The 70,440-nt window shown below is 38.4% G+C and overlaps 6 protein-coding genes and 1 long non-coding RNA gene across 8 annotated transcripts in view; 4 read left to right on the forward strand and 3 right to left on the reverse strand.

Moving 5' to 3' along the window:
* Positions 1 to 2,065: 2,065 nt before the first annotated feature.
* On the reverse strand, positions 2,066 to 10,384 carry dnttip2 (deoxynucleotidyltransferase, terminal, interacting protein 2). Its single transcript, XM_042484062.1, has 7 exons — positions 10,275 to 10,384; positions 6,367 to 8,483; positions 4,540 to 4,678; positions 4,217 to 4,312; positions 3,778 to 3,942; positions 2,730 to 2,839; positions 2,066 to 2,471 (listed from the first exon to the last, which is right to left on the reverse strand). The coding sequence occupies exons 1-7, from the start codon at positions 10,347 to 10,349 to the stop codon at positions 2,378 to 2,380; spliced, it is 2,796 nt and encodes a 931-aa protein (XP_042339996.1). The 5' UTR covers positions 10,350 to 10,384; the 3' UTR covers positions 2,066 to 2,377.
* Positions 10,385 to 10,888: 504 nt separating this feature from the next.
* gclm (glutamate-cysteine ligase, modifier subunit) lies at positions 10,889 to 19,952 on the reverse strand. The gene is made up of 7 exons (XM_042514263.1): positions 19,600 to 19,952; positions 17,931 to 17,993; positions 16,023 to 16,107; positions 15,089 to 15,145; positions 14,783 to 14,985; positions 13,183 to 13,297; positions 10,889 to 12,141 (listed from the first exon to the last, which is right to left on the reverse strand). The coding sequence occupies exons 1-7, from the start codon at positions 19,735 to 19,737 to the stop codon at positions 11,972 to 11,974; spliced, it is 831 nt and encodes a 276-aa protein (XP_042370197.1). The 5' UTR covers positions 19,738 to 19,952; the 3' UTR covers positions 10,889 to 11,971.
* A 4,178-nt stretch (positions 19,953 to 24,130) lies between these two features.
* On the forward strand, positions 24,131 to 26,474 carry LOC121941425. The gene is made up of 5 exons (XR_006105743.1): positions 24,131 to 24,229; positions 24,613 to 24,689; positions 25,316 to 25,421; positions 25,631 to 25,727; positions 25,821 to 26,474. It is a non-coding gene; the product is annotated as an uncharacterized LOC121941425 (long non-coding RNA).
* Positions 26,475 to 29,184: 2,710 nt separating this feature from the next.
* ccl25b (chemokine (C-C motif) ligand 25b) lies at positions 29,185 to 31,463 on the forward strand. The gene is made up of 4 exons (XM_042484230.1): positions 29,185 to 29,262; positions 29,695 to 29,789; positions 31,007 to 31,124; positions 31,352 to 31,463. The coding sequence occupies exons 2-4, from the start codon at positions 29,726 to 29,728 to the stop codon at positions 31,461 to 31,463; spliced, it is 294 nt and encodes a 97-aa protein (XP_042340164.1). The 5' UTR covers positions 29,185 to 29,262; positions 29,695 to 29,725.
* An 8,159-nt stretch (positions 31,464 to 39,622) lies between these two features.
* On the reverse strand, positions 39,623 to 50,181 carry LOC121941382 (serine/threonine-protein kinase NIM1). 2 transcript variants are annotated; one of them, XM_042484170.1, is made up of 5 exons: positions 50,162 to 50,181; positions 48,031 to 48,129; positions 44,759 to 45,064; positions 43,384 to 43,652; positions 39,623 to 40,375 (listed from the first exon to the last, which is right to left on the reverse strand). In XM_042484170.1, the coding sequence occupies exons 2-5, from the start codon at positions 48,050 to 48,052 to the stop codon at positions 39,623 to 39,625; spliced, it is 1,350 nt and encodes a 449-aa protein (XP_042340104.1). In that variant the 5' UTR covers positions 48,053 to 48,129; positions 50,162 to 50,181. The 2 variants fall into 2 exon arrangements, with proteins under 2 accessions (XP_042340104.1, XP_042340105.1); XM_042484171.1 differs by lacking the exon at positions 50,162 to 50,181 and having other exon boundaries at positions 48,031 to 48,130.
* A 239-nt stretch (positions 50,182 to 50,420) lies between these two features.
* Positions 50,421 to 53,167, forward strand: pole4 (polymerase (DNA-directed), epsilon 4, accessory subunit). The gene is made up of 4 exons (XM_042484015.1): positions 50,421 to 50,811; positions 52,224 to 52,308; positions 52,608 to 52,649; positions 52,886 to 53,167. The coding sequence occupies exons 1-4, from the start codon at positions 50,563 to 50,565 to the stop codon at positions 52,897 to 52,899; spliced, it is 390 nt and encodes a 129-aa protein (XP_042339949.1). The 5' UTR covers positions 50,421 to 50,562; the 3' UTR covers positions 52,900 to 53,167.
* A 13,752-nt stretch (positions 53,168 to 66,919) lies between these two features.
* ccl44 (chemokine (C-C motif) ligand 44) overlaps positions 66,920 to 70,440 on the forward strand; it is a 4,975-nt gene continuing 1,454 nt past the window's right edge. Inside the window, exons 1-3 of the mRNA XM_042483877.1 lie at positions 66,920 to 67,038; positions 68,751 to 68,880; positions 69,573 to 69,720. Of these exons, the coding sequence (XP_042339811.1) occupies positions 66,975 to 67,038; positions 68,751 to 68,880; positions 69,573 to 69,720 (342 nt within the window). The 5' untranslated portion in view covers positions 66,920 to 66,974. The remainder of the gene's footprint in view (positions 67,039 to 68,750; positions 68,881 to 69,572; positions 69,721 to 70,440) is intronic.

Raw genomic sequence — 70,440 nt, forward strand, 5'->3', positions numbered from 1 at the left:
AAGGCAAAAATGTCAAAATTTGACACGTCCCAAAAACAGCTAAAAACACTTGAAAAACCACTTAAATAGCGTGCCGAAACACGCCATAGCATAAAAAGTTGCAAAAAACGGCCAAAAAACACCATAAAATCGCATGTCGAAAAATTGACCCAAAAAGCAAGGCTATAGTAAGGCAAAAATGTGTCAAATTTGACCCGTCCCAAAAACAGCTAAAAACACTGAAAACCACTTAAAATAGCGTGCCGAAACACGCCATAGCATTAAAAAGTTGCACAAACGGCCAAAAACACCATAAAATCGCATGTCGAAAAATTGACCCAAAAAGCAAGGCTATAGTAAGGCAAAAATGTCAAAATTTGACACGTCCCAAAAACAGCTAAAAACACTTGAAAACCACTTAAAATAGCGTGCCGAAACACGCCATAGCATAAAAAGTTGCAAAAACGGCCAAAAACACCATAAATCGCATGTCGAAAAATTGACCCAAAAGCAAGGCTATAGTAAGGCAAAAATGTCAAAATTTGACCCGTCCCAAAAACAGCTAAAAACACTTGAAAACCACTTAAAATAGCGTGCCGAAACACGCCATAGCATTAAAAAGTTGCACAAACGGCCAAAAACACATAAAATCGCATGTCGAAAAAATGACCCAAAAAGCAAGGCTATAGTAAGGCAAAAATGTCAAAAAATGACACGTCCCAAAAACAGCTAAAAACACTTGAAAACCACTTAAAATAGCGTGCCGAAAACACGCCATAGCATAAAAATGTTGCAAAAACGGCCAAAAAAACCATAAAATCGCATGTCGAAAAAATTGACCCAAAAAAAGCAAGGCTATAGTAAGGCAAAAATGTCAAAATTTGACACGTCCCAAAAACAGCTGAAAACACTTGAAAACCACTTAAAATAGCGTGCCGAAAACACGCCATAGCATTAAAAGTTGCAAAAACGGCCAAAAAACCATAAAATCGCATGTCGAAAAATTGACCCAAAAAGCAAGGCTATAGTAAGGCAAAAATGTCAAAATTTGACCCGTCCCAAAAACAGCTAAAAAACACTTGAAAACCACTTAAAATAGCGTGCCGAACACGCCATAGCATTAAAAGTTGCACAAACGGCCAAAAACACCATAAAATCGCATGTCGAAAAATTGACCCAAAAAGCAAGGCTATAGTAAGGCAAAAATGTCAAAATTTGACACGTCCCAAAAACAGCTAAAAACACTTGAAAACCACCTAAAATAGCGTGCCGAAACAAGCCATAGCATTAAAAGTTGCACAAACGGCCAAAAACACCATAAAATCGCATGTCGAAAAATTGACCCAAAAAGCAAGGCAAAAATTTCAAAATTTGACACGTCCCAAAAACAGCTAAAAACACTTGAAAACCACTTAAAATAGCGTGCCGTAACACGCCATAGCATTAAAAGTTGCAAACACGGCCAAAAACACCATAAAATCGCATGTCGAAAAATTGACCCAAAAAGCAAGGCTATAGTAAGGCAAAAATGTCAAAATTTGACCCGTCCCAAAAACAGCTAAAAACACTTGAAAACCACCTAAAATAGCGTGCCGAAACACGCCATAATATAGAAAGTTGCATGAACGGGCTGATGTCTGTTCCAATTGTTTGTGTGAAAACCACATAAAATAGTGTGCCAAAACACACAAAATAAACAGCCAAAAACACCATAATATAGTATGTCGAAAAAACACGAAAATGCAACAGTATAGTATGCTGAAAAATGTCAAAATGTGACGTCCAAAAAACAGCTGCTGGACACGCAAGTGGGGGGGATTGTAACATGTCACTTCCTGTGTTTCAATCACTATTGTGACTCTAATGTTGCTTGTAAAAAAAGTGATGGCTGTCAAGACGTAGAGCACAGATACAAGTTACCTACATAAAAATTGTATCCAAATAGCTCAAGCGGTTTTTGAGTAATGACATCAACACCAAAAAATTAACTACAACTGCACCTATTCTTCTTAGAAGAAGTTCTGAGTTCAATAGAATTTCAAAATAAAAGTCCAAAAAGTCAATAAATGACAGGGTGATGGTGGTATTTCATCACACAATATATTTTATGAGCCATTTTCAGGATGTTACAAGTTAAATTAAGGAGAAGTTTTCCAAACATTGGTGCCAGTCAAAAGAAATTAATGTAATGTTCATTTTATGAATGTATATTTCAAAAGACAATGATTAGTTACAGGAAGTTTTTTCTATTTGGTTTAAGTGTTACTTTCAATATAAGCATGTAGACAATTTCTCTGGTAACTGTACAAGCAGATAATTTTTGATGATTCAACAGCAACCCACCCCTGGAAAATCATGATGTCAGCATCTATGAAAAGTCACTCAGAGTCCTTCAGAGTTACTTTTTACAGAATTTATTCTTCTTGTTCCTTTTGCCAGCTCCTTGTGATGCTTTCTCCATGACAATGTGCTGGTACCTTTTTTTGTTGTTCCTGGTAAGACAAGGAAATTACATATGCATCTTGTACTGGATGATAAATTTCAAGTTCATCATGGTTACATACGGTATTTTGATAATCATATATAAATACTGTGAGGCTATGGTTTTGAAATATGCTGTTGTTTATATGTTGGCTATATATGACTAAGAAATCACCTGTCAGAACTTGGTCAAACCATTAGTCTTTGCATAATTCAATCACTGTGACGTAATAAAGCCACATCCAATCAAACGTTTGAGTTTAACTTACTGTCTGAATTCAGCATCTGCTAACAGCTCCTCCACCATGGTTCGCTTCCTCTCCTTCTTAGGGATGCGGGAATGATAGAAGTCGACTGCACTATCAACCACTGTACCAACCTGTATCACATACAAACACAAGGTACACAGTTACATGATACAACATTTAACTGAAATGACATACGATGACATTTTATTATTTTTTTCAACATTGCAGGACTATTTTTCATGATTTTGAACACACTATACCATGACTTTTTTCCCCAACATTTGGCTAAAACATACCGATTTTTTTCAGCATTTTGGGCGACATATTACACTTTGCTTGAAAACATCAGAAATGACAGCAAAAAACTCAATCTTTCCAATCTGAAGGACATTTGTATGCATTAACATAGTGTGAGCGACAATATGTTATAAAAAGATCGAGAGACATGTCTTCTCACCATGCTTGCCTCGGTTATTTTATACCCCGGGTTACACTTTAGGCTATGCCAGACTATACCTTGGTATAGTTTGGCAGTCGGGGTTAATCTGGCCATCTACACCAGTACCGCTCACACCATGCGTCTGAAGCATGTCTGACCCAGAAAGTACTTTAAAAATGAAGCTGAGAAGTCATACATACCGGTGTGCTACTCCTTTAAAAGCAACAGATGACAATGATATTGTACAAGAAAATGAATGTGGTTCATCTTTTCAGTCGGTAAAGATTCAATCTGGGATCCAAAAGTACGAAAGCGCACGGAAAAATTGGAACATGCAGTGGCGTGTGATACGGGTTGTGACTGACAGTGCCAGCAACATGATAAAAGCATTTAACGGCCTCCCTGGCACTGAGGAAGAGGATAGCGAGGTCACGAGCAGCAGCAGTGCTGAACATGAGGAAGAGGAGGATGAGGGACCACCTGCGCTCTCACAAGTCAAACAAGCTAAAATCCAAAGTATTGTGTTAACTTCACCCTCGAGAAACATGGCTGTGTTTCTTTAAAAAAAAAAAAAAAAAAAGCATGAACATGACTTGCTTGAGGAGCAGGTGACGTGTGGTTTTCACTGACCTGGAAATATTTGGGAAAGCCATCTCTGTCATTCTTCTTGTAGAACCTCTTGGGATCCATGGAGCCTCTCATTTTCAGGACTTTGAGGTCTCCTTTTAGCTCCTGAGTGAGCTCGGGGGCTTTCATATTAAACCAACCATCTCCTGTTGATTTCTCCCTCTCCATCTGGGAAAAACCCAGGAAAATTTATCAGCAATGTAATATAAGCAATATAATATAATATAATATAATGTAACATAAGCAATGCCTTTGAAGCACAGATTAGAAATAAAAACTGCAGCTGCACTGTATTAATGACTACATGTTAATGAGTTTGTATTTTGGGCATCATGTGTCATCATAACTAACTCTACAACTGACACATGATCCAAGTAATAAAACAGGAGCAGACAGTAACTCTGAGAATCTATAAACCAAAGCATAACTTTGTAAAACTTACTCTGTGCTTCAGCTTTAAGGCTTGTTTGGATTCACTGTACGGCGGCACTGCATCCTTTTTTTCAAAGTCTGGTCCCATCACACTCTTCTTCATCAACTGTGGAAAACAACAAAAACTGAAACACTGCAAGACACCAAACTTTATCAACGCCCCACTTCTCCAAGATAAAAGGCCAAAGTCACTAAGAACTAAAGGGAGACCATGAATAACACCATCTCAGGTGTTATTGGATTTACTCGTCCTTGCATAACTATAAAGTTCATTATTCATTCAGCATCACAGATCACCTTCAAAAGGGAAAAAAAAATCAATCACTTATTTACCTCATCTTGGATCTTCTTTTCCTTTAGTTTTTGCAGCGAACTGGAGACGGGTTTTGATTTGCTGCCATCAAAATTGATGTATAAACCCCCGAGCTCCTTCACTCTGATGCCAGGGTCAATACGGCTGGACAACTCTTTCCTGAAACAAATTGGCACAGAGGAAAGTGTTCAGGAAGAGCAGTCGTGTCTCATTTCTCACCTCTGCACACAGTTATAATGATAATATATAATAATAATGAGTGTGTCTGCACTGTCTGTATGTGCTCTGTTCTTCAAGTCTGGTCATATTATATATATATATTTTCTATTGTAAACAAATCTCAAGGAAATATTTTTTAAAAAGTAGAGTATTAAGAGATGATTTTGGTCTTTTTGTGGGATTTGTTATAAAAAGATACATACAACAGCCTCTTCCTTGGGTATCAACCTTGTTATAGTAGAACCAGCTTTTTTATAAACTTATTTTTGTGACACAGGCCACTTCCTTCCATCTACTAGTGGACAAGTCCACTCTAATAAAGCTACATATTTGTAATTTGTTCATCAAGATTTCTTTCATCAGTAGGAATATATGAGCTAAGTGCCACAGACAGGAACATAAAGTGTTGTGACAGACAATGGGTTTGATCTTTTAAAGGAATAGTTCAACATTTTGGAAAATAGGCTTATTGCTTTTCCTACAAAGAGTTAGAGGAGAAGTCCAATACCAGTCCTCTCTCTATCTGTCCTTAAATAAAGCTGGAGCAAGAAGACTGTTCGCTTAGCGTATGTTATTTTAAAGTAAATACTTGGCTTTTAGAGTTCCTAATGAGGGATTCTCAGATGGTTCTATGTAAGATACCATCTAACGGACTTGGTAAAGCAACCAGTGGACATCCCGGGGGCCACTGTAGAGGTGCTAGTAGGTGATCATTTGGACTAAGCCAGTTTATCTGTTTCCACTTGTCTCCAGCCTTTAAGGTTGTGGCACACCAAGCCAACGGTTGGGTGTCAACCCACGTTGGGCTGACGCTGAGCATCCGCAACTCTCGTCGCCACAGAATGTCCTCACCACTGGCCCTCGTCGGGTGTTTTTTGTCGATTCAGCATGTTAAATCAGCAGCAGTGGCTGTAGAGTCCCGTCAGAGAAATAACTCTGTATGTCTTCTCGCGCGCTGAGCTGGACAGCCAAACAAGGGTGAAATAATGTAAACAAAGGCCTAAAGTCCAGAGATAGTGAGACCAAAACACGTGTTATAAAAGGTAAGCTTGTGTTTTTTTTTCTGCCATTGAGCTCTTTAGCAGAAATGTTTCCTGATGGTTTGTGTTGTTGTTCACTGCCGCGCAGTAAATATGCTTTGTTCTTTCAAAATTAGATTGTATTGTTAATGTTTTAAATGGCTAATTAACATCTTCTGGTTTCCAGTTTTGAATGATGAGTACAGATGAGCAGCATCTGCTGCTGTGGAGGCTTGTTTCCTCTTACACAGGTGCACATCACGGTTGCCCATCGGTGTGGTGTGTTTACGTGCAGCTTTTTGGCCGAGAGCAGCGACATGAGGCGACACAGCAGGGGGGCTTTTGTCCCTGTTAGTTCTCAGATGTCAGTTTGGTGTGTCTTGGCATTTATACTGATCCACTCCTGCCTGTGGCTTCAAATTTAGCATGCAAACACAAAATTAGTATAAATTTTCTCATCTAACTCTCAGCAAGAAAGCCAGTAAGTGTACTTCCCAAAATGTGCAACTATTCTTTTAATTTGCTTTGTTTAAAACAGAGTGTGTACATGTGTGTATTCTACAGTAAGTGAATGAGCCCATCTGAGGGTGGCACCCGTCATATACTTACGACTTAGGATCTCTGCTCAGGAAGAGGATTTCTGCATCTTCATCCTCATCATCATCCCCCTCCTCATCTACAAACTCCTCATCTTGCTCCTCCTGCTCAACTCCTTGCTCTTTTGAGGCGTCTTCCTCCTCTGTTGGCCTTTCCTTGTAGTACTGTTCATCGGCCTCCTGTCCGGGACGTGTGTCAATCATAAACAGTCCGTCAACTGATGCAGCCGCTGCTTCACACTTCTGGGAGGGTCCTGGTCTGTCGTCCGCATGGTACTCCAAATCCTCCTCTTCATCCTCTTCAGAAACTTCCCTCTCCTCCTCTTCAAGATCTTCATCCTCATCCTCGCTGCTCTCCAGCAGACTGATAATCTTTTTACTGTGGACAACGATGTCATTAGGTTCCTGTTCAGGAGCAGAATCAACCGTGATGTTCTGCTGCTGACTGGACATCACCTGAATGGACTCAACTTGGACCTCGCTGGACTCAACCACCTGCTGAGCGTCTCCATCCAATGTGCTGACTTCCATTTTCTCCTCCTCACTGGGGCCTGTTTCCACAGCAGCAGCCTCATCTCCCTGCGATGAGTGGGTGTTTGAAGCAGCTACTTCCGTAACTTCAACCTTCTCTTCAGTCTCCTCTGTGATTTCAGCAGCACTGTCACATTCTGTTACTATAACTGATTGGCACGGCTTTGAAGGCTCTGATGGTGGGGCCGTTTCCTGCATCATCTCCATCTCTGAGGTGGACCCGACCTTATTTTCAGCACACGGCTCCTCCTGCTGGTGTGAGACAGTCACTGCAGGTGTAACAACAGCTTCACCTGCACTAACAAGACCGCCTGATACCAGGGAAGAGTCCTCCTCTGAAATTACATTTACTCCTTTTGACACACTCATTGTATCTGCCTCATCTGGTGTTTCATCAATACTATTCACACCTTCTTTATCTTCGGATGTTTTGTTCTCATCTTCCTCCAACAGTGTGCACTCTGCGTCCTCAGCTATCACTGTATTTTCTAACCTGGACTCATTTAAAGACGTGTCCTCCTCAGTTTGCTCGCTGGGTTTTTCAAGAATAATACTACAATCCTTGACTGACTGCCTGGTGGCGCGAGTGCCTCGACTGCTGTTCCCCGAGCCGGTGCGGCTGCTGCAGGGTGTTCCTCTACTTCGTGTGGAGCAGGGGCTGCCCATTGGGGAATGCACGTCAGTCAAGTCAGAGTCCGAGTCCGCACCTTTGGGAGCTGCCAATTGGTTCTTTCCACGCCAACGACTTATCTTACTGTACGTGGGTCCCGACTCAAACCCTTCAGAGTCACAAGACGGGGGCTCACTCACATCTACAGTATCTCCGTCTTTCCCTCTAGCTGCCCGGCCCCTGCGAGCTCTAGGGGCAGGAGACTGAGAGCTTTCTGAGGCTTCGTCTAGGTGGATGGGGATGGGACCTCTTTGTCTTCTGGATCTCGTAGCTCTGCGGGAGGTGGACTTTGCAAGCTCAGCTCCTGAGACACTGGATACACAGCTGCCGGCGTCTGAGAGCTCTGAGTCCTCAGTTTGCTGTCTGGCTGATGATCTGCTGAGAGCAGTTTTTCTCTGACTTCTGGTGACCCTCTGGGATTCAGACACCACAGAGCCGCAGGACTCGCTCTCCAGCGCCAACTCGACTTTGACATCCCCCGTCTCAACCTGAGTCGGTTTAGGGCTTTTAGGAATCGTCTTTCTCCTTGTGCTCCGACGGCTACTTTGACTAACTTTCGATGCAGATACCGCAGAGGAGCATGATTCCACCTCAGATACCTCCTCATCTTCCTGACTCACTGTGCGGGGCTGTCTCCTCTTTCCCCTGGTGCGTGTCTTCAGTGGTTCGATGCCGGACACCGCGGAGCAGCAGGACTCCACATCAGACAAGTCCCCCTCATGAGTGGAGCCCACAGGTGTGCATGGATGCTCTGGACTGTGGAGTCTGGAGGCTCTGGTGCATCTTTTCAGCTGGGAGGAAGGTGGAGATGCCGGAGCTCCTCCTTTGCTTTTTTCAAGATGCCTGCTGGCCTCCACCAAGGCATGCTGGGAAGGGGTCTCCGCTTGTTTAGCTGTGCTCCTGGTTCTTCGACCAGTGGAGGGAGTGGCCTGTGAGGCAGAGATAAGACAGTTATCAGTACACTTGGTTTTACAGAGAGCTTGACACCAAATAATAAAGGTAATGACATTTTACACTGGTTTTAAATACACCTTTCATCACACAGCTGAGAGCTAGTATTCTTCCTCTTGCCATCACCAAACTATTATGACTAAAGAGAGTTGTTAAAGGTGTTAAATTTTGATGTGTTTAAGTGTGCCAATTTTGTCAAGACTGCAAAAGGAGGGCAACATGGACTGTATAATTAGTTCCTATTTTCATTTTTATAGTGCTACACAGTAAATGTCTCTGCGAGTGATCCATCAACTTTGTCTTCCACAATGATGATTTTATTATGCAAGATACTATTGCTGCTTTTCTCCATTTACCATTTTCTTTTTTCTGCATATTGTGTGATGACATGTACGTTGGACTCTGTCCAACAACATCAGGGCATTGATATGTATTCTTAAAATGAAAAAAATAAATAGCTTCTTTTTTAAGAGGCAAAATCAATCACTAAAAAGCAGGGCATAATATTTATGTAATCAGATGCTACTCAAACACACTAAAGTATTAAAGTATTTACTGGGGTCTTCATTGGGGATTATTGGAGGTTACTGGTAGGGGTCAATAGATTATTGGGCAGGTCGATTACTGGGGCCGATATTTGGCAAGTTGCATTTTTTATTTGAGTCAGCCTTTCATTTTAATTATTGTTGATAAAATCTATTAATTAAAAGGTGCAAATAAAGTTTCAGCATTGAGGAAACTTTGTAAAACCTCAGGTAGCTATTTTTATTTATTTATTTTTTTTATTTAAGTTTTATCTTGTCTTCATGAAAAAGTTGCTGGATACTTGCTGTATTTGATGTTGAAGTTTTCTGTTTTGTTTTAATATTTGCCAAAAGCATTTTAACAAAGTTTTGTGTTGGAGTGTTATATTCCAAATTATAAATACTGACATAAAGGCTTTCTTTTTTATCATAAATGCATATTGGTTCATAACATCTGTCATCTATCACATTGTCTAAAATAATCGGTATCGGCCCTGAACAAACCGTATTGGTCCAAAGTTATTGGGTCTTTCACCAGCGGATTGATACACATTTGATGCTCTGATATGTATTAACTCAAAATAAAATACGGTCACTATTCATATTAATGAAAGAAAATGTCTCCTACTGCAAAAGTGTTACTCACTGATATTTTGTTTTTTACTTAATGCACTTACATGGAGCTCTATGGCAAAGAGAAATAAACTGTATTGGCTCAACTTTCACAAATATTTCTTGTTAATAACCGATTGTTGGGTCTGATTTCCACAGCATATGTTGTCAATAAAGCAACTGTATATCACACCCTAAATCCTGATCTGAGTCACGGTCATAAAGCGCCTTTACAGAAAAGAGTAAGATCTCCAAATCCGTTTTTAAAACACTCTGTCGGCCGAAGTGAGACAAAAACAAACGAATAATAAGCTCAGGCTCTCTTCCTGTTAATAATTTGTCTGTTGCATCCTGGAGAATCTGCAGTGATACTGAACAGGGGTCCGGGGCGGGGGACTGAAAGCCCGTGTGGTGTATTCAGTATCCTCTACTTGGTTTGTTATTAAATATCGTATCACAAGTTTTCAAAACGTTTACAAACTCTGAGAGGAAAGATGGTGTCCACGTGGAGCAACTCAACACCGACACACATCAGCTCGCCGGCACGCGACGGGTTTCATTCACCTCGTGCTAAATATTTATATGATCTCTGAACTTTTACAGGTTTAAATAACATAAATGTTTCATGCAAACCTGGACATCAGAGGACTGCTCCGGGGTTGTTTTAGTTGGGGAGTACACGCGCACTCCTCTCCTAGTAGCCACCATCTCGGATGCTAGCTGCTTCACTTCCGGTGTGAAGGCTAGACTCGATTAATCGATGAGCGGGGATATCCTACAGGCCGAGCAGTCGAGCGGACGATCATGTGCGCCATGATGGTGAAATAAATGTGAGTAAAATGTAAAAGGACATTGTAGTGGACTTCTGATTTTGTCAGGAGACAAATTCAGATTTTTCAGAATTAGCCATGGTCTTGCTACTTATTATTATTATTATTATTATTATTATTATTAATTATTATCATGTACTTTTGAGCACAGTTGTTGTCATTAAGTATCACTTCATCCTTTTTTCTCACCAAATGTGTGATTTTAGTAGTAAAGTAAAACAGCAGAACATGTCTAACTTCAGTTATATCCAAAGTGCCCTTTTGTGTTCTGTTTAAGTGTCTTTTTGTGTGTACCTTTTATGTCCATGTGAATTGCCTGTTTTTTTTATGTTAGGTGAAAATCAAATAAACATATGTGTGTAAAAACAGCAACATTAGCCTAATTCATCCCATCTCGTAAATACTATCACACCAATGTTGATGGTACAAACATCTGTTTCATAATTTTAATAAAGCCAATTCATGATATACAGATATATGACAACATTAAATATGTTAACAGCACAACAGATAATTTGTCTTCGTGAGATGGATCCTGTCTGAGAAAACAACCATGATTCTTAAATAAAAACGTCTTCCACAGAGTCAACACATTTTAACATCTCCTCGGCATGGAGTTTCCAGTGCTGTAACAACGATGCATATAGAGCACATGAGCCGGCTATGCACGTCAATCTCAAAATATTGCTGTACTCTCAATCTCACGGGCAGAGTGGGTGAGAATTTCAACGCATCGTCAAAAACAGCGCACGGTTAGAAAAAAAAATGCAAAATAGAATAAAGTTTTACAGCATATATTCACACGGTTGTCTGCTTTACCATATAGAGTCAATCAGCATCATAAAACCATCTCATATGTTGTTTGATTTGAATTATTGTTCTCAGCTGAGGAATGCAAATGGTGTATTTTTTCCCCACTTACCCTGTCAAAATGTTTGGAATCATTCTGTAATAAAAAAAAAAACAATAAATCTCTACCTTTTTCCTTTTTTCCTTCCCTACTCTTAATCTTTTAATTCACACTGATATATTTAAAGCTTGATTCACACCAACACAGTGGAGACAAAGCAGGTATGGGGACAGGAGGAGAAAAAGATGAGAGGCACTTCAAGTCAGAACAAGGTTAAGGAAGCTTCACCTTGGATCAAAGTTTAGCAACCGACAGTTTCCATCATTAGAGCAGCCTCGACTGTGTTGATAACTGGCTGTTGTGTCAAGGTGATGGTCATCTGCGAAACGTTCTCTTTCACAGTCTTTTCTTTCAAAACTGACACTTTTAGATCTCACTGAGACGAGGGTCATGAATACCTGCAGAAGTTTAACTGAAGAAATCATACATGATCAAGAATTTTATCTGTAAGATAAAACAATGATGTCAAGACTCATGGTGACTGGCAGCATCCGTTATCCGGAGCTGTTTCTTTGCATGTTTTGTGTGTGTGAGAATGAAAAAGGAGGAAAATGGCTTCATCCATGTGTCTTCATCACTAGTGGGGGCTGCTAGGGGGTCACCTTCCTCGCGTTGACGAGGTAGCCCTTGGCCTTGATAATGCCCCTGCTCTTGACGATTATGGAGTAGCGCAGGACCCACTCCAGCCTCCAGTCAGCGATGTTCAGGTCCTGCGTTCCCTCCTGCACCGCTTCCTGGAATGTGGCTGCTGACATCAGCTCTGTGGATGGAAATACGAGGACAAGGCAGCAGCTTTTTAAAACTTTTGCAAAAAATTCACAGCACAAGTGAACTGTGTGGCTCACACTGTGCAAAGAACTGTAACATTTAGTGATACTGCAGTTGAAACTAGCATAAATAACATTAAGTGTGTTAATTGATTATAAAGAAAAAGCTTGAAGAGCAAGGCTGGCATTTTCTTAAATTTTTTTTAGTATCCATAAATCTCAAGAAAGACCAAAATCCACATTGTATTAGTCTGTCTTCATACTTTTTTCCTTTATGTGGATCTGAGGCCCAAGTTCAGTTGGTTCTATTTAAGACATCTTTGAAAACATCACATAGATGTAGTTTTATATTTTTTTTAAAAAGCCAAGTAATTTTCCATAACGTGTAGTTTTAACAAACAGTAGTAAATAGTGTATTTGTTGGGGGCTTTGCTCCGGTGTGCATTAATTCACATTTGGTGTTGTAAGTGAGTGTTTCTGACAGCAGAAAAGTGTGTGTAAAACATAAAAATAATCTACAGTGCCCAGTTTAATGATAGTGATGAAACATGGCCCCAGTGCAATAAAACCACTCATCAATGTGTTTTTTAATTATTTGTGGGGCATCAATGGATGATACAGAGGAATAACATTTTTCTACACAGAGGATCAAATCATTGTTAGTTTTAGTCTTTTCATTGCATTTGTTGACAATTCAAAAATATAAGATAAGATTTTTTTTTACGATAATTTATTTTGCTTTTTGCCCTTATCATTTGATAGGACCGTGTAAGTGTGAAAGGGGGAGAGAGAGGGGTCAGCATGCAGCAAAGAGCCAAAGCTGGAATCAAACCAGCGGCTGCTGCGGCGAGGATGCAGCGTCTGGACATGGGGCGCCCACTCCACCAGCCAAGCCACTTGGCGTCCCAAGGCTTTATCTTCACTGTCAAATCACTGAGAACACTTGATTCTGGCTGCAACTGTGTTGCATTTACAAACTTCACTATAAACACATCTGACGACAGACAAAAATTAAATAAACATATTAAATTCACCTTTGGGATCGTTGTGTGTGAGCAGCTGGATGTCAAACTCCTTAGCGAAGGCTGTGAGGTCAGGAGGCATCACACAGCAGGAGGCCAGGTTGACCTGGTTACTGCTGGGCTTCACCTGGTACGAGAGAGCACTACGTGGTCAGTGACCGGCTTTATTTGGTCAAACAGCTCATGATAGAAGAGCACTTTCCCGCTTGCAGGTTCAGAATCTGCAAATTGGCCCTCCAATAATTCCAGAATTGGGCTGAATGTCTACCAGATGGGTTGTTGTTTGACGTTCAGTTTAATGGGGTCACAGCTCTTGACTCATTACCTTAACAATCAATGAACGGGCTCTAGGACAACCTTCTTGATTTCTGGCTTGGCAGAAAGTCAGTTAAAAACCGCAGTGACCTTGTCTGAATATCACTCGAGATCACCTGACTCCTGTAAAGAGCACCGTTTCATTACATTGTGTCGGAGCTTGTGTCAAATGACACAGTAACAGATGTCTGATTGTGTCTGAAGCTTCATCTGTCACTGTGCTTTGGAAAGTGCTTCATTCTCTTTGTCGGCAGTTTTTGCAGTACTGCAGCTAAACTTTGTAACCGACACCTTAGTGGGATAAAATGACAGTGATGAGAAATAAAGTGATGTGCACATGAGACACAAATATTGGCACCTTTCCACTTCATACCAAGTAGTAACATAATAAAAGTAATAAGCTAATGTAATCAATATCAGTCTGCAATCACGCCACATTGCAACTCATATTGAATGTTTATTATTGTATTTGTATTTATTTTAACCATTAAGTAAGTGAGAGCCTAAATAAACCAGTAAGTAACATTTATATTTCCTGTCAGCAAAAAATAATTTACATCTAGACTTTTGGAACAATGAATTCATTATTTTACTGTTGAATAAAACCCTGTCCATGTTAAGCAACACGATCTACATTTACATGCAGCACTTCTGAGCAAAAGTATCACAGATTTAATAATTAGATGCAGATTTGTTGAGCTTACTGCACTTGTGAGACTAAAACTATTTCAGTCACTGAGGTGTGGTGTTTCAGCTCCTGTCTTAAATGGCTGTTATGAGTCTTACGAGCCACCAGATGTTGCTGTGTTTGCAGCCCTCAAGCTTCAAATCGAATTTTCAGCAAAAAAAAAAGCCCAAAAGCTTCAGAAGACTTCATGAGTCCATCACAATATATTCCTGGAAAGGCATTATTCATGTTGTAGCTAAAACAGTGTTATGCCTGACACAGCTGTGATATAAAGATGAACTTTACAGTAGAACAGACAGATCAGATTGTCTCCATCCTCCCCATGGGGCATTCATAGTTATATTGCACAAAATAATGCTGCAATTCTCTGGTTTGGTCAACATCCTGGTGGGTGGAGTTGTCTTGTTTAAATAGACTGTTTTTGTGTTTAGCACAAGCAATAGGTCATGGGTGGTCAAATGAACCCTACAGAGGGAATATATAAGTCTCAGGTTCTGGCCATGCAGAAGGGTTGCATAAAATATGTAGTATGACTTAACACAATGTCCACAATTAAACACATAATGTCTGACCGGCATAAACATGACACGAATTAAGATTCCCACTCACCTGAGCCCAGTTGTAGAGCTGTTCGAGCAGATCTTTGTCCAGGTCGGAGGTGCCAATGGCGGCAATCCGCTGGCTTCTGACCAGAGCCTCCAGCTCCTCCCAGGCGGGCTGAAGGTGAGCCAAACTTTGGCTTTCACCCTCCAGAGGCCAGGGTGGTGCTATGATGACAGAGTCAAGCTGGGACACTGCCAGCGTCTGGCACACTAGTGATGACAGACAAGGTAGTATCACGAGGAGAGATCAGTTTCATATCACTTATCACTTTAAAAGCACATGAAAATTTAGCTGAAGAGATTTAAAGCTCACCCATCTCCACTGCGTCTCTGATGGAGGACTGAGACGACTCACACAGGAACAGCTTGACTGTGAAAACAAGGCAACAATAAACACGCTGTCCCACACACACTGCAGCTGTATGTAGCGTTTGGTAAATCAGTGGTACTACTTATTAGTAATTAACAACTTCTTATTACTTGTGTAGAGAATGATTAGGACATCTCTTGACAAGAAGATATTCAAATGTCTTCCCAAAACTACAACTTCCTTTGGAGATTCCTTAGATGACCCTCGGGGTCAGCTAATGGACCTAATTGTCCAGTTAAACTTATGACTCTGGGCTGCAGAACTAAATTACGACAGATTTTATTGCCAGACCAACAGTTTGAGTTAACTTACGACTCATTTAGGGCAAGGAGCTGTCGAATGAGTCCCTGCAAAGACTCAAGGAGACATTAGGAAATCCCTACAACTTAGAAACTGACACTATGCTTTTGTTGCACAGGCAAACATGTGACACACCCGCACCCGCACCCACACTGGGAGGGAGGACCACATGAACTGATTTTCTTATTCAAAGTAAAATGTACTTTGAAATGTTGTGTGGTGATCTCATACCTACAGAACTGGAACTTTGCTTAAATGCAAATTTTAAGGCAAAACTGGAAAACTAACAAGACAGTACAGGCAGAGGACAGCGTCTCTGCAGAAAATACACTGCCGCAAAGTTCCAGTGGGTCATACGTGATAAATAAAGGGATTACTTCTGTATGAATCAGTACACTGTTTTTGGGAGAAATCCTGCATAGTATACCTTTAAGAGCAGAAATGTTATCTAGGAGAAACCAGGTGGAACTGGAATATAAGTTTTACAATTGTTGCATAACCTAGAAACTCCTGTGCTGACATGAATCTGGTCACCAGACACATTCCTCTGAGACGCTGACGTTTTATCAGTACTGACCTGAAACTCTGAGTTCCTCCCTCTCCTCAGGTGTAATTGCGTCTGTTGCCTGAGGAATGGAGCAGTCCAGTGTGTCCGGGAGGTCCTACATGACAAGAAAACCACTTTATTTAGAGAATTTATAACATGTTGTGACAAAAGTCCCTTTTTAGACATGAAATGGAGAACAATGAAATGCTTGAAAGAAATTTAGCATCTGACTTGCAAGGCAAGTTTATTCATAGAACATATTTCAGACACAGGCAATTCAGAGTGGTTCACATAAGCACAAATAACTAGTAAAATAAAGTATGTGCCTAATGTGTTACTAGCATGTTACTTGATCCAACCATGTAAGATTGCAGTCAAGAATTTTATGTAAAAGTGATTCTGCACTTCTGAGATCTATGTGGAAAATTTCATTTACTTTCATTGTTGAAAGTGGAGTAGCTTAATGGGGCATAAACTTTGGAAAATGTCCAAGTTTACAACATGGACACAGCATTACAAAACTGGTTTTTCTGCCAGAACGCACCAGACAGCGTAAAGAGAACGACTCCACGATTAAAACATGCCATTCTGTTAAATCTGACAAGTTGTGACATCTGACAACATGTGACACACCCGCACCATTCAAGACCGGGAGGCAGGACCACATGAACAGATTTTCTTATTCAAAGTAAAATGTACTTTGTACTTTGACAAGTTGATCTTACTTTAAAAAAATCTTGAAAACTGATTGCCTTGAAAAAGAAAAGTAAATATAACTACAAATTACTTTACTTTATATTCAGTTGTTCAGTCTACTTAAAATTTATCCTTATTTCCTTAATTTTGTTAAGTTGTTGCAACTTAAAAATGGCAAGTGGAATTACCTTGTTCTTTTTAAGTTTTAGCAACTTAAGTAAATCCAGTGAGTCTGGCTTTAAACTAGATCATCTAGAAGAGGATTTTGCCAGTAACAAAGTTATGAGATCTTCGAGTTCTGGTTTCTCAACATTTAGGAAAATACAAATATGACTAACTAGTTTGCAACTGACAGAATGCAGATATAAAGCACAGCAAACTTGGTTTACTGAAGTTGCTAAAACTTAGAAAGACTGATTTAATTAAACCTGCCATATTTAAACATGCAACAACTCTAGAAAATTAAGAAAATACAACTAAATTGCAAATAAACTTAACACTTAGATATAAAGTAAACATCAGTTAGAATTAACGGTTATATTTATGGGTTACAATGGGTTTCCTTGATTTTTTTTCTAAAATAAAGTCAACCTGCCAATTTTTTCCATTGTATTAAGCTTTGTAATTGCAACTATTGGAGTGTCCCAAGTTCAGCTCTCAAACCTCCCCCATCCCCATTTGAGTCCAGTGGGCGTGGTAACAAGATGAAGCAGATTAGCTGAGCCCAGCAAAACAGCCAGAGCAGGGGTGTGTTCAGCAGGAATGGTGCTTCACTACATCTGATCCTGCAGCCTTTTTAAACTACAGTCCTTTCTTTCAGAACATATTAGTTTGATGAAAACAGCTCATCCAATGTACACTTTTTTCTAGAAATCCTACCACAGTTAGTGAACAAAACCTCCCAGAGCAAAGTGTTTGTGCCTCCACCCATTCCTGACAGACAGACGCACAATTGGAATGGCGCCTTTGGCAGCCACCACTGCATGAAGATCCATCATGACAGCTTCTTTTCAGTATGCCTACAGCCATCCTTTGATGTCCATCACTATAGTTATTTTATTTTCCCAAGCACTGGAATGGTTGACAGTGTAAGTTTTAGTACAACTCATTCACATACTGCTGGTCTGACCATAAATGACCAACAATACTGTGGTTCATGTCTTTGTGTCAATAAAAACATGCAAAACTGGTAGAGAAGAGCCCTATATTAAAACATTATGAAAACTGTAAATGTCTCCCTACCTTGGATGGCGGTTTTGTTGCTGAAAACCAGTCACTGAGTGTGGCTTGAATGCAGTCTTGAAGCTGAAATATTAAACAGAAAAACAAAGTTGAATCAACATCCATGAAACATGCATATTTTCAGGAAGGATCCCTTTAACTAAGCTAAAGCTGAACAGCTTTTTATCGTCAGCACCACATCTGGACAGCTGCAAAACACTGCTCTGCCAACTCATGGGCCCTAGTGTGTCATAAACAATGAAATCGGTTGGACAAATGCCATAATGTCCCACACCACTTCAAAGTTTGGGAAAAGAGAAGAAGAAAAAGTAGAGTTTAATTGCTATTTAATTGCTTTTTATTGCTGAATTTAAAATCTGGCATTTTTTGTAAAGGAAAAGCATGTGATGAGGAGGCCAGCTGCATCTGCAGTGTAAGATTTGTATTAAAGAGTAATAGATGTTCGTGTGAGTGTTGAAGGTTGAAGGGAAACAAAAACCTGGAGATGTGAGGCCAAGCAAAGACAGAGACAGACTGGGAGTAAGGCTGGCCTAAACAGACATCATAGAAACTCAACATGTGGCTAACAAACCTCATCGCTGCTGGAGTAAGACAATCTCACAACTGCAGAGTTCATTAGTGTTAAGTTTGACATATTGTTAATATTTCCTACAGTCATTCTGCTGTTCTCTGCTACTAGCCAAGAAAAGAAATGCTGTCATTGTTTTGTAATCATGCTGTATTTATTTGCCCTTCATCACAACAATAACAGAAGAAAAGATCAACAGATTAAGGTATGGCAATAAACTAGTGGTGCAGTATATATTTATATGAATATGAATGTTTGTGTGACTGTTTCTTTCTTTAAAAAAAAAAAAAAAAATTACCAAAACTGTAAAAACTAAAACAGGTAAGTGCAATAAACTTAGGTTTCAGCCTACACCTTTTCGGTCTGCAAAAGTTGCTTAAATCTATAATTAATAATTTATAATAATTAACGAATTTTTATTTATTTATTATCTGTTGTAAGCTTGAGTTGCATAAGTTGGAAAATGACCAACATAATCTGAAATTAACTATACTCGGACTGGCATTTGTTACTATCTTATCATGCAGACAAATACTATATTATACTAAAGAAAATATCGGCCTATTACTTAAGGTGAAAAGTAATATTTAGTTACAACAATACCGTTGCGACACCCCACCTGGCTGCAGGTGATGTATGTCACCGGCTTCATCTTTTCAGGCTTACTGTATGTTTTGTATGGAGTCTAAAATAATCATCCATCACCACTTAGTATCTGTGAGAAATCCACCTGGGGCTGAATAATACAGTTAATTATGTTACATACCTTCATAACGTAAACAAGACACACAAGACTCAAACTTTTAAGCTAACATTAACTCACTCAAAGTTAGCATAGTCCTGTAACCATGGACCTCGACAGGGACAATTTTGTACTCCTTCTTTTTAAAATCTTTATCTCCCTTTACGGAGTGCTCATATGACGCTACAAATGCTATATAATCAGTTAACCCACACTAGTATCGTTAGCTAGTTAAATATTTAGCCAGATGACCTGGCGTCAACTTAAAGGCTAAGCTAATAAGCTAAACTGTCACAGCGCAACACAACTAGCTAACCAACCGCCGCTGTTACACATTAGACAGGTTTATGTTATCTCACCTCCTCGCTGGGAGAGCCCGGACATTTCTTTTTCAGCCGACTTCGGTTGACTAAATTCCCGGTGTGCAGCCTGAGAGTCTTAGCGTGGTTCAACAACACCTTCGCCTCAGTGGTCATGTTGGTGTTTTGAGTATCCATGTGGTTGTCGGTGCTGAGCTAACAGGTTTCTAACCAGTGAAGTGCGCGTTCACTCAGACGCTCCGTGCCACTGTAACTGCAGGCTGGCGGAAAATAGTACAGCCCACTCTACTGTTATAAAATGATGTAGTCAGGATGACTTGCACTCGGTGGTGACTGACCTGCTGGTTTGGTGGATGCTTAGTGGCTGGTATGGTGGAAAGCCGGTCCGTTACGCCCACACGGAGGTGTTGGAGACTGACCGGTAAAACCTGGTCAGGACGTGTTAAGTAACGGGCTACATCCATAACACGGAACTGGATTATTGGAATGGATTCTTGTTTTGGTTCGGTTCCATTTCTTAGCGCCAGATGGTGGTGTAGTCTAATTATTTTTCCACAGGATCGATATGTGTCTGGTTTTCTCAAGCAGAATGAAAAAAACAACTACTTAACTACTGTGCTTTTAGGACCAGTGTGTAGGATTTAGGGGGCTAAAAAGGCAGAAGTTGAATATATTGTCTTCATGTATAATGACATAGTTGTTTTTTCATTACATTAAACAGGCATGTCCAAAGTCTGGCCAGGGAGATAGTTGTGGTCTTCACACCAACTGTAAATGGCCCTCAGCTTTTCAATTCAATTCAAACTTTATCGCCTTTAAAGGTGAAGTATTTAGGATTTCACCGTGCATTCACATGTTAATGATGGAAAGAAAAATTTAATGAAAATATTTGAAAGGTTTAGGGTGCTGTTATATCAGAGTGACTTGTTTTCATTACTTCAGTATTTCTGAAAGTTTGGCCACAGCCCTGATAGAAAATGTAGGGGCCTTGAATGTTGACAAGGGTCCAAAAATGCAGCAGCAAATGCACCATAACACCGAAAACAAAATCATTGACGGTGCTTCTACTGAGACATGCCAGACTATGCAACATGTTTAGAAAGCAGGAAGACAAGTCATCAGTCAAGTAAGCTTTTTACAATGCAGGATTTTGAGTTTATTTTAAAGAACATTTTATTAGGTGGCTTTTTTAGTATTTAATGGGGTTTCTCTACAAAGTGGTCAAAAGTATTTTTATATGAATTCCCATGTTTGGATAAAGTTGAGAAGTCCAGATGCTCCCAGAACCAGCAGCACCACCACCCACGCTGCCAGTGCCACTTTAACCACTTAAACAAAAATATACTTGTACAAACATTTGCACACAGTTACACACAATCACCCACATATGTTGTTAATTATTTTTAATGAACATGTTGCCTTATGAAGCTTGAAAACAACAGGAACATTTATCATGCATATAGAAACCCCTCTACACTCTACCTGTCTTTTCCTGTCTTTAATAATATTTATTGTACAGGAAACAGATTTAGCAGCACCACCATAAACAAATGAGCAAGTTTGACTTTGGTTACAGTGGTGCAAGAAAATGAGTGCCCTAGAATTTCCCATAGACACAGACTGTGTTGGGACAACTGTAGAGGGACAATATAAGACAGAAAATGGACCGTGAAGTACATATCATGGCTGATTAAGCATTCTTTAGAAATAAGATTTGAAGCAGGGGAGGCTTGGAAAATGGTTGCAGCTGTGGAGGGAACTGATAGGGATAACCAATAATACACTGCCCAGGTCATTAGATGTAAACTATACTTATACACACAATAAAGCAGCTTTGAGAGGGCACCATACATGTGGACAGATTTAGTGCTGACAGATTAGATCTACCTTTCTGTGAGGAAGTACTCAGTGGAAGGCACTGACATGTCTACCAAGTTCAGAGGTGCTACAGCATAACAACCCTGACCTCTGACCTTTTCATGGAGGATAACAAACAAGAATAGATTTTTAAAATGGAAATATTAAAGCAGGGGTGTCCAAATTTTTTGGAATGTGGGCCACATTAGATAATATGAAATTACCTTGGGGCCAGCTACTATTTTTATCATATGGGTTATTTAAAAATAAATCACATATCAGACAACTGCAAATGTGGCATCTCTCATTGAAAACATTCAATTTTCCAGCGCTCCTTAAGGCAGTCTACACATATTTGCTTAGGCAATGTTTTCTACCAAGTAGGAAATGCCTTAAGTTAGGTATCAGGTTATTTGCTTGTTTACCATCTGTTTATGAAAACTCATTAGTTCCTGCATAGGTCCTGCTTGGAGAATGTCAATGAACTGTGTGATTCTGTGTGTTCTGCCACAACGAGGTGAACAGAAAAAATACAAAATTCACTACTTTTTTATTTAACCAAAATTGTATGGAGGGCCACATACAGTACATTTTTAAAGACAAGCTGGAGGCCATGACTGCTCCCAACTTTTTGGGTTACAATATCCTTAGGTTGTTTTGGCATATCAGGTTTGTGCAGGGGGTGGCCTTATCAGATTCAGTGATTAAATTTTGCTTCCTCTGAGCGGTCGTTGGACAGTTGTTGACATGTCAGAGGAGATGGGGTAAAGAAGGGAAGACAGATTTCACAGATGAGCTGCAGCAAGGGACAAAAGGTTTTCACTCCAAAAATCTGATGAAATACTGAATGTAAGCAGTTGCATGTTTCGTAATCCTGATTTTTAAACGTGTTGTTATGTGCTCCAAGTATTTAATTTAAAACAGATAACTGCAGAAAGGGAATCCATAATTTATCATAAATTCACATATAAGACAGCGGATTGTCTGTGCCACTCCAAATGACAGTTGGGTCCAGAGGCTGATAGAGACTTTTGGACATGAACATAATAAAAAACACACCCTCAATGTAATAGCCAGTATAGCAAAATTCCTTTATATTAGCTACTGCTTTGATTTGATTCATTTTTTTGTGATATTAAGCGCTTGTGAGTAATGAGCCATGTGTTTTGTAGTATTGAAATGTATTAGCGGAGTTTGTTCGTTTGTGTAAATGTGTGTGATAGACATGACAGATTCCCATACCATTATAACAGCACTTAATTGTATGCTACTTTTTGTGATATAAAATAAAGAAGTAAAAAAACAGAATGTTTTGTATAATTGTTTGCAGTTATTAAGGAAACTACACCAATGTGTTTTACTTCAGTCCTGGCCTGCTTTGGGAATACCATTGTTGATTTTGCTGAGAAAATTGCACCATTCTTCCCTGATGACATTTTCACTGGATATCCATGAAAGCAGGCACAGCTTTAGTGTGATAATCTCTCTCTCTCTCGGCATCAACTTGAGCCACTAATTGACAACATGAGCCATCAACCAACTCTTGAAAGCTGGTTTTCATTGTTGTGATGATAATGTTTGTGGTAAAGGACTGACTTGAAAGTTCAAAAATGTTCAAAGTCTGTCAAGGTTCTCAGAAATCCAGTCTAAAAAGGATGGATTAAAGGATAAATTCACAATTTTGCAGGCTTATTAGGTGTCCATATTTACACTGAAACAGGTTTTGCTTTCTATTATTATTCCTCTTCTTCATACTGACTCTGCTGATGGCAGATAAAATCAGTCTTCATTGAGTGTAAAAATGTATTTAAAAGAAAGTTTATTCCACTTACAGCGCTACAACGGTTTAACTGATGGAGGAAAACAGTCACTAATGGAGAGGGTGTAAGTATCTAAAATACTTCAGTAGATTGAGTCATTTGGCCCAAAATATTAATCAAAGCTGTAATAAATATAGTGAATACAAACAGTGAAAAAGAAAAGAAAAATACCACCGTCACTCATGAGACGCGTTACAGCTGGTATTTCTCTTTTTTACAATATTTGCTTTTACCATGCACCTTTTTGATGCTGTCAAATTCTGAAGTTGTGCATACTGCCATTTTTTTCTGAATACAAACAGTAACAATGGTTACAAAACACAAAATCAAATTAACATTTGCATAACATTTACAAAAAAGCTGTACAATCTAGATCCTTTAGGTGTTTAGTAGTCTGTAATTTGTTAATCCCAAAGGCTTCCTGTCTGTGAAGTTTCATTTGTCACCTTTTACATGGAAGATGGGATGTGGTCCATTCCAAAGGGTGGAAGGGGTCACTGTTAGGGTAGTCCAGATATTGAGTAGTCTACATTCCCTGTGTGAATGGCATATTTATGTCTTGCCATCCTCTCCTGCAAAAGTCTTTTTGTTCTACCAGTGGAAGAGATTTGGGGATTGGGACATTCTAGGCTCTAAAACCAACTCCAAAATCATATTCCCAACATGTGAGCAGCAAAAACAAGCACTTAAGTGGATGTAAATTTAGTGGCTACACTGTAGCGTGTTTTGTTGCTGCTTGTTGCAGCGATCTCAGTACTGGACAAATATTAAAAACTGTGGAAAAACATTGTAAAAAAGATCCAGATTGAAGGAGTTGGCCTTGTGTGATTTAATGATCAAATTGCACTGTTAAATTTTGAGTGCTGTTGACATGTCAGAGGAGGTGGGGTAAAGGAGGGAAGGCAGATTTTATAAGAAAACACAGTCACTAGGAGCTACTGCACAAAAGATTTACCTCCCAGGACATCTTGTGAAAATCTGAAAGTGAGCAGGTACGTTTCTCTGCATGCTTATGAATCAATTCCACTTGCGGGATTTGTTCTTGATGATTTTGTAAGCATGTTGTTATGGGTTGCAGCTATGACTTATCACAAACTCACTTAGTTTCTGTAAAACAGCACGCGATACAAATGAGATAAAACAGCTGCACAGCTGGGAACCAGACAAGCATTTAAAAAAAATAGTTCATCAGTATTTAAAAACCTAGCCATTTTTCTTTCACAGTAGTGCAGATGAAGAGGTCTGTGATGGAAAACATGATATAAACAGCCAAATTTACATGGCAGAGGAACGTAGCTGATTTTGCGTTCAATTTTCTGTTTTTTTCTCTGGTCTGATTTAATGTTTGTGGCATTCCACTGATCCACACACCAAGAGCAACAGCAGCCATGAAGTCCCAAGCTCTTTTCTTTCTCCTGCTCCTCACGTGCATGGACCCGAGTCTTGCCCAAGGTAAATCGAACTGATCAGATTCAAATCACACCAGAACCAACATACTGTTTAAAAAAAATTGGCCAATTTGGGGGGGGGGGGGGGGGGGTGTTGAGACCATTTCAGACAGTTCTTTAACTAATTCAACACAAAGGGATAGCAGAGACAAGTAAAAAATAAGTGTTCTTTTAATAGAAAAGCTCAAAACAAGATAAAAAAAAACTGTTTTTTTAGACATACAAACAAACATATACTGTATACATATGTTTGTTTGTATGTCTATATATATAAAAAAGGTACAAAAAACAGTTACCACTTCAAAATCACGGTTGTAAATGAACATTTTTGTCCACCAGCCACTGCTTCTAGTAGATTCCAAAATCTACACACCACTCAATAGACTGCCATTATTATTTGGATGATAAGTAAAGCAAATCTAGCAGCCACTTGCATATTTTACCAGCATTTGGCTGTTGGCTGGTGCTAATTTCCAACCCTGTTCACAACGTTAAAACTGAGCTATTATTTTTTTGACTTGGCCCCTAAATAGAGTAGGCAAATTGGATGATTTCCTCATCTGCGTGACATTTTTAAGTGAGGCAGTTTTTGTCTCTCTAATCCTCAGTAACTTCTTTCCATTTCTCCAGTCTTTCTTGAATGCTGCCTCATATACTCAAGGACTGTGATTCCAATCAGAAACATTGAAAGTTACAGGATCCAGGAGATTGGGCTTTGCAACATGAGAGCCGTTATGTGAGTGAAAATGTTATGACCTTCACTGTTGGCTCCTGATGAGCCTTTTTGTTTTCCTTGTTGAAACCTTCTTTTATAATAAACTGGTAAAAACTAACGGAGATAGAAACAACCTGATTATTGGACTTTTAAATGTGCTCATTTGTTTCTTTAATTTCATATAAAACAGAAAGCTTGATATTATGAAACCATTTTACTGATATGTGCAGATTTCAGACAAAGACAAAGAAGTTGCTGTGTGCCAATCCAGACGACAGATGGGTCCAGGAACGGATTGGTACTCTGGATATGAGAAATGAGAGCTAGGTAAAACACACACACTCTTTTACAATGATGTATACTCATACCTTAGAGAAAGCTTTGTCTCTTGTGTATTTAGGAAGTCTGCCCTCTTTCCAGGTCTCCGTGGTGGAGAAGAAGTCATCTGACTCAGATCTGTTTGACGGCACCTGAACATGCTCAACGTTCTGAATCCATATTCTTCATATATGTTTACAATCTATCTATGGTTTTCTCATTCTGATTTTCCACATTTTTATTGCTGACAGAATATAACTGTACAAGGTTCACTATAGCACGAACCAAATCCTCAGTGTTTCAGTCTCCATTTGGCATCAACTTGAGCGACTAATTGACAACGTGAGCCATCCAATAACACTTTAAAGCTGATTTTCATTGTCTCAATGATAACATTGGTCGTAGAGGGTTGACTTGAAAGTCAAAAATGTTGAAAATGTCTGTTAAAATTCAGAGTCATCCAGTCCAACATTTCCAGATTTAGGGAAAAATTCATTTTTGCAAGCCTATAAGGTATTTACATTAAAAAAGGTTTTGCATTTAAACTTTCCTCTTGCTCATATTAGCTGTGAGGTGAGCCCCTGAAATGTGCTTCCACTGTTAACTATGGCATCAGTCTTTTTAAAATCAGTCTTTATTAATTGTTAAAATGCATTTAAAAGTTTATTCTAGTCAGTGGGAAGTTCTAGTCTATATATCACATATGAGGTTTGATGGTTAATGAAATAATAAATGAGCTCCTTTTAGCATGTAAAATCTGTAAATGTCTTGGTCTGTATTTCATTTGTGCAGGGTTTACAATGGTTACACTTGTTGGAATCTATCTTTTGTTTGCTTCAGAGCATGTTTTTGTAGTTAAGTCTTTCCGTCCAGATATCTGGCACTAGTGTTTGCATACAGATATATGTAGAAAACGATCAGACTGGAACACCATACATGCAAGGAGTGTCCATCTCAAGTGTGTCAGAGAAAGCGGGCCTTATGGACAGCTTTAAAAAGTGCAGAGATATATGACTAGGACAAGCAGTTTAAAGCCAAATCTCAGGAAATGTTGTCATGCTATCAGGAACAGGGGATAGAAACATCACTGTAAAGAAACACTGAAGCCAAACATCTGGACATACTTAATAAACCTTACGAAGACAATATGACACATCTTGAATTGCAGTCATGCTTATACAGGAATGTACAAAGCGTGTCATAACCGAACAATGAACCTCATAGCAAAGGACTTAAACCATTTTCCACCCGCAGTGAGAATTTAAAAAAAAAATCAGTGTCAAACCTCTCACGTTCTATCTCTGCAACATGAACTCAGGTACTCTTTCACATCAGTCTACCATTACACCAGATGTTGTAGTGGTCGGTGAAGAGTCCAAAGGGGAGCTTGTTAAAGGGGATGCTTGCATCTTTGACTCTAGCCTGGAAGAAGTCGTTATGACCAAGGTCATTGAATACCAACCACTCCTGAATACCATCTCAAATCTAAGTTATAGGTATAGACTACTTGTTTTCAGATTTGGCAGATAAAGGCACACTCACAGAAGAGGGCTTCAACAACTTGGAATGCCCAAAAAGACTTGCACAGTACTATGTGTGTCCAAGTGACAAATGGGAACAACAAATTTCGAAAATGGTCCAGTACTGAGTGAGACTGCTGCAGACGGCAGCAGCAACAGGCTACAACATCAGTTTACATCCAGTAAAAGTGCCCGTTTTTGCAGCAGACATTATTAGCAGATTATTAAGCGCCTGATGAGATTATGGAAAGAGGAGATAGACCTACAGAGATAGACCTTTGAGTTAAAGCGTAAGATTATTTTTGTTCCTACCAGAAACAGCCCCCAAAACAGTTACTTTATCATCCTAAAAACACTTTCTTCAAAGGTGACACACACGAAATTTAACTAAAAAAAGGTCTTTCCACTGTTCCAACAATCACAAACTCTGGTTTGGCTTAAATAAACCCTAAATATGTTGTGCCCTTAAACACTAGGAATATTTTTGTGAGAGAGTTTAAGGGAAACTCTGACACTGCTCTGGCCTTAGCTAGTGTGTACTGAGTTTCATTTTAAACAATGCAAACTAGATCCATACATTTTATCCATTTTGCACCAACAAACTCAATTTCAAGACCACAGTTATCATAACAAAGGCATTTTTTAAACTTTATCTAAACTATTTTAATTATCTTTTTAAACCATTTTCTGACAGTTTTAAATCCTACTACAACATGGATTCTTGCTTATGAAATGTATTTTTAACTTTTTAGCTCACTCTACAAATTAACAGACCACTAGTGATTAAATAAACACTTAAATACACACATGAATGTGCCTTGCTTAAATCCAGCAAGGTAAACAGTTGGACCAGACAGTGGGACCATGAGGTCTCTGGCAGCAAGCTTAAACAGATAGCATTATCCAGAAACTTTGAACCAACATGCACTCTCAAAATGCATTCTTTTCTCTGATAATGAACATCAATAAAGGATAACACATTATTAGAAACATATGTTCACAGAATTACAGCGCTTTACAGGCCATAATTACCTTAAACGGGGGAGTAGTCAACATGTTTTCACCTCAGCTCGTGAAAGATGTTGCTGCTTTGTCACTGGACTTTATGGTTTACGTATTTACAAGTAGGTAACCATCTGCGTCTGTTATTTACATTCCAGCATACCATGATGTCAACAAAAGCATCTTCACTAGTTTGAGGGAGAGGAGCAAGATCGCCCTACTGGAGGCCCGAGGCATCTCCAACGGATCAAAGCGCATTCAACCCACACAGACAAAGATCTGCATCCCCTATCCGTGGTCCTCCCTTTATATCTGTGGCTGCATAACCTTAACAGTTACCAGTCCTTATACACATTTCCAACCCAAAATGACATTATATGTCCTGAAAATACTGGAATGATTGAGACAAAATATGTTTTAGCTTTGTCACAAATGCACCCAGTTAGATGTGAAAATATTCCTGCTTTAAACATGTAAACACGCTAAAAATCACTTTTTATTCAAATGGGATCCAGTGGAATTAGCAATAGGAATTTCAGGGCTGTTTCTTGTTAGACAAAAAGGATTTCACTCTTTAGCATAAAAGTCTATCACCATAGGTGTCCTTTCCAATAAACTGCCAGACACTTAGAATAATAACTGAGCAAACACAAGCACTTTTAGCAGACGTACATTTATGGTGCACACGTGCCCCCATTTTCCCACTGCTGGCTGCAGTCCTCTTTCTCAATACCGGATCAGTTTCAAAATAGTTGTCAGAAAAGACAAATATATTTTTGTCCTTGTACTTGTTCAAATGTGTGTGTGTGTGTGTGTGTGTGTGTGTGTGCAGGGAGGTGGCCTTATGGGATTCAATGATCAAATTTCACTTTTACTGAGCAGTTGTAAAACGTGGAGTGTTGTTGGCATGTCAGAGGAGGTGTGGTAAAGGAGGGAGGGCAGATTTCATGTGTGCACTATAAGAGAATAGAGTCACTGCGAGCTGCTGCACTGGACAAAAGGTTTTCCATCTCAGGAGGTTTGGTGAAATACTGACTGTGAGCAGGTACGTTGCTGTGCATGCTTATGAATTAATCCCATCATATTCTTGGTGCTTTTGTAAATATGTTGTTTATTGCTTTAGGTATTTAGTTTGTTAAAAGATAACTGTAGAGAGGGAACCCAGCCATAATTTGTCACAAACTCACTTGGTTTCTGCAGTGCAGCCCCCACTACACTCAGTGCCACTGAGATGAAACAGCTGCACACAGCTGGAAACCAGACAAGGATTTAAAAAAACATTTAATCAAGGGTCAAAGATACAGCCTTTTCCATTTTCACAAAAGTTCAGATGGAGGGGGTTTGTGATAGACAACATTACATAAGCAGAGAAAATGTACAAGGTAGGGGGAGGTGGCAGACTCTGCTTCTCATTTTCTCTTTTGCTCTGCTCTGTGGTTTAATCTGTTTGTGTCTGTGCAGAAATCCAGACAACAAGCAGCAGCCATGAAGTTCCAGGCTCTTTTCTTTCTTCTGCTCCTCACCTGCATGTACCTGAGTCTTGCTCAAGGTAAGTACAACAGATGCAAACCAGAACCATCATACTGTAATAGCAATGTGTGGTTACACTGCACACAGATTTAACTGAGCATTTTTTAATAATAGTTATTAACTCTTTTAGCATTTTATGTAAGTTGCAAACTACAAAAAAGGGAACTAGTTTTAGTGGAACTGAGTTCTTTTGTTAATCACTGTGAAGATTATATGGAGTCTTGCTTTAACCAAACTTGGTTAAATGATGACTGCAGCTGTATTTCACAATCCACATTCCTTTATATTGTAGCTAAATCCTCTGTTTCAGTGAGCAGAATTATTAGTGAAACACTTCATACCAAAGTGTAATCCGTCTCGGCTTTCTTCTACAGACTGCTTTCATGCTGTAATCTTGTCATGGGTTTGAAAAACTAGAAAACAACAGGCATCAATTTAATGAATAAAATAGATGGTTTTCAGTTGATTATACATTACAAGTTGAGGGAGAGGGCAAAGTATGAAAAACTGAATTATTACTTTTACAAAAAGAGTAAGATTAGGAAGAAATATTAAGTTATTTGGGAAATCACTGCATGTGTATGTCAACAAACACAATAAGGGTGTGTTACAATTTGGGGTCCTATTTCCCAAACTGACAAATTACAAATTCTGTAATCCAAATTAAAAGTCAGGTAGTAAGTATCTCATTACCATATGAACAGGACTGTAGCCAAGAGTTTATAAATATTAGGATCGCAAAAATGGGTCCCCTCAGTGCATTCCCCACCCCAGTGGATTTTGACAAAATAAAGTCACCAAAGTTTTTGGATATTTTATAATTAATGCATTTTAACAGTTTAATTCAATCCTGAGATCTTTTCTTTTTGTTGTTGTCTGTTGATACAAAATATGTTCATGATAATTGATTGGCATAGCAATTTGTGAGACTCATGATTGTGGTTTTTTTTTTGTTTTTTTTTCTGTTAATATTGAGTCAAAAGTCCACAAATTACAAATATTCCATAACATCAAGACTAAAGAGTGGTCATTTTGACATATGTTCTGCCAGTAAGCACAGAAATACTCATAAAAAAGCCTAATAAAGAGTCAGGCTCTGGCCAAATTAGCTTTAGTTTTTTTCTGTTTGGCCCCCAGAGTGAACAAATTGAGTGATTGCCTCAGTGAGTGACATTTTTAAGTGAGGCAGTTTATCTTGCTCTAATCCTCTGTAACTGAATCCTTCTGTTTCTTCAGGCTCATATGGTGACTGCTGCATCGGCTATGTTACGGAAATGAAAGCAAACGTGAGGAAAAGAATTGAAAGTTACAGGATGCAGGAAACAGATGGTGATTGCAACATCAGAGCCGTTGTGTGAGTGAAAAACGTTATGTCCTTCATTGCCCTCAGCAAACCTTTTGCTTTCTTGCATTGTTGAAACTTTCTAAAATAATAAATTGGCAGAAACGAATGGAAAAAGAAACAACCTGCTTATTGATCCAAGCTTATAGCAGCACTTTTAGGTGTTTACACTGGTGTCTTTGAAGCACAAGTTGTGCAGTGAGCTTGATATTATTAAACAATAATCATAAAATGTGCAGGTTTCTGATGAAGAGGCGACCTTCACATGAAAGACAGCGGACTGTCTGCGCCAATCCAAATGACATTTGGGTCCAGGCACAGATTGATATTCTGAACAACAGGAAGATTTAGGTACAACACACAGAGATACATACTTAAATGCAAGACAGAGAAACTGAGTTACTGCATTAATCTTGATCATAACTTTTGTCTCTGCAGACCACTAAAAGGAGAAAAAGAAGAGAAGATTGAAAGAGAGGGCAGCAGATGTTTCACCTCCCTGTCAGACATTATATATCACTTTTAACCATATGGATCATGTTTCAGTAAATTTGGTATTTCCTGTTGCTGACAGAGAATGTGAATGTGCACGGTTCACTATAACAAGAACCACATCCTCAATGTAATAGCCAGTATAGCAAAATTGATGAATATGAGCCACCGCTTTGATTCTTTTCACTTCTCTGTGAAATGTAGCGCCTGCTAGGAATGAGCCACTGTTTGGCAGCTTTGAAATGTATTTGCAGAATGTGTTTGTGCGCATGTGTATAAGTGTGTGTGGTGTATTTGTACAGAATACTTTGGGGATAAGCTTGGAGTTTTTTTTATACAACAGATTTTCATATTTTTATATCAGCATTATAACTTGTGTCATCCTGTATCAAATAAAGAAGTTATGCTACCCAGATTTTGTTGGGTTTTTTTTAAAATTATGGTTTACACTTATTAAGGAAACTCCATTATTGTGTTTTACTTCAGTTCTGTCCTGATTTGTTGATACCATTGTTGACTTTGGGGCAATTTGCACCATTCCTCCCTAATGACATTTTTACTGGATGTCCATGAAAGCAGGCGCAGCTTTAGTCTGATAATCTCTCACTCAGTCTCCATTTGGCATCAATTTGGGCCACTAATTGAAAATATGAGCCGTCCATCAACACTTAAAAACTTGGCTCTCGGGATGGTTGGTCTGCAAAGCTGTTTTTTATGGCCTTGAGAATAATGCTGGTGGCAAAGGATTGACTTGAAATTTAAATCTGCCAAGTCTGTTAAGATTCTCTGCTATTCTGTGCAATGAGGCCAGATTAAAGGATAAATTTGCAATTTTCGAGTCCCTCTTTAAATAATATTCAGGTGAAATTAAATCAGGTAAATTAAATCACGTTTTGCTTGATTAATGAAGTCATTATCAGGCGCCTGTTGCCACAAAGTTCCTAGTACAGACAGTGCACACAGCACGCTATAGATGGCAGCTTCATATTGTTTAAGCCAAGAAATATACTGGTGGTCTACCTGGCTGCAGGTTTTCTTCAGGCTATAGTTTGTGGTAATGTAATAGGACTGTTATCAGCTTATTAAATGGCTATTTTCAGTCAGGAGCTCTTAAACTTCACAGATGAAAAACCCAAGTGCATGACTCAGAGGGCAGGTGAACAAAGCAAAGAGTCTTTACTGACACAAAAAAAGTACAAGGATGCAAAATGATCCAGCTAATCAGCACTTTAACAAGGGGTCGGGCTGAGAACGTTTAAAATGCAGGCAGGGTCAAAATCTAGATGAAAGCTAAGGCTCAAGGCACGAAGACAACCTAGCAGAGAGCTAGTGAAAGGGAAAGGGGACCAGTATATATACTTGGGAGCTAAAGGAGGAATGAGGAACAGGTGAGTGATGATCAGCAGGTGGAGTTAATCTACTGATGAGGGCAGACAGTGAGAGCAGCAGGGTCTGATGTGACAGCAGACAATGTACAAACAAACAGACTGAATAAATGGATGATAAAAGAACAAAGTGTAATTCAAAATAACGTCAGTGAGCATTGATTGTAGGTCGAACAGTTTGGCCCTACTCTACCTCAAATATTTACATTTATTGCTTTTATTATAATGGTCATAGGAATTATGATTAGAGCAAAGAAAGAAGAGTGATAAAGTCCATGTAGGCCAGAGGTCAGGGTGAATGGATGGGTCAAACCAACACAGGATTTTCACGCAGGTGACTGTTGTTTGTGTCCCATGTGAAACCAAAAGTCAATGTGGTTAGTGTAAAGCTTATTAGTTAAAATTTCCATAAAACAAAAATGAAAATGTGAAAATGTATTACTGCATTCAAGTTTCTAATATTTGGGATCTGAAAGCTCCCTCCACCTCTGGACCTAATGTTACACTGTTTGGCTTGTTAGTACACACAGAAATATGCATCAGTGATGGTCACACTGCATGACAGGACTAACGTTAGCTATATAGGCTAGGGTATTTGGCTTTTTCTTACTGGGCAATATGGGAAAATCACTAAAAATAGCACTTATAACAAGTTATATGACATGTTTGTGTTGGATGGATAAGCATTCTCTGGCCTACTGGTGGGTGCAGTTTGCCCTGTCTGGAGCATAGTAATGGTATTAATTTCAAGTGATAATAGCCAACAATAAGCTGATAACATTCAAAACGGGTGTTTTTTTAGGAAAATGCATCATGTGAGCACCAAACTAAAAAGATGAAGATGTTAGAGCCAGATTTTCACATGGCACTCCTTGGAAAAGACCACACATATTATGTAATAAGGCCGGAACATACTGATATTGAGAAATAAATCACATTACGGATAAGTAGCTGACACAGTGAAACTGGGGAGTTTATTCAGCCCTCATCAAAGATCTCACTCACTTGAGTGAGAAGTTGGGAAAATCATGGTGGCCTAGGGGCAAAGGCATGTATCATCTAAACCGCAATGTCCCTGGGACAAATCCAGCAGGAGGCCTTTGTTGCATGTCATTCACTTATCACTCTACCATTCCTGCTTATTTCTCAACTATACACTATTAATCAAAAAAGCATAAAACTCAGACCTTGTCCACACTGCGTCCTAATTCCATACATCATGCATTATGTCCCCTTGTCACACGTTAATTGTTTTTACAGTGAGTATCTAACCACATTGACGTAAATTACCTTTTTGTGGGAGCAGGAAATCATGTAAGACATGGGCTAACAAACACATCTGTTAGCTTTGAAGATTCTGCCAGTTAAACAGACAACAACATTTTTTCCAAAGATGCAATACTTTTAGCTTGTTTTCTGAGGTCTTTCCAGAGTTGTTTTACCACCACCCATCTGCAATTACTTTTAATGTCCTCCAGCTGTGAGCAGCTCCTCCATTTCCTCCATTGCACTGTGGGGCAATGGGGAACATCAGCAACGCTTTCAAAGTCGGGCACTTCTTAAGTATGCATCCTGGCTTTTTTTGAGTCTACTTCTCCGGTGTTATACAGAATGAACTTAGGACCAAAGACTGTATAAATAATGGACGTAGCTATCATGATGTCACTGGTTTATGGACTGCCATTTTGGAGCCTTGACAATGGTATTTTGGCTGAGACCCAAACTGTTTTTTGTATAAACTTATGAACAAATTTATAAAGTTAAAGTTTAGATTGAGTTTTTCTGTAAGCCTTGTTGAAGTTGTCCTTGTTCCCTCGTCAAAAAGCCTGTGGGTTTTTTTTCATTGATTTTGGGTCATTGCAGAAAATAAGCTCTGTGGCGCACAAGCGTTTATGATCCATGTTTTGTTCAGCCAGAATCTTCACATATAAACACCACTTTCAGGGTTTTTAAAGCCTAAATGCAATCACCAGAAGTAAAAAGCTATTGCTAGGCTAAAAAAAGCTACGCCACGGGCACTTCACCCTCACTACAAGGCTGTAAAGCTGTGTTCGGCACAATTTAATGTGATAATATCCTGCAGTCTCATTTAGCTGCTTGTCAGAGGGGCCCCAAAATATAAGATCGCAATCTGGTACTGAAATGAAGATTTAGAAATATTAGAAATATTGTTCAGACCATATTCAAATTCATACATATGTTTTCGTTTTTAAAACCAAAAAAAAAGATGTTCATAGAGTTGAAAAGTCCACAGATTGTGCAATGTGCAATACAGATAATTTAGAAACTTGATTATATTTGATGTGGGAGTGTCTTTTGTTGGAATATTCCCAGCATGTGACTAATTTCTTAAGTAATTTTGTCAAGCAGGCTGATATTCTGCAGAAAAAATTAGCTCCGCTACATTCATGCAAATGAATCAGCAGCTTCAGATAAAGCCTCTCTTTTAAGTAATCAAGTACAGGTTTCTCATGAGAGACTGTGAAAGAAATCATAAAAAGTGCAGCTGTTGAAAGCTGTCCCTGTTTTTCACACCAGGACACATTAACAAAGCACTTAACAGAGTGTGACAGATGACACTCTTTTGGATCAGTCTATTGATACAAAAATGTATGACGTAGTAAATGCTGACTGACGATGACTAAATCCCTGAAGCTGTTTCTTTCGTCCCCACCTCTCTGGCACAGTTGATGGAAGTTTTTATAACTGTCCTTTGAAATAAGACATGACCTGCATTTGCTGCTGCATAAGAGACATGTTGGATCTCGCTCTAATTTTGCCCCATTTAAAGACATTCACACACCATTTCTTGCCTCTCTGGAACATTACACAAACAGTATAAAATGGCTTTAAACATCACCAGTTGCTGATTACTAACGCCATGCACCAATAAATGTTAAAAAAGGTTGGTGGTTCAGTTCTTCACCTAATGGTTTAGGGTAAAAGCAGCAGCATTTATTCACTTCTGCTCGGGTTCAAGAAGTTCAGCAGGGAAGTATAAGCGATCATACAGATGTGGATACAATGACAAAAACACATGATCTATATAATGTCATCTTTTTGTAAGACATCACTTTTTTTATTTGCATTTTTCTTTAAAACAGTCTCCCGGTCATATTGTACTCTCATGCAGTTGCAAAGGATATTGTCCATAAAAGGCAAAGTGGTTACTCTTTCGCAACCATCCAAACTGTGTTTTTATGAACTGGACAGATTTGTCAATCATCCAGAGCTCAAGGCTGCTCTTTCACTGCCAAATGCAATTGCAAACAAATGCTGACTTGTTTTTGGGGTTAATGTCTTGGTTCGGTATGTTAATCCCAGAGGGTAATGAAAGGTAAAGAACATAGTTTGTGTGAATGTGGAAGAAAAGTTGTTAAAAAAAATATGGTTACAATTTCTCTTATCACTTTTTAATTTCAATCAGGCAGATTTATGACTGGATTAAAATAAACATGTTTTATGATGAAACAGATTTTATTATCTTTTGCGGCATTTATATGACTTGTTAATAGACAATAAATATTATATGTTAAATAGATTAAAAAACAATTCTTCCCTCATAAATAAAAACTTCTTTGTGATGTCAAAATAAGTGGTGTCTTTTTAAGATTTGGTTTTAGACTGTAAATATTTAGCTAAAGGCAACCTCCTATGTTTAATGAACCTGATTGGCATGTCATGCTCGCCCACCGTTGATCGCCTCAAAGTAAATGATTTACTCTGGTTAAACAACCTGCTTTCCCTCGACAGATCAGTTCAGTTCATTCATCCGTTTGAAATCTGAAATAGGAGCCGCAGAAGGATACTGCTGGTTGTTTGATTTTCATTTCGCTGTCACAAAGAATAGTATTCTTTGCTCCTTTATCAGTTTAAAGTTGATCCCACGGTCAAAATAATAAATGATGACAATGATTTTCTCACCGGTGATGTTGAGCAAGAACAGATTTCCTAAATAAACAGCGAGACTCCTTCTTGGCACTCACAGGGGCCTTGATAATTTATCCCTGTCTGCTCCTGCCCACACAGTGAGCACACATTCCTGTGTGAAAAGGCTGTGGGCTCAACACTGTATTGCTCTATATGATGCTTATCATGGTGCAAATCACTGATCAGAGATACAGCAGGTGTGTGCAGATTTGGCGTTAAATTTTGAGGTGACGGTAATCGGCTGTTACCTGACTCACAGAGGCTGTTGTACCCTTGTGGAGAACTCAAAAACAAGGGGTGAAGAAGAAGTGAAGGAATGTTTTGAGAGTTTGACTTCATAGATTGGAATAAAATAAAGTATCGCTTCCAAAGCAGTCCCGTGTTAAGATTTCACAACTCTGTAGAACCAACAAATGCTTCATATTACATCGTCAGATCCTTTCCTGAAAGTGCTTGAGATGGCTCCAAAATAAGTTCCTGAAAACTGGCTCAAGGGAGAAAGCTTTTTTAAACTTCGGGGCTTATAAGGAAGCAAGAAATCATTTGAGATCCCGATGAAAATCTCTGTAAACGGTGGAAATCTTGGCTGGATTCATGCACGCAGCAGAGAGAAACAATAATATTGTCCTTTTCGGAGGAAGGATGAAGTGTTTTGAGAGGAAACGGTTTAAAATCATTGCTTGGAAATAGTTTTATTCTGATTAATAAATTTGGCCTTACTTGTTATAATAATTAATACAGAATAGCATGAAGTTCAGGCCAGTATCCACGCAATATTCATTTAGTATTGCCTTAAAACATAACCAAATATTTGCACAATAATTGACATGGATATCAGCAAGAGGGGATTTCAATTGTGCAAAAACAATCTCTTCAGATCTTTTGTGACTTCACAAAATGTGCATATTTACATTTTTTTTAACAAATAACTTAAGTAAATGAAGGCATTTTAGGCATCCTTTTTTCTTCAAACACAAAAACCTGGTTTCACCCTTACGGACACTTGGCCAGTGACCAAAAGTCAATCAGTTAATTTAAATAACTACAATGATGCGATCTAGATGCATGTCTTGGCTCCTGCCAACTGAGCCGAGACAGCAGGAAGAGAGCAGCTCACAGAGACTGTCCTTGAGCCCTCGAACGACAGCAAAAGATGATCATCTATTTCTTTAAGAAACACTGAATTCACATAATAATACGCTCCATACCACGACAGCATCAAAAATTTAATTGCAAGAAAAATGCCTTTAAACACAGCAACACGCATCCGCCTTTTTTAAAAAAGCTGATGTGAAATCAGGCATTTCAGGCTGCAACAATCCCCAAAACAGCCCTTGAAATCCTGGAGAGACTGACCCATTTTAAGCCAAACAATAATGTTTTTTTTTTTTCTAAAACGAACCACATATTTTTATAGCCTAGACCTAAAGAGGTAAACCAAAAAACAAAAATTGATTTTCACTCTCAATCTAACTTTATTTTGAAAAGACATGCAGGCATTTAATGAGCAGAAACTGTACATTTCCTGTAAAAATGGAGGCTTTGGATTTTGAAAAGACACAATGCATGTAATTACCGTAAACTGACGTGCTGTCCCTAATACTTAGAGCATCGTAGTGTGACATATAGGGCCACTGACCAAGTGTCAGTATTTGTCAAGTTAGGAGTGAGAATGTGTAGCAACAACACAATTAAGCGCTCTTTAATGCTCAACTTTTGAGACAGACATGGACGGAGTCCTCCGTCCGTACTCTGCGGTCATTTTGTCCGTATTTGTGCACGTTTTCTGCACAGATACAGATGTGACAGAGCAGTAACGACGGAGATCGTGGCGGCAGTAAAGCATGGTTCAAGTGAGATACGATCGTAAGAGACAACGAAGATATTCAAAAAATGGTAACATATTGAAAAGACTTCTCTAACCACATGTTGCGATGTATTTAATGGCCTCACGGACCTACAACGCTGCCTCCATTAAATTGTACATTATCATGACCTCCTTCGCTGTCGCCTCATTTGTTGGCTGTGTCCTACCATCAGAAAGGACACATGGAAGTGTGAGGGCTATGACTCTCACAACCTTTGAAACGGACACACATATTTTCGTATGTAAAGGGAGTTTAAATGAGCCTCAAGACGACTGTAAACTGGTTTTACAGTTTTTCTGTTGTTCTGGCCTCATGTGATCCTAATTTTGTTCTGTGCCTAATGGTGTTTTTCCCAGGAAATTTCTCAAAGTCTCAAGCTTCATTTCAGTTACCCAAGCTTGTCCTCAGTGTTTATCTTATTAGGATTACCTGTAGCTCTGGATTAGTTGGGTAGATTTATACCTGACTGAAAGGGATTGGAAGATGCTGATAGTCATACAGTGATTGATGAATGTTGTGCGTCAGTAAGCTTTTGTTGGTGAATAATTAGAACACAAAGCCATAGCTAATTACTTGAGATGTGCCCTAGCCCCTAAGCCATAATTGACTTACACCGTGGGTCAGAAGAGCCCTCCAACTCCGACCTCAGACTCCTTTTGACATTTCTACATTTCCGCAGTATTGCTCAACAGAACTTGAGTATTTCTCAGCATGTAACAAAACGCCTCGCAGATGAAAGGAGCCTGAAGTGATTGAGAGAGTGTCAGTAAACACATGGACGTGTGTTTCTGATAAAGTGCCACAGCTAAAGCAAGTCCAGTCCAAATACTCCTCCTCACAGTAAAACACAGACAGCTGTGGGAGTGTGTTTGTCCACTGGTGTCACAGACCACGGCTTCTGACTCCCGTACTCATCAGGGTGAAGCGCTGAGTAACCCACAGCCTCCACTGACCTCCTCTTCTGCACCCGATGGAGAAGGATCCGGTAGGTCCCCGTCAACGGGCTCCTACAGTCCACGCAGGGATTATTTTGGAAATGGACTGTCACAATACCCAGATCTGACAGCAAGCTCTTCACCTCCTGCTCCTCCACACACAGAGCCTGGTTGTCCTGGGCAAAGTGGGCTGGGGACTGCGTTAACATGACATATGGACCGGGGTACTCAATCCCCTTCAGCCAAGTACTGTTAGTAATCTGTGTGAGAGACGAGCGGTCGACAGGCACAGGCCGCAGCATGCCCTTAATGACCAGCTGGCACGCATCGGGCACATAAGCAGGGATACTGTACGCCCCCTGGAGGATGCAGCGCTTCAGCCTCCCCATGTTGTCCCCGAAGAAGGGCATGGTGGCCGTCACCATGAAGTACAACAGAATACCTAAAGCCCAGGTGTCTGAATAGCGTCCAATGTAACCTTTGTCCTTGAACAGTTCAGGAGCAGCGTATGGGGGTGAGCCGCAGAAGTTGGTGAGGAGGTCATTAGGGCCCGTCTCTGTGCTGAAGCCGAAATCTCCGACCTTGATGCAGTAGCTGGTGGTGTAGAAAATGTTCTCCGCCTTAAGGTCTCTGTGGACGATGTTGTTGTCATGCTGAAATATCACAAGGAATAGGAAATCTCAGAACGGGTTCTGTTTTAACATTTTACATGCACTTTTGAGCAAAGAAACTACTGACAATCACTGAAAATATAGAACAACAATAAGCACTTTTATATTTTCATTGTTATTACTTGTCATTGCTCCAGTTTAACATATTTTAAAGCACTGTACAAATAGCATTCTATGAATTTTTGTTATCATTAGGGACTGTTTGTTATGTATCATGGAGCAGGTGGTGCATGTCAAAGAAGTTTTTAAGGACTAAAGCAAGACTTGTGTTGTTTTTTTTAAAATTTTGCTTTAGGTTAGCAAAGTACAACTTTAAATGGCTGTATTTTGTATGTATTTTAAATACCCATTGAACCCTAAATTCTGGGTTTGAAATGTTTGCTTTAATAATCACTAAAATTGAACTGTAAAAACAGAAATTATTGTAAGATTTTCAGATTCCCACAGTATCTGAAAACATTGTTCCATCATCAAAATCACTTTATTCTACAAGTCTCACTTAAAATGGTTATTTATGTTTTCCCCCAGTCACTCAGGGAGGCTCAAGGAAAAATATTTGTAGCTTTTGGCAGGGCCAATTTAAAAAAAAAAAAAGGAAGTCATACCCCAGCCATTCCCTCCTCTGATAAATAAAGTACAGTGGGGGGATATAACTGAGTACATGTACTCAAGTCATGTCTCCGAGTACATATTTGAGGCACTAATAATGGCAATTTCTTCTTTTTTTATGCTTTTTACCTCACTAAATTTCTGAGGTCAACTTACTTTTTAACTCCACTACATTCATCTTTCGAGCTACACCCAAAGTTTATTTTCATTGTTGATTATCTGTCAATTATTTTACTGATTAATCAATTAGTTGCTCAAGAACAACTAATTCCTGAAAAAACATTGATCAGTGTTTCCCAAAGCCCTAGATGATTCTCAAATGTCTTGTTTGGATACAACAAGTCGATATTCACTTTACTGTCATAGAGGAAAGAAAACATTCACATTTATGAAGCTGGAATCAGACATTTTTTTCTGTCTTAAAAATTACTCTAACTGATTAATCGATTATCAAATAAGTTGGGGGTTAATTGAATAATTAACAACTAATTAATTAATAATTTCGGCTCTTTTTATCTTAAATTTGTAGTTACTACTTACTTTCCAGTTAAGATTTGACATGAAAAACATTTTGTAAACTTATTAAGTACAATATGTTGTTAAACGTTACACTAGTAAAATAAAAAAGTCAAGAACAAAATAACTGTAATTTTTTTCCTTTCTGGTCCCATTATAATCTCACGGCCAGTTACATTCATCTTGAGACTCTTTGGAGGGGTCTGACCCTGAGATCGGCGGTTTTAGAATAGATTTTAAAATCCAATTATTGGTGTCTTTTCTCTTAAAGGATTAGTGCCTGAAGACTTGTCAGACATGGTCTTAGCGTATGCTCCCCCGGATCACTCAGGTCCTCTGACACTAGCCTTTTAGGTGTTCCTGGGTGAGGACAAAGTTATACAGGCAGCCGGTATTTAGTGTAATAGTCTGCCGGAAGAGCTGAGGGCATCACAGTCTTTCAAAAAGGGAATTCTCTTAATGTTAAATTTTAATTCTTTTGACAAGTATTGTTCATTTTTTTGCATCTACACCCTCCTATTTCCTATTTTATATTTTCCTTATATTGCCTTTTTATCCATTGTATTACTGTATTGTCCTTGATTTTATATATTTTTTTATTGTTTTGCTGTATTTTTGTACTTTTATTATATTGTTGTATATTTGTTGTATTGTTAAGCACCTTGTTTTGCAATTTTGCATGAAAGGTGCTGTATAGATAAATAAAGTTGCAGGGAAAGAGAAGGGGGGGGGGGGGTGGGCGCAACAATAACATTAAATTTTTGACAATTCAAACATAATTTACTGAAAATACTTCTGTACTTTTACTTAAGATTTTCTGATTTTATTTTAACATTTTTGTTCTGGTATTTTTACTTAGGTTGATCTGTGTTCTTTCTCCAACTATAGACAACAACTCTCATTACAGATGCTCTCTGACAACAAGTCTTAAATGGTTGTGCGATGTTGTAAAATGTTTGTTTGCAGAAGTAATCTTACTATCAAAGACAAAACAAGATTAATTTTGTTATTCTGAATAAAAGTCCTGAGTAATACGGCGCTATGGTAGCTTCAGGGTCTATTGTAATTAAAACATTCCTGATTTAAGGCTGACTGAGAACCATTTGTTACTTGTCTTATCCCCTTCACTTCCTGTCACCTCTCTACTGGCCACTATAAAAGTAAAGGCAACCCCCCCCCCCCAAAAAAAACACCTATAAATCTATGCATGTAAATAAACGTATAATTAATAAAGTTAAAACATTGATAGACTGAGCCTTTAAACAGTTAACATTTGAAACCTGGATCAACATCACTTTTCTTGTGCTGTTCTCAGACACCTTTCCCAAGTATTTAAACCTCTGGACCCTGAACTAATTGCTTTAATTTCTTTCAAAGGCATGTGGGACAAGGCAGCTTGGCAGGAAACGTCTCGCAAATTGCAAGAAATTAGTAGATTTTGAAAAATATTTTTCCAAAGAAAAATGTCCAAAGAACTTAATATAGTAATTGTATATTTTAAATTATTTCTACAGAATTATTATTATAATTATTGTTGTTGTTGTTATTAATATTATTATTACTATTTTAAGCAGTTTTTTTTAGGTCATTGTCTTGATTTTTTATTTTCCCTTTATGCTGTTGTTTTGTTTTGTTTTATTTTTGTTGTTGCAATTTTTTAGGTTAGCTTTCTTTCCTGTTTTACTAATTTCTCACTAATTTCTAAGACTTTTCTTCTTAAGTTGCTTAGTAAATTGACGCAGCTCTAACTCAATTTGATCAAGTAAATCATGTGAACCATGAATGCGTCACATTTCCATGATATGAGGAACAGACTGAGTACAACTGTGCAGTCGATGATGATTAAGGCCGACACTGGAGCTCACCATGTGTTTAACAGCAGAGACAATTTGTGCAAAGACCAGCTTGGATTCCAGGTCGTTGAGTTTGCCTCTGCCGGTGACTCGGGAGAACAAGTCTCCGCTGCTGCCGTACTCCATCACCAGGTACAGCTTTCTGCTGGTCTCCATCACCTCGTACAGTCGCACAATGTTGGGATGGCACAGCTTCTCCATGCAGCTGATCTCTGAGGACATCATCGGGTGGCTCCTCTTGTCCAGCCGCAGCTTGTCCATGATTTTGACAGCGACTCTCTCTGAGACAGAAGAGGAGGGGGGGGATTACATGTCAGTGAAGGGTTTAGAGAGGGTCTAACACGGTGGCAGGTCAAGATGAGGACATACGTACTTAAGAGATTTCAACACATGAGATTGTTACATGCACACGAGAAGAAGAGGACAGGGAATGTGTTTTTGGCTTCTCTTTAATTGGAAGATTGTGGCAATATTATTTTAAGGTATGGCAAAAATGTGGCTACGAACCAAGAACCCCCTGACTGTTCGACCGTAACTCACAAGGCAGTTCAGCAAAAAAAAAAAAAATGCAGTGCAGGGGTCGGGGAAAATCTGATGTGATCAGAAAGGCTTATTCAGGAGGGGGCCAGTTTACTGACATGGGCATTACTCACAAACCCTTAATATTATTCATATGTCAAACTGTGTACATAACAGAAAAGGCTAAACTGTGGCTGCCCCAGGACAGCAGGCAATGTGCTTCCAGTTGGATTAAAGATTCATTATCTTTAGACCAAAACATCAATTAACCATCAGCCCCCTTGGTATCCATAAGCTCAACACACAAACCCAAAATACACCTTTCTGGTTCCAGGTCTTGGTGATACTGAGAAATATTTAATGAGGCATAAACTGGAAAAAAGCTTTTTTGTTGCCCATTATTTGTTTTTTCTACCATTTTTAGAGCTGCCCCTGAAAATCAAGAGATCAGTCTGAGGCCTGAAAGTAGAGCTGTCATTTGTTTTGTTTTTCTGTTTGTTTTTTTGTCAGTGTGCAGTGAAGGCCTATTATATAATTTGGTGTTTAGGCTCTTTTTTGTAGTGTGGGAAAAAAATGTAAACCAATGTCACAAATAAAAATATGGATTAAAAAAAACATGATTGAAATTGATGAAAGACTTGACCTATTGGATGTAACAGTGTAAATTCTTAGTTTTTACTGTTGTGTTTGGCATGAATTTCTGTAATAAAATAAGCTTGAGTCACAGGTCTCTGTAGCTTTGTGCTTTCAAACAATGTACAGTTTGCAAAGGCAGTGTGAGGATTGATAAAAAATGTTTGCTAAGAGCTAAAAGAGAAACAATGAATAAATGAGGATACGGCTACATAAATAACTGATGATTCCTGACCTTTTGTTAAGGCGTGGATGCCCAACCTGACCGTGGAGAAATTCCCCTGCCCGACCTCTCCACGCAGCTCATAGAAGCCAACTCTTCGACCGAGCATCAGTTCGTTGACCACCCTCTCGTTGTGGGCCATGTCGTAGACGACCCTCTCAAACGGTGTCTGCTTCATTCTCTCTTCTTCGGTCAGTTGTGGGATGGCGGATACAGCAGCGGGGGCTGGGGTCTTTGGGGCTGTCTTTTCCAAAACTGGAGCCTCATCTTTGGATTTTTTGCTCCCTTTCTGCTTTGGCCACAAGCGTGCTTTGATGGCTTGGAAAGAAATTTAAGAAACTTTTAAGAACCAAAAAAGAGAATTTCAAAGCCGTGGTTTCTTTGCAGAGTCCTGTAAAAATGAGTCGGCAACACTGTGTGAAAGGAGTATATAGACCCGGTTTCACATAACAGTATTAAACAACAGTGGCGCCCCTAGAAATTGTTCATAGGGGGGTCCAGATGGGGCCACTGAAAAATTTGGGGTGACACAAAGCAATTGGCTTATGCTGTTGAAGTATAGAGGCTAGTTAAAAACTATGTCAGTCTGTTAGTGTTAGTAATTGCTGATGTGTACAGACTTATACCAGTACAGTTAACATTTTCACTTCAACAACAATCTTATTTTAATGTGTTATGCATCTTTACATGAGCTAGCTGATTCATTCTTCAAATAAGCTGGCTGTCCTTTTCTTTAAAAAGACAAATATACAGCTTTCATTTGAAGGAGTACATAAAACATCAGAATAACTTTTCAAAACTGCTTTAAATGTGTGAATAACATTGTGTATATTTTAGTGCACTCTATTTTATGACCTTTCATGACTTATATAAAGTATGTAAAGTGTATTTGAGAGCTATGAAAGCCTTCTCAAGTTTAGAGGAGACTCTTGGGTACTTACAGAACCCTTTTACAGTTCAAGCGACCCCTTTGAAAATAGACACATCAGTTGTTAATATACCAAAATTTAGCCTAGCTTTAGAGCATTATTAAGCCCCGTGGTTGGTACCAATGGATGCGTTGTCTATTTTCACAAGATGCCACTTCCTTGAAAAATGCTGTCTTGAAAAATGAGGCAGTAATTGTATTGGGGGCCCAGCCCCCCACTGGTTACTGGGACACTGATAAACAGCAGTAATATCAGGATAAATATACTTTCTATTCAGTAATCGGTACTGCTAACACTACTTTCATTGGAAGAAAAAGCCAGGTTATTTTTGTACCGGACCAAGAAGTCTTACTGAGGTCAATGTGTGGCTGTTCTATGTAGAGAGCATCTGTAATGAGATTGACCTCCATGTAAATTTACTTTAGCCGGCATGTTGTAAAACGTCTGGCCTCTTTCGCAACAGTCCTAACCTGGTTTTATCCCTAGCTGTGCTTCATTTATAAGTTGTTGGTGTCTATTATAAGATGGATGATAATAATAACTGATAATGTCGATTTTAAAATCTTTGCAAATATACTAATTTCATTTTATTTTTTTGTTTTTTTATGGCATACAGTGTACGGATGAACTGACATTAAATCTATTCTCAGGATTTACGGTGAGCGGTCATTAGCATTTTATTTGACTTCGCACATATTTGTGGTTGTGTTGTTGGGACTGGCACTTTATCAGCCCTGAAGACAGATGCTGATATTATCAGTTTTAACATGTTTGCTTTCATTTTTAATTATGAACAAAAGCAGGATGTGTTGAGCTTTCCTGTTTTTTTTAATGTTCTGGGAATACATTCTTATTCTCTGCACATACTTCTCAAGTCTCAACATGTTTCTTTTATCAACTGGCCAAAATGTTCATGTTTTCCCATCAGGACAGTAGCTTGACTTTTTCTTTATATCCTGTGTCTTTTGTTTTCACAGGAAACTACTGATTAAGGTTTCAACATTACACAATGAGCAGTGACCAGCAGGGTCAGACTAACTTGTTCATCTGTCATGGCTGAAAGGTCATGTGGGCATCTCATGAGGCAAATACAACCTATTCAGATGACAGCACGTGTGGGAAAATGGGTTACTGAGCTTAATGAAGTAGACAAAGGTTACTGACAATGATAACTGATATTAAGATCCTGTAAATCTATAGTGTAGTGAAACTGCTCCTCCTCCTGGTCACTGCGTGCTAAATTTAGTCCCTGGTAGGCTTAAAGTGACTGGGATTACAGCTTCTTTTAGAAACCGTATTAGTGGGTCTCGTCAGTTTGAAATGGATAGAATTAGACTATGAAATAAGTTCAAACTAAACTTTTTTGCTATACTTTTGCTATTGCTGCACTTTCTTGTACTGTGTTAATATGCTCTATTGTGTAAATGTTACTGTTTCTTTTTTTTTTTATCAGGAAACACTATACATTTACTTCAGCAAATTATGTAGATAAAACTGATTTGGCAAATTTGAAACAATTTTAGGCTAAATATGTCTGTAGCTACACAGCCATTCTGCAGTTTAAATGAGCTATAAATATAAAATACTCATTGTAAGGTGGTAAAAATGTACTGGCAGTAGTGACAGTTGATAAATATTTCACTAGTGCCTTACAGATTGATTAAAAGCCATTCATGGGAAGTATTTTTGGGTTGCCAGGTTATGAAGAATACTTTTGGCTGATGTTTATCCTTCCTTTTTGCTAAAAGTGCAGTATCTTGGTAAACCATAACTTTATGATAATATGAGATTTCACTTTCTAATAAGCTGCCGTCTTTACCTCAAGGGTTTACAATAGACCTTTTATACAGCAGACATTTAGACTTGCTCTTGTAGAAAAAGCACAGGTGTCACTGATGGCGTTATAAACAACTGCATTTCATCGAGGTGGGCGAGTTTCAGGGTGATGGGACTGTGCGTGCTAACTCACCGTCACAGTTTACTGGAACATTTAGTGGAGCTGAGCCACTGTTAACAAAATCAGTTTCATATGTGAAAGTCCAAATGAATGCCAAGAAAAACGGCTGTTATCCACATTACTGTTGAATTTATAAACAAAAACATTTGTGATGCTGGAGGACCAATACGATTCATTCATTCATGATTTGGTAATGTCAAAGCCAATAACTGATTAATAAAGCATAAGTTCATTTATTTGCCATTAACGAAGCCATGAATTTCAGATTATAAACTCTTTATGAAGAGTGCCTTACTACAAAGTGATATTGGCATTTTTAAACAATACTTTCTGAAAACATTTCCACAAATCCATTGAGACAGAAATATTAGAAAAGTATACAAAGCAGATGCATTTACCTGGGAGCTGCGGGTCCTTCATGTCTGTCCCTCAGGCTCACCTGGCTGCGACTGAATATGTGAATGGAGCCTCCGAGGACTAAATCGCTCCTCACAATCCTATTAACACAGTGTATTAGTGGACTGCTCATTGGGTTATCTGACACACACGAAAACAATGGAAATGCTGTATAAACACTTCTAGAGAATAAACTCATCACCACTCAAAGTAATGTCCATACTGAATAACTGGTGGGAATTAATAGATGTACGCTATAAGATAAATGTACACCTATAGTACATTAAATGTAAACCTTTTTGTGAAACATACAAGTGGAGACACACTCTCACAGGCACAGAAACATATCCAGATGTACTCATTAATCACATTTATTTTATTTTCACTGACTGTCCATTTGTTTGTATTACTACTACTACCACAAATATTGACTCAAACACTTTTTTTGCCCAAACCATCTCCATGCAGCTACTTCCCCACAGTAATAATAAACAGCTTCTCCATGCACATTCAGTTAATCTCTCTTTCAATTTTCTGTTATTCACCTGTGCCGACCCCCCCTTCCTATCTATATTTGACCTGTTTCTTTGTTAATGAAGTTTTATTTTTAAAATTTTATTTAAAAGATGTGAAAGTCTAAAAATTATTATTATAATTATTATTACTAGCCTATTATTAAATCTGTCTTAAATGTTTAGCATGAAGTGAAACCACAGTCATATAACAAATATCAACTATGAATTAATTTATTTAAACATTACACATATAAGCACTAAATATAAGGGTAAATAAGGGAGCTCCCTGTATTTCAACAAGTTAGAAGATAATTAGTTTAAAGGAGGGAAAAAAGAAAACCTAAGGTAAAGAGGTTATTTCATTAATTAATCTCAATACTTTGGGTCCTTGCTGCTTCTTTGTTTAGCTAATCTAACCCTCAGGGGGTCTCAGGGTGCTGTGATCATTTTGGGAATGACTAAGCAGTATTTTCAGACTCACCTCACTTTTTTGTATTCAACTTAAGTTCAGCTCTTATAATATATATGTAGTATATATTTCATGAATATTCTTGAATTCCTGTCTTTTTATAACAAGTAAATGACGCTTGTGTTAAAAAAACAACAACAACAAAAAAACATGGCCTTACACATTGTGATGATTTTTTTTAGGTATCCTGAGATGATTCTGTTAAGTCTTAGGGATGTAAGAAGCTCAGACACTTTCATCTGCTTAAGGTGGACAATTAACCCTTTAACACCTGAACCGTCGTCAGTTTTCTTGTGCTGCGTTCTGATGCATTTTACAAGCATTAAGACCTCTGAAACTTGGGGGGAAAAAAAAGATTTCTTAAAAAAAAGAAAAGGTGATGAGCAACTTGCCATAAGGTGCCCTGCAAACTGCAAGAAGTAATAAGGGATTAAATCTGTTTGGTCGTTTGTTTTTTAAAAGGAGAGATTAAATTATTAGCAGTATATTTTAAAAATAGGGGACATTTTCAGAAAATATAATAATATTTATGTTTAAAATGATGTCACGGAAATATGTACACATTTGTATATTAGCACTTTTTTCAAGTAATCCCTTTCAATTTTATTCTTGTTTTTTTATTATTGTATTTGTGCTAATTGTCAGGCCATTTTCCCTTTTTATTGATGTCTTTTCCAATAATATTTCGTGCTAATTTTGAGTAATTTCTTGTCAAGTTTCAAGTTGACTAACAAAAAATAAAAATAAAAAACACTAATTTGCTCAGGTTTGTAAGGGAGTTAAAGAGCTAAAGACTTAACATAACAGTGTAATGTAGATGTGATCAAGATGGTGAATATACAGAGAATTTAGAGAATTAGCTTTGGCATTTCCACAGGAGTTGCTGAACACCAAAACAGGGCTAAAAGTCGAGTTAATATTGAACTTACATCCTTTGGGGAACCAGAAACATGATTCCTAAAGAATGCTTGTTCTGCTCAAAGTCTGCAAGCTATGCAAAAAAATGTTAATTGTTTACCATATTAACTAAACTTTATGAAGGTAAAACATGACACGGTTGTGTTTACAGTTTGTTTCGACTGCCCCCAAGTGGAAAGAAAGGTTTCAGAAAGTGAGTAAATTTAGATTTTATCCACTTAAATTTATTACCGGTTAAAGTAAGACGATAACATTCCTAATCCACTGTCTTCTTTTCAAAATAAATTAAAATATCAGATTCATTCACGCCACCCAAATCAGCAATACCTTTGTGACATTTCTTCACTATATAATCGTCAGGGAACTTGTTTTGATTGACGTTCGCTTTTATCCAATAGCCATACGTTGGCTCACATTCTGGCCAATCACAGACCACGATTAGTTGGCGGGAGAGGAAAAGGCGGGACTTCAGAGTACCTGGCTGACGAATCAGCGCGGGCTTCTCCCCGAAGGACCGGAAGCACATGCAGGCGAGCTGTTGGTGATGTTGTTGTCATCTGTGACATGTTGCTAGAAAACGGTGGTGATTTGTGTGTTTTTTGAAGTAATACGACCGTGTAAGAAAACAGAGAATGGCAGCAACAGTGGCTACACCCGTCACCCCGGCAGAGCACGACCCTGACCGGTGTGGGAGTGAGGAGGAGAGCCGCGGGGCCGAGGGGGGGGGGGGGGGCAGCCAGCAGCAGCCAGGCCCCGCGGCCGCCGCGAGCCACAGCCGCCTGTCCAAACTGCCGCTGGCCCGCATTAAGGCGCTCATGAAGACCGACCCAGACGTGTCACTCGCCAGCCAGGAGTCTGTGTTCATCATCGCTAAAGCCACGGTAATTAAAAACAAACAAACAAAAAAAAATAACACAGAATTACTCCCGAGTACTCACAGTGTGATACTACTTAGATCTGATATCAAGCTAGCCAGTTAGTATATTTTCAGTCTGACTTAGCAGTATAAAAAATATCTGTAATATGTAACGATGGGATCGGTAAAGTTTGCAAAAAAAAACCTGAAACCCTTTGAAACTTGAGCAAATTGGCTTGATTTCTTTCAAGAGCATGGGAAGGAGGCAATTAGCAATTTAGGAAAAAATGACCCCAAATGTTACAAAAAAAAAAACTGGTACAAGAAATATACCTTGAAATTAGCCAATAAATAAATAACTAAACCTAACAACAAACCAAATTGTAACAAGAAAGAAAAAAACGGACAAGGAAATGACCTGGAAAAAAAGGTGCTTGAAAATCAAAATTATGCTGATTAATTAAATAATAATTCTGTAAAAATATTATAAGTATATAATAAAGATAATTCTTTTTCTCTATCTCTTTTTATCTTAATTTTTTTTTTTTTAAACTTTTTTTTTTTTTTACCATATTTTAGCTTGCAAAAACCAGGATCTCTTTATCTCTTGTATTGCGTTTAGACATCTTTCAGAAGTATTTAAACTTTTGAACCCTAAACAAATTGGTGCAATTTTTTCACAAATGGGAGAAAGGCAATCAGCAACTTGGCAAGAAAAGTTCCATATATTGCAAGAAATTGGAAGACTTATGAAATTATTTTAAAAAAAAAAAAATAAAATAAAAATAAAATAATAATAATAACAATTAAAAACCTTGTCTAAACCTTAAAAAAATGTCTTTGGGGAAAAAAAAGCTAGGGAAAAAAACTATATTTATAATTATCACAATTACACATTTACACTTTTTTAAATAAAATTCTGAGAGAGAATTTATAATTTTTAAGCACTTTTTCCACATCATTGCTTTGTTTATTTTTTTTTTTAACTTTTTTGTTTCTTTTCTCTTTTTTGTTATTGTTAATTTTTAAGTACTTTTCTGATACTTTATGCCATTTTCTTTTTCTTATGTTATGTTACTCATTGCCTCCTCCCTATTTTTTGTAAGAAGGAACCTCCTTTGCTCAATGCAAGCAGTGTGTAGGAATTTACATTTTTTTAAGTCTTTAGATTTCTAACTAAATAGGCAGAACGAATATAACAAGGTACAACAGGCAAATAAGTTTTTCCTATAACTGACAAAAAAAAGAAATCAAGTCAGGAATGTCAAATATCCTTTATAAAATCAGGTTCCATCTCCTTTGGGTTCATTTGGGTTCAGGTCCATGTTGAGATAGATAGCAAAATGTCTTTTAATGACAATATATACAGCGTACAATTACATCAGTTATTTCTATTAGTTAGAAATGACAGAACATAAATGCATTTCTCTCTTCCAGGAGTTGTTTGTTGAGATGATTGCCAAAGATTCCCTGGTGTACGCCCAGCAGGGGAAGCGGAAAACTTTGCAAAGAAAAGACCTGGGTAAGTGCTTTTAAGAAATTCTGAGTGCAGTTTGCAAATACACACAGTCCGTGGGCTAATAAAATGTTTTTGGTGTTATTGTACTTCAGCTGATGGACTCAGACCAGGTTGTGACAGTTTAGATTAGAGTGTTAAAATATAAATGATTTCTCACTTGAGTTGATATTGTGCTGATTGTAGAGAGAGGAGGTTGTTTTAATGTTAAGTTGGATGTTGACAAACCTATATTTTATAGCACAGCTTTGTTTTGATCTGTTTTTTAATCTTTCATTTCTCTTCTCTTTTTTTTATCTCCACAGACAACGCAATAGAGGCCATAGATGAATTTGCATTTCTTGAAGGTAAGTCTTGCCAGGACTTAAAAGTTTGCATTTTTTATATGCCTGAATTCAGTTAAATTCACCAGTTTCAACTTGAATAAACTTCCCACATGTAAAATAAGAATATCAACTATATAACATACAGCACGCTTATGCACACATGTGTAAATGTTATATAGACTTCATTGACCACATTTCTTTATTATTTTTTTATATCAGTATTCTTTGTTCTGATTTGTCTTTACTTTCCCCTGCAGGCACACTCGATTAAACGCTGCTTCAGAAGACGAGAACATTGAATATCCGCAACCATCCAAGAAATATTGTATTACAGGGACACAATGTCTTTGTTTTGAACATCCTTCTACTATACTTTTTTAAGTCAAACTCTCAAATTGGATATTTATAAATGCTTTTCTACAATGTGCCATTAAGATTTTTCATACTTAACTTTGAGGACTTCAGTGGGAATGTGTACATTTTTTGTAAATATTTGTGAAATACTACTGTACAATTGAATAAATGTAAGTTTTAAACAACTTGTTTCTGTCAGAATGAGTCCATCTTCATCAGTTTGTCACATCAGGATTTGCAATATAAACATTATTATTCCATCTGTGAAGTACCAGTTCTTAAGGGTTGCAGATTTTCCACACTGACAAAAAACGGAGACAGATCAAATTTAAATTTATTATTACATAAAACAAAAAAAGAAGAGGAAGACTATCCGCTGCACACTTTTAAACCCAATGTAAAACAATTAGTATTAAGTCCCAGGCTGAACTGGGATGATGATTCAGTCTGGGAATCTTGTTGCCATATCAGTTTTTTAAAAACAGTGCATCAGTTTGGGGAGGGTAATTGTGAAATTATGATGTGCTGGGGATGGCATAGCTTGCTTTTTTTACTACTTTCCTCTGAAGCTCCCTGTCTTTTTCTTTTGCCAATTTTGTTGAATTAAATGCAGCAGCTCACACACACCCTCAGAAAAAATAATCTGGAGTTTTATGGGAGTGGGCGCCAAATAAACTTTTGATCAGATTATCAAAAGATATGAGAGGCATATAAAGTGTGGCTGTCTTGCTCAGTAAAAACGGCATTATAGAGCTCATCGGGCTGAGGGGTAGCTTCTCCTGTTTAATGTCACATTAACCATCATCAAAGATGGATGAAAGTGTAGCTCCAAACTTTGACAGTAACTGCCTCATATTTAATTTATTCTGAAATATATTATGCTTCCACTCAATCAAACAGCTTGCAAATACGAAAAAATTGCAGGCGAGATATTATTAGATGAGATACAAGCAATGCTCACATTCACTCAGTTGGGAAACCACGTATTTATACATTATAACGTTGCTTATCTTCCTCCTGTCTTCCTAAACAGCTCAGGTGGATCATTGTTAACATTTTACACCGAAGTGTGTCAACACCTCTGTCCAAGGTGCTGATCCTGGACCTCCAGGGATGCAGGAGCTGTCCAGGGTACTGCCCTTGTTGACATGTTTAACTCTTTGAAACCTGAGCAAATTTGTTTGAATTCTTTAAAAAAAACATGGGGAGAAGGCAATAAGCAACTTAAAAAGACATGGCCCCAAAATTAGCAAGTAATAAGTAAGGTTACAAGAAAATCCAGAAAGAAAGAAAGAGAAGTGAAGTTAAAAAAAAAAAAAAATGACCCAGAAAAAAAAAAACTAAAAATATATGGGTTTTTTTTTTCCTTTTTTTCTAACACATTTAAATATATGTAATTAGACTGATTATGTAATATATGATAAAGAATATAACAGAGTAAAATATAACAAATTTTTAGGTCATTGTTTTTTTTCCACACTTTTTTTCCACAATTTTTACAAATTTTTAGGTCATTGTTTTTTTCACACTTTTGTTTTTCAATTTTTCACAATTTGAGGTTTATTTCTTGCCAAGTTGGTCATTGCCTTTTCTGTTATGTTTTTTAAAAAGAAATCAAGCAAGTTTGCTCAAGGTCCAAAGGGTTAAATAGCTTGTAAAAGGCGTACATGGAATCACAGGGTTTAATCTTAACTGGATTTGCTGAGGTAAACTGATTTTTTTTGTGGGAAAATTGGTGTTAAATTCTGCTTTTCTTGTTTGTTTATTCTGTTATTTCAGGGCATCACTATGATGTTTTTTTTTTTCATCTTGGTCGTCTCAATGCTAATTTGTCACTGTTACCTATTTTTACAGATTTAAATAGGCTGTTTCACATATGAATTGGGACAAAAGTACATAGACACAAATCATGTCAGTCTTTTTAAAAGAAGACACTGTAAGGTTGCCTGGGTTATTTTGCATTGCTGAAAGTTGGAGGGGCCCTGAGGGAGTTTACATACATCCCTGGTTACAGAATTTTTTACTCTGTCATATAATATATATATATATATATATATATATATATATATATATATATATATATTATAAAAGAGTAAAAATTTCAGAATGACGATATACCATATGATGTTTGTTTTTTAACATTAACATAATAACAAAATATTTGATACTGATCCTTTAAATTTGGTTGTTAAAGAATTGTGACTACAATATGTACAAAGTGGGAAATAAGTTTGTAAATACATTAAGGTTAGTTTTTACTGTTAGACAAACTATTTTATGGCAAAATCAAATGACTATAACAACTATTTCTTTTTGATTATTCAATGCACAGCCCTATGATTTTGCCAGTCTGACTAATTGATAACAGAGAGTTATGGCCAAATAATAATGACAACTGTGACACTTTTGGCATGTTTAATGATAGTCACACCACATTAACCAGGCATTAGTAAGGCATATTATTTCTCATTCACCATACTTTGAACAAGTATCAGGATGCAATCATTGCATATGGCATAAACCACCCCAGCATAATTTGGGAATGATACCAGTTGGTATATTTTCCCACTATGATCTATCCATCTGAAATGACAATGTGTACGTGATTACCCAAAATAGTTTTACTGTAAATTAAAACACTGACTGGAGTCTGCAAATAATGTTTCATCAGCCTTGAGGGGTAACTTACAGTCTGTAATTTCATTCATGTTAACAACTACTAAATCCCAGAGCTTTCAACATTTTTCATACAGTCTTCATTATTTTATAGAGGAACTTGGTTAGGACTGGTCAGTCACATACAAGACTGCATATACCACTGCAGTAGGAGTGATCAGTCACCACCTGACCACTCCTGCAGCAGTGGCATTTGCTGTTTGATCAGCAGTTGTATATTAATTTACTCCCCAGGCTAATGTAACATTATTTGCAGACTCCAGACAATGTTTTAATTTACAGTAAAACTACATTAGCTGTAATCAGTACATACCATCATTTCCGATAGATCATAGTGAGAAAATATATCTTGACATCTATCATTCCTACATTATGCCTGCTGGTACCAAATGGCTTATGCCACATGACAGTTACTCATTGTAATTATTTATTATGAATAGGCTAATAAAAAGATATGCCATATTTATGACTGGTTAATGGGCTGCGACATGGCCGATTAAATGATGTACAGTGTGATTGTGTTGATGTCACACATGCCAAAAATGACACAATAACTATTGTGGCTCTTCTGTCTGTTAACAATCAGTCAGACTGACTTTTTTTTTTTTTTTTTTTTTTTTATGGTGTGTAGGCCTACCACCAGACCTTAAAAAAATCTAGGGAAAACAGTGGGCATCTTAGCCCCATTAAATGTCCATGTACACACTAGTAGAACAACAAAAGCAACATGACCCCATTATGTCCAACAGGAAATAAATCAGAAAAAGACAAAACAATACCACCAACAAATAAAAACTCTGTGGACACTAGTGGTGGTTGCAAACAGTAGCCTAGCATTGAGCTTCGTGAATTAGGCTAAATAAGCCAACCCCACACATGCTGTAGCATCAGAATATAACCTAACCATCACAAGACAGACAACACGGAGCTGTTTAAACTTTAACTGCAGCAACACAAACACGTTACAGCAAAGAGGAGCAAAAGGAGGGACTGTAGGCTACACAACGTTGCCTGTAGTTGTTGTTAAAATCATTTTGAGTTGTTGCACTCACCTGTATGAGTCACTCTGAGCTGTGTCCACGCGAAGTCCCCCGTTTAGTCTGCGCTTTGTCAAACTTCTCTGCTCGTTCATTTTAAAGCCTAACGTGAATATAACAGTCCACTCGTCCTTTTTGTGCCGCTGCGCCCCACAAAGTTTTCCAAAATGTTGAGCTGACAGTCCGTTGAATGTAAAATCCCTCGAGTCAAAGCTCTGACGGACGCACGGGGACTTTAGCATGTTAAACTAGCACCTGCGGCTGCGTCACGCAGCGTCACAGATGTGTTGTTGGTCACGAGCGTACACGGCACGTTGAACAGTGAATGGGTCAATAATTAAGGTAGACGCAACCTTTCTTAGAGCTATGTCCAGGCACAGTAACGCTAACCATAACTTACACGTTAGCAAACGTTATTTGATTTAGTCGTTGCATTTGAAATATTCGCTACATGGATGTATTAGACCGGATGCGACTGCCACCCCCTGGTGGTGCGGCCTATATAAATGATACATTTAAATGTAGACAAAGATAGGCCTACATGAGAAATAGTAGACCGACTTTAAGTAAAATTACATATTTCCACAACTACAAAGAAGTACAAGTACACAAAACGACTTAAAGGAGCGAGAGCAAATGTATTAAATTATCTTAAACCCTGCTTTCAACTTAATTTGTTTCGAGCAGCCTAAAGTTTAAAGGCCTATGTGAGTATTAGTACACAGAAATCACCTTGGTTAAGAACATAAACTTAAAAGAAGCCTGCTGCAGATGGTTGATGTACTGCAGTGATTATTTAGAGCTCCTTTTTCCACTGGTGGTGAATCTGAAGTATTTGAAGTAAAACTAATCATTAACTGTGGTGGTTGCTGCAGCAACATTACCACCTAGTGGATATTTTTAATGTACTACATTAGCAGGGGTAGCTGCTTTATTGTTAGAAAAAGATTTCAGTTTTTGTATTGTAGTATGAAACTTGAAGAATCAGGTTCACAATAAACTACTACTGACACTCTTTGGCTCCATACCCAGAGTCCAGCGCAGATACTCACTCATTGGACACCACAGAGCCGCTCTCATACAGAAGCTGGAGAGCCACCAGTCAATCGATTGCATTGCTAGTGATAAAAACAGCTCATGAAAATACAACAAACAGCACTAACATAAATTCCTCAGAAGAAAACTATCGCTGACTACCTGACATCGTTCCCTCTGTGAGCAAAAGAGCCAAAGCACGCAGCAAGTATCTGCAGAAACAGACCAGGCTTCTTGCCAGCCTCCTGATTCATGCTCTCTTCCTTGACTGCACTCCCATTGGTACACCCAGAGCTGTTACTGTCCACATTCGACCTTCTCTACAGCCGACCATCCACGTCTTTGTATTTGGGATCTCCTTGAATGCCATAAATGTCACTGTCACTAATGCAATCACCAACCTCAGCCATGTGCAGCTTGTGCAGCAGGTCTTTGTAGAGGCCAGAATCTTTGTGGATGGCGTGGGACCGTCGACTGTGAGGATCAGTGATAATCATGGGGCCGTCAGTGCCATTCAGACCTATAAAAAATGTTGTTTTGCAATTCAGTGATGAACTTAGTCTGATTTACTTGCGCTTTTACAACTGCTAAGGTCAAATGTTTTGAGGCTTATATAGTCAGATAAATATAAAAAAAGGTAAATTATTTCAAATGTACATCTTAGTTGTCAGGCAAAAAATAATGCTAGCTTTTTCATCTCTTTCAGCCGGTGACGTATTCTGCTTCAAGGAAAAATGTACTCAAGTCTTTAATAATCAATTTTGCCTCCGCTGCAGTACATTAAATTGCAATACAAGCCAGTGCTGAAATGTCTTGCTCAACACAGTGACTGTTGTATGACACTGAGAAAATCACACGGAGCTTTGAGTTTGCATTAGGAATGTATCTGACTCTCTACAGACCTGAGATGTGTGTTGTTCTTCCTGGCAGCATTTGTTAAACACATCCAAAGTGTTCAGTTTCACACTCTAGGCACAGTCAAGACCCCTTGAGTTTTTGCAGCAGGGATTTTAAAAATAAATGCCTTAGTGTGTTTAAGCTGATTTTCTGGGTTTAGTGTTTCGGAGAGTAATGAAACAGAGCTGTGAGAAGCACAGATGTTTGGTTCCAGAAGAGCACCAGTCAACTCCCTGCAGAGGAATGCCTGACTGGCACAGGGGAACACCGAGTGCTCTTTTCTAATAAAATATAATCACATGTCGAAGGATTGGACATCGTTTTATTTCCACAGTCAATAAAGACATTCCATTAAGGAAATCTCATGTGAAAAGAAAATGTAGAGGCTCCCCCTGCCCAGACCAGGACATGAACAGGATCTGGGACCGGCCGGCTTGATGCTCCTTCTTTAGTTTGATGGGAAAATGGCGTGCTGAGAGAAAAAACTTAAATCCAGTGGCTTTGTTTGTTTAATTTTTTTCAGATAGCAAAACTAATTAAGGTGAAATTTCTAATTAGATCACAGGTACAGATCGGGAAAAAAATTATTTGCTGGCATTGAATGTTCCTGAAATCCACTGTTGTGTTACACTTGTATGTTTCATATGTAGTGGATATTTGAAACTTGACATTTCTCAGTGTTTCAGTTTTCAATGTAAAACAACACTTGTGACAATACTTTACAACACTGATCGACCTCAGGTGTCCTGTCTTGCATTTGGACGCCTTTCACAAGCATTTTAATCCTTGAAACATGAGCAATTTGGTTTCCTTTATTTTAAAAACATGGAAATGAGGCAATGAAAAACTTGACCAAAAAATTTCAAGAAATTAGTAAAACATTACAAGAAAAAATGGCATAAAAAATAAAAGAGAGAGAAAATTAACAAAGAAACTAGGAACAAAAAGTTTCAGAAAACCATATTCTTACTAATCATAATAATGTATTTAAACATAGGTATTTGTATGTGTATATGTTTTAAAAATATACCATGTTAGCACATTTTTTCCAGGCTATCTCCTTGTTTTTGGTTGGGTTACGTTCCAAATTTTCTTCTCCTAATGCTCTTGAAAGCAATCAGGAATATGGATATTCCATATGGATATTGATATAAACCACATGGATATTGTAGGAAAACATCATGTTTTGGTTTCAACTACCCAGTTTGGTGGCTACAAACATGAAATGTCCCTGTGTCTAATTGAAAAGACCCAGATTTTTTGTTTCTTTGTTGGTTTCGCACAGCAGGTCTGCTGCTGTCTGCTGCTTGGCAGCCGTCTCACCGAGGTTTCACACATCCAGCATCCCCTCCCCCCACTGATGAGAAACTCAGCTCATGTACACATAATCTGAACTCCATCACTTGAAATGACATGATATGTACGAAACAAACAAATGTAACACATCCATGGTTTACAGAAACCCACAATGCCAAAATTTTGTTTTGGCGACTGGGTTGAACATTCTGCTTTTTAATAATCCTTTAAGATCCTCGATCTTAAAGGAATAGTTTCACACTTTGGAAAATATGCTTATTTACTCTCTTGCTGAGAATTACATGAGAAAATCAATAGCACTCTCAAGCTAAATATGAAGCTAAAACCAAAGAGTTGTTAGTTAAGCTTAACATAAAGACTGAAGACAGGAAACAGTTTGCCTGGCTCTCTCAGTTTATTGATAATCCAGCCAATAGCTGTTAAAACATTTCACTTACAACTACAAATGCGAACATGGTGGTGCAACAGGAAAAGTCACTAAAACACATTGACTGGACACACCATGGGTTTCTGTACTCATGGCCACCCATCCAATAATTGTTGAGACCTTTTTATTAATTAAAATGTAAATAGACTTATTACTGTCTGGAAAAATTAACACAGCAGTGCTGGAAACTGCAGCTTCAGAAATGGCCACTTAAGGCTGGCTCCAGAAGCAAGTCAGTGCTCAAAGACCCCAAATTTAAAATATCCAACTTTACAGAAAAAATAAACATGTTTACTGCCTGGTACAAAAAACAGTTTGATCGCTAAGCTAATTTTCCCATTAATGACAACTGTACTGTGGGTGAATTTTTATATAACTCAATCATTTAAACTTTATTATGGCTTAAGCTCTTTGCACGCCAAGTCATGCTTGCACACTGACTCAGAAACTTTCGTCCATCATTAAAGTTTTCAAAACTGGTTTAGATAATTAGATAGTTGGTTGACCAAGAAGCACTAAAGAAAATTTGATGTAACCTATGAGACAAATCTGAAACAAGCGGGTGGAAAAGGGCACACTGGTTAGATGCTGATGGAGAAGAGGATTTAATCGAGGATGAAGACCGCACACAGTCAGATCAACAGTGTGGAGACAGAGAGGGAGGACAGCTCAGCCCTTTAGCCATGGTGCCAAATGAAAGACACGGGAAGAGAGTGGCGACAGCCAGAGAGGTGTGTTGTCTGTCTGTGTGTCTTTCTGCTTTGCCTAATATTGTGGATTTTTGCAATAAAAAAGACCAATAAAACACATTGGACTCAGTCTGCAAGGTTTCTGTGTGCAATTTATTTTGACTGATGCTGGATTTTTTTTAAATGTACATGAAAAATATGGATTTGGCTTGCGAAGGTTTCTAATGTTATGCTTTAGAATGGCTTGGCCAATTTGAGAGACAAACTGCAGATAGTTTGTGCGCTCATTTCACTTAGTAGAACATCCTAGTATTTTTGGCATACTGCATTTGACATAGCATGCATTGGGACATACTAAATCTTTTTCTGGCATACTATATAGTGTGGTAGTATGGATAATGGAACTCAAAGTCACCTTAAACTAGACTCTATTATAAGCCTGGGAGATGTTAAAAACAGGATTAAGGACCTTTTGAACATTGAATGCACATGTCTGGTTTCTGAACACTGCAATTTATTGTTTGTTACACATTGACTGTTTTTAATTTGTTTTGCTTTTGCTTGTGTGTGAACATTCATGCTGTTTGTTTTAACTTTTGCTGTTGTGTTTTTAGCCTGTTTGTTCTTTTATGAGAAATTCTTCATGCTGCTGTCTTGGCCAGGGCTCCCTGGAAAAAGAGATTTGGAATCACAGTGGGACTACTCCTGGTTGAATAAAGGTAAAATAAGGGAGTTATGCACTGGAACTGTTGCTTAATTGGGAGCACACATTTGTCTGAGGACATCATATAAATGATTACCAGATAAGCTTAATGTCTGCTGTGCAGAAAACAATGAAAGAATGTGCTGTTCATCATTCTGCATTCCACTCAGCTTGTTGTCTGTCTCATACACCTCCCTGTTTGCCTCGTTTCGAGGATCAGTTCAAGTATTGCCCCCCGCATTTTATCCTTCGGAAATCCCATTCAGGTATGGTAAGATCTCTCAGGCTGCATATTCTGCGTAGTGAACAGAGCCCCCCAACATCTGGAGGAGGCCATATTACCCCTCCATGTATCCCAGCCCCCCCCCCCCCCCAAAGAGGAAGACATTACCCCATCAGCTTCACTTTTCACCGCTATTGCTTTTATTTCTGATTGCCCACATGTTTGAGAGTCTGCACACCTTGACAGGAGATATTTTAATTGCTGCAAAGATATGCAGAAAATGTATCTGGCTTATATGCAGACCTGTAGTCATGTGAAAGGTATGTTTTTGCAGCTGACATTCCAACCTGATTTCTTGGGTCAATTTCTTGAGCAGTTAACCCCACCTCCAACATGCACACACGCACGCGCGCACACACACACACACACACACACACACTGATACACAGATTTTTTACCCAAGTCTCACCCCTCAGTACACAGGCTGCATACTTTCACATCCAGGGTTTGGGTATGTAAGCCCATAAGCGACATATTGTTGCCTTATTGTCTGGATATTTCTCAGTTCTTCCACCAAGTGTTTCAGGAGCCAAAGGATAATTTGTCCAATGTTAAAATCTATTTAACCACAGGAACTCAGGCAAGCCCATATTGATCTACCCTTACAAAATGTGTCCATTACATGTCCCACATTAGTGTCTAAAGCAATATGTCCTTGCATGAGCCGTGACTCACAGTTCCAGTATCGCCCTGCCAATGTACTTAACATTTGACTACATTTGTTTTTTTCCAGAGTACAGTATGTCCAAGGCATTTTGGCTGATGAAGTTTGATGTATTGTTTTAATTTGTAACCTTAATTTATGTATTTTCATGCTTAGGAGCAGCTTTCCCCTCGTAATTTGTCATTTCATGGAACCACCCCAGGAGTTTCAGTGAGACAGTTTTTTAAGTCATGTAAAAAGAAAATAAATATCAGTGATGTATCTTGCATTCCTGTGTTATTTTTGTTTGAGGATGCATCTTGGTTCTCCTTGCAGATCAGCCAACATAAATAACATGGCTCCACGTCTGAAGTTGCTTAGCATATCTTCAATATAAAAAATAGGCAAAGACTTTTCAGTTATCTAAACCATCTACAATAAATGTCAGACTTTGGTGTCAATCCAACAGCGATAACTCAAGGGGAGTTTCTGGAGCCTCTTTAGATCAGAATAAGTGCAGCTACAAAACTGAAATGGAGCAGGCAGGGGAACTCAAAGTGTAACAACCAGGAAAATAAGGTTTAAACAGGCAAAACAATACTGGAAAGCTTGGTGAAGCACACCAAACAAACTGGAAGGAGAAGAATGGATCTGGGCCAGTAAATATAGAGACTGGCTGATGAGGGGATGAAATGCAGGTGGGGAGATGGGCTCAGGTGAGGTGAATGAGAGGACTGATCTCAAATGACTGCATATGTAGTTGGTGCCTACATTTACATGCACAAAATATTCCAGGTTCTGCCCTTTTTCAGAAAAAGACTATACACCTACTAAAGCTGTTTTAATGGCTAAAAAAAAGAAGAATATTCTACTAATATTCCTGTTTACATGCAACCATGTTTACTCGAATTAATGGCCCGAACATGTTATTTATCATGTCAAAATATATTCATTCTGAACATAGTCAGTGGCTACGATCACATGCACACTAATATTCTACTATTAATCAGAGAATAACAATATTCTAAGTCTGAAACAGGTCAAACACATAGCATATTTCCTTTTTATATTCCAAATTAGGCCTTTTTCTGAATTTAGCATTTTTTCTGACTAAGATAAGTGTGATATGACAGTATGATTCTGGTTTCGTTAGCATTCTTTAGACATGTATACAGCACATTTAGAATATACGTCTCAGATGGGGTGTTTACCGCAGTTTGCAACACACGGCCTCTCAGTTGTTTACAGTCAGATCTCTGTGTTGTCATGGATACGTTGTAGACAACCCAAATATCTAACAGTCTCCAAGGCTTCGATAGAGATAAAGATGCATGCCTAAAAGAGAAGTACACATATTCAGTACTTTCTCATGTCTGCTACGGTTCTACACTGCCCCTGCTGTTTATATGGATACTGCATCTCAGGTCAGTGTCATGTTAATTTTTTAGGATGCAGACAGCCAATGTGCCGAACTGATCAGGGGATGTGTGGCAGTCATCATGTGTACGCGTAGTAAACAGCAAATATATCGCCGCCTTACTCAACAATTTAAAGCTATAGTGAAAAAGTATTGTAAACTAATGAGGTCTATAGGTCAATATTGTAAGTGCCCATTACATTATTTCCCAACATTGCTGTTGGCATTTCTAAAGCTTAAATGATATTCTGCTGTCTCTCAAAACCTCTTCATGTAAAAGATTGACATTATCTGAATTATCCTGTCCTTATTAACAAGAATTACAGCTCAGCTAAAGTTAGTAATTAGCAAACATCTCAAACACTTTGTCAATTTAATGTATCACTAATGAGTTGTAGCAACATCTGTGTTTCTGTCATACCCAATCAGGCCTTTGATCAATAACGTTTTATACACTGTTGTTGTTGGCGGCATCGTCTGACTTTGGCATCTCTATTTGTCATTTTTCTCTACCACAAGGTCAGTTCAAAGGAATATCTTGAAACAGATGCAGGCCTACATCAATTTCTCTGGTTTCTCTCAGTATAATTAGGTCCCGATGCTGTTTTCTGTTGAAGGTTCTCTGTAATGGATGTACATGCTGGACTGTCAGATAGAGCCTCCAGCTTATTCTTGTGGTGTTCGGTTATGGAAACCAAGTAACAATTTTATTATGATTTATAGTCAGACAGGGAGAGGCTGCAAAGACATATTAAGGACATATTTTTCAAACATCTGAATCACTATTGGCCAAATATATTACATTTACTTGGTGACATTGGTGCAATGGTATGAGCCAAGCCATAAAAAAGAAATAAAAGTAAAAAAAAAACAAAGGTTGGAATCAAATGATGTCTGGACCTTGGTTTTATATTGGCTGCCAGACTTCAAAGTTTGTTCTGTAAATTAGAGTCATGATTAGAAAGGCCAGACAAAAGAATGTAAGATACATAAGAGCAATATAATAATATTCTGAATTTGATACAGGACATTTAAACAGCATATTAAGTTTCTGAAATTAGGACTTTTTCTGAATGTAGCATTTTCCAACTTAGGCATATGGTTATACTGTAATTATTTGGGTGTCAGGAGCATTTTCTGGACATGTGTACGGCGCATTCGGAATATTTGTGTCAGTTGGTATTTCTAGTTTGCGACACACGGTATCTTGCCCATTTCACAGTGAGCTCTGTATGTTGTCATGGATATGATGTACACAAACCAACGGCCAAAAGAAAAGTCCACATTTCTGCTAGGAATGAGAAACACACCTACTTTTAAACATTAAGAAAGACTTGGGATTTCAACAGGTTTTTGGATATGTAGAATCATCACAACAATAACATTGTCAAGACAGTGGTTAAAGAAATGCAAGAGGGGGGCTATGTTTACAATATTCAATCTCACAAGTTCACCACAGCTAAAAAACTGAAAAAATCCTATTTTGATGCAAAGAACCAAAGTGGCACAAGCAGCTCCAGCTGTTTCACATTGCCATATTTGGATGTGGTAAACAAGTGCCAGCACATTTATCAGAGTATGCATCGCTGCATTTTTTTTTTATTAGGTATGTAAGAGCTCGGTAGGAATGTTGTCTTTTTTGGAATAAGGGCAAAAACCGGAATATTTTGTGCATGTAAACGTAGTCATCTTAAGTTTATAACTGAACATACGGCGGTGTGTCATCAGCGTAGAAAGAAAACATCATTTTAGAAATAACCTTAAATGGTGGGAGTATAAAAACTAAACACAACAAGGGGCCGAGGACTGCACCTTGTCAAACAACACTTCCAAAATGAGCAAAGAAAGAGGGAACATTACTCGGCAAGCAAGGTTTTCATACAGTATAGCATTTTTATTTCGTAGATAAAAGAGACAGAGGAGACAATAATGAAAATAACAAGCCCAATTAAGTGTACAACCCAGAAAATACAAGGTATGAAATAGAGAGAAAGCCAAGCTTTTATGATGCACGCTGAGTAGGCTTCTCTTAAGAGTTTGAGAGAGGTCGTTTCATGGTCAGCAGCAACAAAAGCCCGATGAGAAGTAGAGTTCTCAGTAAAAGAATAACTTACACTGTAGATCTAAGAAAGGCTATCTACAACAGGCATTTTTAAAACATGATTCATCTGTGCATGTTGTCTTCCAGGGTTAAGTCAGGCTAATAAATTCAGTTTATCACAGTTAGGTGTGTTTGGCATTTTGTCTGGAATCCCACAGAGAGAACATAACTCTGCTGCAACACCGATCCAGATGCACATGGCAGAAACGGCTACTGTTCGGTCTGAGAGTTTCCACAACTACATTATACAGCTGCAAACCAGGGTTAATTGGATGTTATTTGAAAATGAATGATTGCAATCCTATCTTTAAATGGTAAATCAGGACTGATCTTGTAATCTGAAAGCCACGGGGTGAATCCTTGTTGATTTCATTAAATCTGTTTCAGTCCTGGAGGAGAAAATGAGAGAAAAGAGGCAGGATGAAGGAGGAATGTAAAGCCTGAAATGAGACAAATGAGGCTTGCCATCCTGAGTGAGGAAGCACAGAGAGGAGAAATGAGTGAGAGGTGAGATGAGTGTGAAAGAAAAAAAAAGAGGATGAGGGAGGGAGTTTAGCTGAGCGTGAGAATGACTGAAAATGGATAAACAGAGGGTGGGAGGGGAAGACGGTAAGACAGAAAAAGAGAGGTGGTGGAAGTGAGTGAGTGAGAGATGGGCAGGGAGGTATAAAGAGAGGGAGGGAGTAATATAAGAGAGGCAGCCATAGAGGGAGAGGTGACAGAGTAGATTATCCTCCTCTCCTCTCCTCCTCTCTGCCAGCCTCATCATGTTCATGTTGCAGATGTTGACTGTTATCTCTCTGACTGTTATTCTCCTGGCATCTGTGGAAGGTAGGACACAGCCATACTAACTATGTGTGTGTGTGTGTGTGTGTGTGTGTGTGTGTGTGTGTGTGTGTGTGTGTGAGTGTGTGTGTGTATGTGTGAGAGTGTGTTGCGTGCACCCTGCAGGTGGACAGTGTAGCAAAGAGAGCGATGGCGAAGACAGAAAAGGAGAGGGAAAGAGGGATAGCAGCAGCAGCAGGGAGGAAGGCATGGATGTAAACAGAGGGGCAGGAGGACAAGCATCACACAACACTCAACACAGAAAGAAAGCAACTGTCTCATGGCTCAGTCTGCGTGATGGTGTCGCCTCGTGTGTTGTGAAAGCATTAGAAGTGCTGTCATGTTCCCTAGGACGGATACAAAATCATCTGTGGCATAGCAAAGCGTCACTGTCCTATTTTACAGCTCTTATTGCTCCTGCTGCTTCCATCGCACTTTAATTTGTTTACACATTTGCTCTGGATGAGGAGGCATCCATGGCACACCCTCCATGCAAACACACACTCCTCCTCTCTTTCTCTCACTTTCTCGGTCTCTCATTTCACTGCCATGGTAGTATGTGTTTGCAGCACAATGGGATGCCATTGTAATGCCTCTGACATTCTTGTGTGTGCATGCGTGTGTCCATAAGTGAGTGTGTGTATATGGAACAAGAGGGCATGTGCACATTCTGCAGAACAGCAAACATTTGGCTGAAAAGGTGTTCGCTTACATCACAACATTGACTTCACAGTGTTTAAAAATCACGATTCTGTGCAGAAAATGTGATTTTAAAATGCCTCTGTATCCAGTGGTGGATGAAGTATTCAGATTCTTTACTTAAGTAAAAGTAGTAATACCACACAGTGAAAATACTCTATAATAAGTAAAAGTCCTGCAATGAAAATTATACTTTTATACAAGTAAGTATGAATAGGAAAATATAGGTATTAAAAGTAAAAGTACCCAAGGCGGAAAAATCATTTAAAAAACAACAACAAACAAAACACGCCAAAACCTGTTAAAAAAAAAAAAAAAAAGAAAACAAAATTGTTAAAACATTTTTAAAAAATACCCCAAAACTCAAAATAATTAGAATAAAACAAGAACGCAAATTTATATATAAAAAAAAAGAACCCCCCAAGCCCCTTGAAATCATAAAACCTAAAACCTAAACCTAAAAACTCTTGATTATTTAAAAGGATTTAAAAAGACAAATAAAAAATCCCTCAAAAATTTAAAACATGAATAAACCACCCCAAAAGACAATTAATCAACTGATCATTGCAGCTGAACTTAAGATAAACTGTTAAGTTTAATTTATTACAAAAAAGCATTTTTTTGTGTGTGTGTATGTAAAAATAAAGACAAAGTAACTAAAACTATCAGATCAATGCAGGGAAGTAAAAAGTACATTTCTCTTTGAAATGTAGCTGGGTAAAAGTATTAGATGACATTAAAAGAAAATACTCAACTAAAGTACAGGTACCTCAAATCTGTAGTTAAGTACAGTGCTTGAGTAAAATGTGCTTAGTTACATTTCACCACTTTTTGTATCTAATGCTAATGTTATTTGTTATTATATGCAGCACATACTGTTTGAAGTTTTGCATCACTATAATAGTGTTGTTTCAGTGCCTTGTCCTCACTGTTTTCACTCTAAGAATGACCCGGTAAAGCTAAAATGAAAAGGTGTGAAACAGAAGACAGCAAAACCAACATGTCTTTGTCTGTTTTAGGTAAAGGCGTGCAGATGCAAAGGGATGTCCAGTGCTGCATGTTGTACTCCCAGGGCAAGGTGCGTACCAAAGATGTGTTGCGGTTTGAGGTGCAGACGGAGGGGCCCGACTGCAGTATACAAGCCATCATGCAAGTATTTCAACTATCCACTCCTGGAGCTAAAGAGCACACAGCAATCTGCAGGCATGGAAAATATGCCTCTCGTTAGAAGAGGGCAGAGCCGGGGCTGAGAGGCATTGTCATCTTTCCAGGTCATGTTGTTATGGCAGGGCTCAGAGCTGTATTTGCCAGGGAAGTAAGAAAGGAAATATGTGGGAATAACAAGCCATCTGAAAATACCTTCCGAGCCAGCTGAGCCCTGCCGCAGCCATTCAGTCAGAACAGCAGGGTTTAGTTAAGTAAACCATTCTGCGTTGTGATACCTATTGTTTCCAGCGGGTCAGAGAAATCTGATGTAGCTGGGGAATGAGGAGCTTGCTTTTTCATGCGGTCCAGTTAACAAAAACATAGAATTCTTGTACAGTGGATACAATAGTTTCTTTTGGTCCTCTCTATTTCAGTGGTTCCCAACCTCTTAAACTTTCCTCGTGTTTGATCACAGTTTGAAAAAAAATCTATCTATCCAGTCAGCGTCTCTTCTTTGTGATTCTTTTGGGCTCTCACAGGCTTCACCTGACAGACATCATTGCAAGTCCTTGACATCATTGCTGAATCATTGTTTCTTCCGCTCTTGTGCTTCCAGAATATTAAAATTTGGGGTTTGTGCAGCACCTTGTACTCCAGTGCTGTATTTTGTAACAAGTACTGTGTTCTTTTTATAGTCTTTACACAAAGAAGGCGGTGAAGTGTGCAGACCCCAGAGACCGGAAGGTGAAGCGGTTGTTGAGAAAGCTCCTGCAGAGACAGAGAGCCAAGGCCCACCGAACCATGTGGCTCCTTCCTCATGACAACCTGCCTGTCATGTCAGAGGTACAAACTGCTTTTTGGCTACGTAACAATCACAACCTCCAGCAGTACAATATGTAGTACAGTTTATATTGAATGTAATTGTTGTCAAACCTAGAACATTCAAAAATGTACTATTATTATTATAGATCATCATACATCCATTATTAGTCTATGGCCTCATTACCACTGCACAAAAACAGAAATGCTTGCACCCACTAACATCTGGCGTTTTAATGCAATGGGAATGCGTACAATCGGCATTCACACCCGGGTCAAATGACTGCAGTAAACACCGTTTTTTGTTGCCTCGGGCTCCAATCAGCATTGATGGGAACACACCTGGGTGAACACGCTCATTTAAGGAGCTCATTTCAGGTCCTTAACTGGTGAGTTAAAATGATGCAACAACACTAATTACCATGTGTCTCCTCCTAAGCTGCTCTAAAACATTATTCAGTAAATCTGCACTGAGTTTAAAAGAGACACTGAATAAGTAAGAGACGTAAAAAAAGAAGAAAGTTTTTAATGACCTCTGTTCATGCTGCTGTCTGCTGCTTACCTGATCAATGGCCTGTCCATGACGTAGAATGGACACATCAACAAAACACCCTCCCCCCAACACACAAAAGCTGACCGAGAGGCAGACTCGCTGCAGTGGTGTGTTCACTGGCAATGGGAATGCAGTGTATCACCTATAATTAGTGGGTTTATGCACTTTTGGAAAAACCAGCGTGGACATGC

This window comes from Plectropomus leopardus, chromosome 3 (genome assembly GCF_008729295.1).
Source record: "Plectropomus leopardus isolate mb chromosome 3, YSFRI_Pleo_2.0, whole genome shotgun sequence".
Lineage (NCBI taxonomy): Eukaryota > Metazoa > Chordata > Actinopteri > Perciformes > Serranidae > Plectropomus > Plectropomus leopardus.

What these genes read in the sequence shown, in the direction of transcription:
- gclm (XM_042514263.1), bottom strand. Translation starts at nt 19,737, where the DNA reads ATGGATACTCAAAACACCAACATGACCACTGAGGCGAAGGTGTTGTTG. An exon ending in CAACAAAACCGCCATCCAAG is followed by an intron (nt 16,108 to 17,930) that starts GTAGGGAGACAT and finishes CTTGTCATGTAG; the next exon opens with GACCTCCCGGACACACTGGA. An exon ending in CAGAGACGCAGTGGAGATGG is followed by an intron (nt 14,986 to 15,088) that starts GTGAGCTTTAAA and finishes TGTCATCACTAG; the next exon opens with TGTGCCAGACGCTGGCAGTG.
- pole4 (XM_042484015.1), top strand. Translation starts at nt 50,563, where the DNA reads ATGGCAGCAACAGTGGCTACACCCGTCACCCCGGCAGAGCACGACCCT. An exon ending in TCATCATCGCTAAAGCCACG is followed by an intron (nt 50,812 to 52,223) that starts GTAATTAAAAAC and finishes TCTCTCTTCCAG; the next exon opens with GAGTTGTTTGTTGAGATGAT. An exon ending in TTTGCAAAGAAAAGACCTGG is followed by an intron (nt 52,309 to 52,607) that starts GTAAGTGCTTTT and finishes TTATCTCCACAG; the next exon opens with ACAACGCAATAGAGGCCATA.
- LOC121941382 (XM_042484170.1), bottom strand. Translation starts at nt 48,052, where the DNA reads ATGAAGGACCCGCAGCTCCCAG. An exon ending in GAAGGACCCGCAGCTCCCAG is followed by an intron (nt 45,065 to 48,030) that starts GTAAATGCATCT and finishes TTTCTTTCCAAG; the next exon opens with CCATCAAAGCACGCTTGTGG. An exon ending in CATCCACGCCTTAACAAAAG is followed by an intron (nt 43,653 to 44,758) that starts GTCAGGAATCAT and finishes CTTCTGTCTCAG; the next exon opens with AGAGAGTCGCTGTCAAAATC.
- dnttip2 (XM_042484062.1), bottom strand. Translation starts at nt 10,349, where the DNA reads ATGGTGGCTACTAGGAGAGGAGTGCGCGTGTACTCCCCAACTAAAACA. An exon ending in CTGAGCAGAGATCCTAAGTC is followed by an intron (nt 4,679 to 6,366) that starts GTAAGTATATGA and finishes AATTTGTTTCAG; the next exon opens with GAAAGAGTTGTCCAGCCGTA. An exon ending in GCAGATGCTGAATTCAGACA is followed by an intron (nt 2,472 to 2,729) that starts GTAAGTTAAACT and finishes TTGTCTTACCAG; the next exon opens with GAACAACAAAAAAAGGTACC.
- ccl25b (XM_042484230.1), top strand. Translation starts at nt 29,726, where the DNA reads ATGAAGTTCCAGGCTCTTTTCTTTCTTCTGCTCCTCACCTGCATGTAC. An exon ending in GTACCTGAGTCTTGCTCAAG is followed by an intron (nt 29,790 to 31,006) that starts GTAAGTACAACA and finishes CTGTTTCTTCAG; the next exon opens with GCTCATATGGTGACTGCTGC. An exon ending in TGCAACATCAGAGCCGTTGT is followed by an intron (nt 31,125 to 31,351) that starts GTGAGTGAAAAA and finishes TAAAATGTGCAG; the next exon opens with GTTTCTGATGAAGAGGCGAC.